The following is a 72,089-nucleotide window of genomic DNA, read 5'->3' on the forward strand; positions in this document are numbered from 1 at the left end:
GGTTGACTTCTGCGACATTTCAGATTTTCAGAGGCAAGCCTATGTGTGTTTGATCGTTCGTGTTGTCTGAATTTTTCTGTAGCCTTTTTCCAGTTCCGAAAGCCCTTCGAGACAAATGCGTCTTCTGCACAGCGGGCAAGTTGGGTAAGTTTTTCACGAGAAGCGTCCGTACAGGTGCGACAGAGTACACCGCCGATGCTCTGATCAAAATGAAGCCACGGAAAATCTTTGAATCACTGTTGTTGAAACTTCAACTTTCAGTTTGGCAGTATTTGGACTGGGATACAACTGACATCAAGAGGTTGAAAAGGCTGATCTGGGAAATTAGGCCGAGTACTTGCACATGCATCCTTTTCTGTTATCTTCTCCTTTGAATCATCCACCTCTTTCTGGGAACTTGATTTCTCCAGGAGAGTGGTTGGGGATGTGCTACTTGATGCTGTCGCGAAAAACTTTCTGATATCCATATCCTCTATGAAACGAGAAGGGAATTACATTTCAGTTGAATAAATTTTGACATGTAATTTATAAGCGTTATTTTTGCGTAACAGGGAATTTTTAAGGTCAACATACTTTTGGCTAGGTCACTATACCTCCAGGCACAATGTTGACATGTGATAAGCTTTGCGTAGCACATGTAATATTAAAAGAGCGCCGATATGAGTTCAGTTCTTAATTTAGCATCTGACCTCTCAATTTAGCATTCCATTACTCGCTAAAGGCCCGGTCACACCTTGACGTTTTAGCCAGCAATGGCAATGTATTAAAATGTATGTAAAACGCTGGCTTACGTTGAACTTTTGATGTTTTTTTTAAAGACTCGGACGTATTCATAACGAGTTGGTCGTATGCATAACATATTAGTAACGGACACAGAACGTTTCATTGTGTTATAGCTAACTTATACCAACGAATGCTGAGCCTGTTGTCGGCCTTCCCAACCTATGCCCAACGATAGTCTAACTTATGCATAGCGCGCTGCACGTATCGCCGACGATCACGTGACGTAGCCTATTAAAAGGCTGCCGCACAACGATTGAAATCATAACCGCCGGGGAAATGGAAGTGTCAACATCGCGGTCACACCTTGGCGATCTTGCCAGCGTATGCCGACCTCTGAAAAATGCGTCTAAAACGCTGGCGCACGTCGAATACGGAATGGGTAAGTTTGGTAAGTGTAATTAAAACGCTAAAGTACGCTATCATACGTCGTATTAAGTGGAGTACGTCTTGCAATTATAAACGTGTTAAACATTTTACAACGTACTTGCCGTATGACACACGTTCCGCATGCGATGGGAATAAGTTGTACGCACGATATGCGATCGTTGGCACACGTCGACAAAAGTTACTTGTAAGGTACTCATAAGTCGAAACACGTCAAGGTAATGGTTAGCGTCAGTGTTCCACCCAACAGACACACGACATCAGTATGAAAGATTCACGACGTCGGGAATAGGCCGCTTGGTTGTACAACCAGATTACGACGCGGTACAGCCGCAGCACGCCCCGCGATTATCGAAAACTGTTTTTTCTGCCTCGTGCGTTGCCATGGTGACCGCTTTTCCACGTCGTGCCATGTGATTGTGTTTGCCTTTCACTGGAGGAGAGATCTGATTGGCCAATTCCTATTTCCGCATCATGAGCCGCCATTTACAAGGTTTGGTTAAACTTGTGAACTTTCAGCTGTTTCTGAGTGTGGCAGAGACGATCCACTTTAATCTGAAGAAGACTTTAGCTTTCTTAGTTAAAATTATCTTCCGCTGTGATCTTTTTGGTACGTATAATATTATAAATCGATTTTATGTGTCTTAGCTTTTGTTTTTGGACGTTTTTAAGATCACAGAATCCATGATGTGTTACTGTTACTGTTGTACTGGAATCTATATCGTTACATTCAAGGGAAACTCTCCCGGGCCCTTCGGGGCCCTCGAGTGGTTCGAGCGTTGGACTCGAACGTACATCTGACGATCGAATCCTCCGGCACCCGATTTCATCATTCGTTTAGCTGTTGCTGATATGGCCCTGATCGGCGTGGAGGTGTGGGCAGGAACAAGCCCTCATCTATCTATAATTCCAGGTGTGTGTGTGTGTGTGTGTGTGTGTGTGTGTGTGTGTGTGTGTGTGTGTGTGTGTGTGTGTGTGACCGCTGTTTCTCGACAACCACTGGTCCGATCTCATTGAAACTTGCCAAGTATATTGTTGGGGCCCTGTAGATGTGCCTTTTCAATGTTTAATATTAATCGGACAAGTGGTTCCCAAGTTATGGCCATTTATTTACCAACCAATGACAGGACACTGCTATGACGTCATGATTGACGTCACAATTTTTTTTTTTTTTGCACGTACGGGCACGCGAGAGCGAAGGGACGACCTGTGTGGTTGTTGTTTCTGGCACGCGGTTTGAAAGTAATTTTTTTCCACGTACGGGCACGTACGTACGAGCATGCATTTGTCTGTCTATCTATAATTCCAGCAATGTATGTATGTGTGTCTGTGTGTGTGTGACCGCTGTTTCTTGACAACCACTGGTCCAATTTAATTGAAACTTGCCAGGTATATTGCTGGGGACCTGAGTATGTGCCTTTTCAAGGTTTGATATTAATCGGACAAGTGATTCCCAAGTTATTGCCATTTATTTACCAAACCAACTGCGTAGGCGTGGCCGAAGGGGAAGAGATCCTCAGCCGCGTTCCCCATTTACGGGTTACAACGTACGGACTTCCGGATAGTGATGACTTACTGTATTCTCATAATTTCTATATTTCTTATGCGCATTTATAGATAAACACAATGCCCCAATCCAGTCGTCGTTTACGAGAGTGAAGGAACGGCCTATGTGGTTGTTTGAAAGTTGTTATTTTTATTATTTTTATTTTTTGCACGCACGTACTAGTGTAATAATAACGAGTAACAGCAACACGCTGTGCCAGCCGTCCACGTCCTTGATTAGTAAGAATTTGCAGCATAGTTAATTGTAATGTTGTATGTTGGAAACCCAGCCAAGGTTTACATTGTGAAAATATTTACATGTACTTTTATGCAGAATTAAGTTATTTTATTTTATTGTGAAATTAAGATTTTATTGTGAAAAAACACCCAACAAATTAATTTTTTTTTGTGCTTTGGAATTATTTATGTGAGATGCATTCAAACTTGTGTTTTCATACTTAATGATATTAGATTTATATTTTTTTTGCTTTGTATGAATACACACACATCGATATATATTTGGTCTCATTGATTTGCCTGATTGTAATTCAGTTTTATATAATTTTATGCACTGTTCATATAATGTCAAGTATCATCTGTTTAAGTCTTTTTTTTGCACCTCATTCTATTGATGCCTGCTGTGGGACATAAGTAAAAATATTTCTAAATTGTATATATCATGGAGAAATTCTATCAGAAAGGTGTTTGACTTCCCAAGTAGGAAGTAAAAGTTTTTTTTTATGATCAGTACCCATATTGTACTCTTTTACCAGTCATTGCTGAATTTCTACCTATTGAATGTCAACTATTATGTCGTATAGCAAAATTTATATGTGGTTCTTCGTCTTCTCATAATTCTTACCTGAGGTTGCTTAATTATGAATCTTGTAACAATGGGTAGTATGTCATCAGTAGCCAAAAATTTTAATTACATTTTATATAAATGCAAGTTATCTGTCAATACCTTTTATGCTCCAAATGCCCATAATGTATGCAAGCATAGAATTCTCATCAGTTTTACTAACTCTCTCTCTATTGAGTGCAGCCAATGGCTGCTAGTTGCATCATTGGTTGGGACGTCGCTATGCCGCTGATGACATACCAGTACACTGGTACTCATTTTGCAGACCTCAGAAGGATGACAGGCTGAGTCAACCTACTGGTGTATTTTAATTCAGCAGCCAACAGGGCTTGAACTCAGGACCCTAGGATCCCAAGCCACCACCCTAACCACTAAGCCAACACCAGGCTTAAGTTTTACTAACACTGCATGATGATGATGATGATGATGATGTTGTACTTAAAGGTGCCTTTGTGCAGTCAATTATATTTGAGAGAGAAGCTCCACAGTTCCTCTATGGAGCAGAACTTTCTGAATTTGAATTGTTAACTGTGCTTTGCACAAAGTGAATTTGTCAAAAAGGTATTTACGACTTTTACCCATGTGGTATTTCTTTTTATTCCCCATTTTTAGTATATGTTTCTCAATTGCAATGGGATCTACTTTTATTTATTGTATGTTTGTATTTGAGTGTGCTTCTTTGATACGGATAAAGATATTATTATTGTAAATACTGCTTGTATATTTTTCCACAATCATGTTCTGCGTGATACGTGAGAATAAATGATTATGAATTACAGTTGTTTTCAAGTTGTGGTCATTATGTGTTACTGTGCAACGTATAATGATGTTACAATACAACTTCAATGTTTTGATAATGGCACCGGTGGAACAGCGGTGCTCCGCTCGCCCCAGACCTATGGGTCGAGGGCTCCATCAAGCTGGAAGCTGAAGGGTGTCATGCACTGCAATGTTCGTTTCTTTGGCGTGCAAAGAAAAGGGTAAAAACAAAAACTCCATTTTATGAACGTTGTGATAAATTTGAAAAATAACGTCATGCTTCAATGTTGTGACAACGTTGAAATCTGACGTCATGGGTGTTGCAAATACAACTCCCCACTGACCCAATTCTGACGTCAGGTACAACCAGAACACGACGCTGCAACAACGTCAGATTTCAACGTTGTCATGACGTTGAAATCTGATGTCATGGGTGTTGCAAAAACAACTTCCCACTGACCCAATTCTGACGTCAGGATAGAACCGGCAAACGATGTTGCAACAACGTTGTGTGCCTGCTGGGCAGACTCCCTGTTTTTTTTTCTTCGGTATAACGGTGATGTCGACACTTCGATTTCTATTGCGGTTATGATTTAAATCGTTGAGCGGCAGCCTTTTAATTAAATTATATTATAACCGCACTAGAAATCGAAGTGTCGACATCACCGTCATACCGAAGAAGAAGAAGAAGAAAAAAAACCCCCAGGGAGTCTGGAACACTGATGTTAACCATTACCTTGATGTGTTTCGACTTATGAATACCTTACGAGTAACGTGTGTCAACGATCGCGTAACGTGCCTACAACACATTACTCATAGGTTAGAAATAAGTTTCGGGAACGCTAAACATTACCTTGACGTGTTTTGACTTATGAATACCTTACAAGTGACGTGTGTCAACGATCGCGTAACGTGGCTACAACTTATGGCCAGCGTTTTGCGGAACGTGTGAGTCATACGCTGGCATAAGTCTTAAAATTTCAAGCATGGAAAATTTGAGGACAAAGTACAACGTTTAAAGCCAGTGTACTACGACGTATGGTAGTGTTTTTCAGCGTGCTCTCAATGTAATCAAAACTTACGCATAACGTATTCGACGTGTACCAGCGTTTTACACAAATTTTCCAAAAATCGGCATAAGCTGGCTAAAACGTCAAGGTGTGACTGGGCCTTTAGTTCCCGGCTACGCGCTTATTACTTTTATTACTTTTGGTTGGGGTCAGATATGCTGGTATTTTATTACCTGGGATTATTAATATTCATCATTTTATTTAATTAACCAATGAGCTAAAGTTGAGTGAGATGATTATGATATTATTGGTTCATAGTTAGCATCGTCGTTAAAGATTGTGTTCTTGATTTGCATGCCATCAAAAGGGTTCACCAAAGGAATGAGCTAAAATCAGTTGTAATGTGAACATTTATTGGATTCGCTATATATGCTAGATATAATATCCCTTATTGTCGGGTTTTCCGTGTGTGTGTGTGTGTGTGTGCGTCTGCAACGCGAGGCTCCACAGCACGAACCAGCGAACCGATTTCGATGAAACTTTGCCAACAGGTGCCATATGGTCTGGGAATGTGTGCGTTTGAATTTCGTTGCCTAGCAACCAGCCGTTGCTGTGCAGCAGCCGAAAAATCGCGTACAGTATTTTCAATACTTGTCCTTCAGTTTTGAATGTAGACAAGTGAGACTTCGGAATTAAACACTGAGATATTTAGAAAATTTCGCTTGAGCCGATTTTTGATTGAGGTTTTATTTTTCAAATGGTCGTCCTTCAAAAAGTGGGTGTCTATTTACCGTCATTTAAGGTGTGTATACAGTGTTTGTAAGGAACTACACCGTTGTTCCACCTTCGATCTCTCCTCGATCCAAACGTTATTGACAAATAAATGGAATCACCTGCATTTCTGTCTTTGTGGGTTTCTAATAATATATGTTTATTTATTTACCGAAAACAATTCCACAACCCACACACCACCTTCAATTATTTATTTATTTGCCGAAAACAATTCCACGATCCACACATCACCTTCAATTATTTACTGAAAACGATTCCATGACCCACACACCACCTCCAATTATTTATTATTTAAAGTGGGAGTGGCGTAGGAAAGTGGGCGTGGCTTATGAAAAATATTGTGTGGCTCAGGAGGTGTGGTCAAACAAGAGCATTGAGAGAAGTTTATCAGGTTGTGTGTGTGTGTGTGTGTGTGTGTGTGTGTGTGTGTGTGTGTGTGTGTGTGTGTGTGTGTGTGTGTGTGTGTGTGTGTGTGTGTGTGTGTGTCTGCAACGCGAGGCTCCACAGCACAAACCAGCAAACCGATTATTTTTCAAATGGTAGTCCTTCAAAAATAGGGTGTCCATTTAGCGTCATTTTTTATGAGGAGTGCCAGTTGGCAAAATACGCAATAGGAAAAATCTTGCCAGGCAGAGGAACAATTGTATGTGAACCAATACGTCATGGCAATGGATCTTCGTCGGTGGATCGGTCAGAATGAAAAGCATCGTATCCAGCGCTTCGATCCTCACGAATCCCTCGTCGCCTACCGACTTGTATAATTCTTTACCTCTCACAAACCACGAGACCAGGAGACGAGGGATTAAGATCTGTTGCCGTCCGGACGTGCACTCTCTTCTTTCCAATTACTGTACATAGTTTGTTGATTTGTAAATACGTTCATCATTTCCACGAGTGCGTGCCTGTACGTGCAAAAAAAAACCAAAACAACAACTTTGAAACCACATGCCTTTGTTTAAGTATAGTACGTGCCCGTACGTTTTGTTTAAGTATAGTGCGATATAAGTTAGAAAGGTGAAATGAACTATTTTGGTCGCTAAAGGGGCCCAGAAAGGGTCGACATGGTGAAGAAGAAGCTGACAATCCTCTATTTTATTTTCAAGGCTGCATTTAAAATCTCTAATTTAATCATTCTAAATCACACAGTTTAATGCGACACCTTATTCTGTCGGTCGATCCTTCGTCTTCGTCCTCGTGCAAACGGAAAATTATTCGGATGATGGCGGAAGAGAAATTCCTTCCGGAAACGTTATTTTTTCCTCGTAAAAATTGCAAGCCGTGGCTAAGCTACTCAGCCTAAGCCTTTTTTAATCGGATTTTCCAGGTAATCTCATTACTACCCTATAGATACTGTATAATCCGAGAACAGAATTCAAAAATAATCTTCCGTTCGTTTGTCCGAACCGCTTAGGTGAATTTTGCATATTTTTCAACAGCTACCTTTTAAAATGTATAATTTGATCCTCATAAGTCCGACGACCGAATGATACCGCTCGTTTTGTAGGTCTATACCTCCCCTAAGTCCAAGTACCGATGAAAAAAATTATTTACATGAACCGCCGCAAAAGCGAGTGAATCAGCGCATTTTATTTTATGTTTCCCAAGTATTCAAAGCTAATTTAGTCGTCAAAATACCCACTTTCCTTCGAATTTTCAGCGTTGGGATTTAGGCCACTTATCGACTGTGAAATATAAAAGCAGAATTACAAAATATCTTTCCGTTCGTTCGTGCGAGCTGGTAGAGTGAAATCTCGTCATCCTGCACAAGCTTCACCATCTCAATCAGCATACCAGGCCGCGAAATCTTTTATTGCCTTATAACTCGACGGTGCAAAGTCACAAAAATTAAACACTCACATCATCGTGCAGGTAATAACATCAGGCATCTGGCGATATAAGTTAGAAAGGTGAAATAAACTATTTTGGTCGCGAAAGGGGCCCCGAGCCGTTGCGGCCTAACACTATCCGAGGCGTGGCGCTCCAGGCCATGAAGCCGCGATTTCTTTAAACACTCATAAAATGACGATACAAAGTCCGAAAACGTCCCAACATACCTAAAAATGTCCAGGTCACGTTCCCTGTTGGTGGGTGAACAATCCAACGCTTGGCGAATTCTGCTTCACAATGATAGGAAGAGCCGATGTCGCTATGGATGCTTGGCCGGTGGGAGACCATGGCTTGGGAAGCACGGATTCTCAATGTTGAATTGTTAACCTATCATCTTTAATCGACCAATAAAACTTTAATGGAGATTTAAAAATTTATTCTTGTATTTGAGGAGCATCTCAGCCTGGTTATACTCGAGCAGCTCGTTTTGTGTTACGTAACTTACGTTCAATGAAAAAAGTGGGAGGGGGGGCAATCGATACGTTGTCCCCCCTTGATAAAAAGTGGGGGGGGGCATGTCCCCCCCATCCCCCACCAATCGACGCCCATAATTGGCTGTACCCCAACAACAGGCTCTGTCCTACCCGGGTCGACTCCATCATATTCCTGACTGCGCATACGATGACTTCGAAATGTTTGGCCTGACTCATTTACAACATAGTATGATACAGGCCCAATTTGCTTCGAAACAACTGCTGGTATCTACTGTCTATGGTATCCCTAACCCCATATTCTTGGCATATATAGTTTCCTGTTCCTCAAATTTACTTGAGGTTCCAACACGATGCTCCTTCTGCTTGTCCTGATCCTTTCCCACCTGTACATGCAGCCCTGGTTTGATCAAATCCAGACCCAATATTACATTTCTATTGAACAACTGTGCTGGAGAAACTCCAGGGACTGCATTAGGTGTGGTGTTATACCTCAGCTGAAACCGAGTGACTTTGTTAAACAACTCATCCATGTCAACTGCCATCTTTTTCATGGACTGTTTGAATAAAATGTTATGCCAGCCAATTACTGGCTGATATACTCGAGCTGAGGTATTGTGATAGATTCCATTATGATGGCAAAATGTCCCTGCATTCAGGAGATGCAAAACAGATACCATTGTCCAATACCAAATGTTCAACTAACCCATGAGATTTGAACACATCCATGAAGCACTTAATCGTTGCTTTTTGAATGATGAATTTGAGGCCACAATCCTAATGTCCACAAATTTAGAGAAAGCATCCGCTGCAACAAAACACATTTGTCTGATAAATGGACCTGTATAAGTCACATGCAGTCTCTGCCAAGGTTTGGCAGGCAATTCCCAAGGATTCTTCACATTCATCTGACAAGCATTACACAGATGTACAACACTCTCGATGTCTTAACACAAATTCAGTCACCAGAAATAACTACGAGCTATCCCTTTCATGCGTACCACTCCACGATGAGTCTCATGTAATTCCTCCAACAACCGAGTCCGACTTGGTTTGGGTGCAATCACCCCCAGAATACACTCCCCGTTCGTGGCAATGCTCAGTTCTGTTCGTCTATGGAAAAACAGTAACAACAACTTGGATGGTGATTTCTCTGGCCAACCTGTCCTGCACCGAACGATACACCCAACACACCAAGGGGACCTTTCTCGCCCAGTCTCGTATTTGTGATGCTGCGATTGCTTCTGAAAGATTGTCCATCAACTGGCGGCATTGTGCAAAATCTTGAGGTATTGGAGCTCCGCAAAAATGTCGGCTGTAATTTCATCGCCAGATCTACCATCCCTTCAAGTTTTAACATGACATCATACCATTTGAGACCCAAAATGGGTGATAAGTGAAATAGTGGACACATTTTAGTGGGGTAACTTAGCTAAATATAGCATAACAATTGTGCATTTTGTGAGGAAAGCACCAAATTTGGCACACTAGTAGCCTAACATATTATGAACAGATTTGGATATTGGGCCATCTCAAATTCAGCCGCTGATGGCTGTGGCAGCCATTTTCCACTGCCATCAAAAATTTTGAGATGGCCCAATATCCAAATCCGTTCATAATTTGATAGACTAGTGTGCCAAATTTGGTGCTTTCCTCACAAAATGCACAATTGTTATGTTAGGTTGCCCCACTATTTTACCATGATAAACAAAAGCTTAACACACACACACACACACACACACACACACACACACACACACACACACACACACACACACACACACACACACACACACTTGATCTCACAATTCATAATTCCATTAAAAATTTTTTTTTAAGTCTAACCAACTATGGATTGAAATAAAGAGGACTGCAAGGATGGTCCAGAGGGACGCACATTTGCTTCTAACCTGTGGAGCTTATGTTAGAATCCTGACCAAGCTGTAAACTGTCATACCGCTATTTCACAGGCAGGGAGATTCATCAATGTGTGTGCCATCCCTCGAATGGACATTAGACTGGGTGTCCTGCCGGTATTGGTTATTTTGTTGTTTTTGTCATTAGTTGGTGTCTTCGAGTTGCCGAAAGAAGATAAAGCTTTGGGGCCGGATAATGTTTTGGGGAAACACGAACGATCATGCTTGTCTGCTCTGTCGACACGAGTCCTTGTCATTGATGCTTTATGCCTACTCTTGCTCATATCATACAATGTGATACCCATTCAGATTTTTCACAAGAACAGCCACATCACTGACCCACCCAGACTTCAACGAGTTGGAAACATCCAGTTTTCCATTAATTCACGTCTTCCAGGGTGTAAACACGAGATAATTCACTAAATCTGGATACAGTATAAAAAGGTTGAACAAGTTTGTCTCGCTTATGCTGCATTCGGCAATTCACATGGGCCTGTGTGTGTGCCTATAATCTCTATTGTTATATCATAACTCCCTAGAATAAGTGGCCAATGTATTGACATATCCAAGCTTCGACCAATATCATTTGGCCATGAAACTGATGAAAGCACACAGAGCACAATAACTGTGTGCTTTCATCAGGTGGTTAAATTTTTTTTTAAACTGTTGCGGAGCTAAAGCCGCTGTCACACCTTGACGTTTTAGCCAGCGTATGCCGACTTATGAAAAATTTGCCGAATACGCTGGCACACCGAATACGTTATGGGTAAGTTTTGTATACGTTAATAGCACGCTGGCATACGTCGTAGTACGCCGAGTACTTCGACAAATTTTCAGCATGTTGAAAATTTTTCGACGTACTCTGCGTATGACACACGTTCCGCATATGCTGGCCATAAGTTGTGGGCACGTTACGCAATCGTTGACACACGTCGACACGCGTTACTTGTAAGTTACTCATAAGTCGAAACACGTCGAGGTAATGGTTAGCGTCAGTGTTCCAGACTCCCTGGTTTTTTTTTTTTTCGGTATGACGGTTATGTTGACACTTCGATTTCTAGTGCGGTTATGATTTAAATCGTTGAGCGGCAGCCTATTAATTATATTATATTATATTATAACCGCACGAGAAATTGAAGTGTCAACATCACCGTCATAATGAAGAAAAAATAAAAATAAAAAACCAGGGAGTCTGGAACACTGACGCTAACCATTACCTCGACGTGTTTCGACTTATGAGTAACTTACAAGTAATGTGTGTCGACGTGTGTCAACGATCGTGAAACGTGCCTTCAACACGTTACTCATAGGTTAGAAATAAGTTTCGGGAATGCTAAACATTACTTCAACGTGTTTTGACTTATGAGTAACTTACAAGTAACGTGTGTTGACGTGTGTCAACGATCGCGTAACGTGCCTACAACTTCTGGCCAGCGTTATGCGGAACGTGTGAGTCATACGCTGGCATACGTCGAAAAATTTCAAGCATGGAAAATTTGTCTAACAGCTCGGCGTACTACGATGTATGCCAGCGTGCTCTTAACGTATACAAAACTTACCCATACGTATTCGACGTGTGCCAGCGTTTTAGACAAATTTTTCATACGTCTGCATACGCTGGCCAAATCGTCAAGGTGTGACAGGGCCTTTAGCACATCTGATGGATTGCGAAGCACCACTCTGGTGCGCTCTGGCAGGACTACACCTCTGCCATCAACTGTCAAACGCAAACTTGGGTGCCTCTTGGGCATCTGGTATTAGTAAACGACTTAAACGTCACAATTCCCATTAGCCTTACCAGGTTTCATCCTCAAAGTTTATGAATATGCCATCAATTTGTAACTTGGCCATGGTACCGGCGATAGCTCACCTACTCTTCACAAAAGACACAACGGGATCTTTAACGTACACCAACTAATGCCGGCAGAAAGGACGTCCAGTTTAACATCCATCCAAGGGATGACACACATACTGATGTCTCACCCTGTCAGCGAGGATCAGAGTTTATAGTTGGGCTGAGATTCAAACCGAGGCGAGACGGATCAGAGGTGTGTGTGTGCATACCTCAAGGGCCCAGACCATCTAGCCAGCCCCTTTCACTAGCTTTAAAATAATCATGCTTCAACTGAGATGGTCAAGTACAAAGCACTTCAGATAAAAGTACTCAACACATAAACCTTTTTACATTTTATTGCAACACCTTCGACATCACATTCTTCGCGTGGAACAAAGCAATCAGTTCTTTTTTCCACGCTTAAAACCGTTCGTGTTTTGTGCAATTCATAGGAAAAGTGGAAGTAATTGTCTGGAATGTTCCAGAAACAGTTTTTAACCTATGTGTGTTCCTTCTTCAAGCCAAAACTACAACTAAAACTACAACTAAAAATGTCTGTTGAAAAATTTTTTTTTTTTTTTTAAATGGTACATGCACTCTCCTGGCAAAATGACTGCCAAAGCTCTTTATGTTTCCAAGACAAACATTTTGTAAAAATGAGCTCTGCACATTGGGCAGTGCTGTACGAGATGCACACACGTCCGGCAGAGACAAGCGTGGCGGCATGGCAACAACACCATAGTGACGGGTGCACCCTGGCATACGACGCAGTCCTTTGGCTCCAGGCCATTGTACAGAGAGTCCTCAGAGTCTTCAGAGTCGATACCTAGGGCTTCTTCAGCGTTTTGGCCGCTGTCATTTGCTTCCATTTCCTTTTCCTGTCGTGGGGAACGACTCTGTACTTCATTCTCACGCATGCCAATTGGGTCATCTGACGATGCTTCTTCATCTCCATTCACAGGCTTCATTTCCTCTTCTTCCACTTCATCACGTCCTGATACCGCATTACTTGTAGACTTGAACAAACACTGACGGAAGGGAGAAAAGCATACAAGTAACAAACCATAATGGGAAGAGAAAAAAAGTACAAAGGAATCAATTGAAGTTGTTTAACAATAACACTCCATAGATTGATGGTATTTTCAATTTATGCAAATACTGCAGAATACTCTCACACCAATGTTTTTTATACAAGCCATTTTAACATCATGATCTGTTATTTCAGAACACGTGTTGGAAGTGTTTGTGCAAGATTATAATGAGACACCTGCTCATTTAGCAAGTGCATTGTAGAGTGAATAATAGTAAGTATATGCTAGTACCCTGGCCAAATTACAAATTCCCTGTCATAATATACAGGAACATTCATTCATGTAGAGCACATGACTCCTGTTTTGCATCATTTGCTTGGCAGCATAGCTGTGCCGCTGATGCAGTGCCCCGTGTAGGTTTGGCCAGAGTTCCAAGGATAACACCTACCATTTAAAGACAGGATGGGATCTTTAGCGTTCAACTAACACGAGCTGATGGGACACCCAGCTCAATGTCTATCTGAGGGATGGTGCATGCGATGCTACACCCTGCAGGCAAAGCACCAATCTGACGGTTTGTAGTTGGGTTGCGAATAAAACCCAGGTGAGACAGCTCAAAAATAAGTACACAAAGTCTGCACCATCCTGTCAACCTTTTTGGAGCACAGCAGTAGCAGCACAGCTGTGCCGCAGCAAGCTGGACTTGTAATCAAATATGCATTCCGAAGAAGGCATTAAAATGTCTGGTTTAAATTTTCAAGGGGTATCATACAGGGTGGGTGGGGAGTGGGGGGGGTGCTTGGTTCCAGGATGGCAAGTGTTTTTCCACCAAAGACTGAACAAAATTTTGGCAGAGGTACAAAGCCATCTCACTAGTTCTGGGGGCTTGACCCTCCCCAACAACAGAAAATTGCATTTCAAATAATAGCACCAGGTGCACTCTGGATTGTCGAAATTAAGATTATATATTTGGCTAAATGAGAAAAATAAAAGTAAAGGAGAAGATGAGAGAAAGAAGGTTCAGATCGTGTGGGTAGAGAGGGAAAGAAGGTTGCGAAGAATTAAAAGCAAGGGAAGAGAAAGCCTGTATTGTGCATGGATGGCTGAGGAAGGGGGTTGCCTGTTTATTAACCCAATGTAAGCCAAGATCTAATGACACAGGGAATGCTGGTGCAAATCTGATACACAATGTTGATTTGTCCATTGTTTACTTGTGTCCCAGTAATGTACAGGGTACGGATGTCTCCTGTCTTTGGCCTGCACGTAATTAATGTACAAGCTACTGAATTAATATAAAGCTGAGAACCACTGCTCACCTTCACTCTTTCATTCCTTTTTTTTTCCATCTTTAGAACAAACTCCCACACTATCTTCAATCCCACTCCAGGTCTTCAAAACAGCTGTTCACCACCATCTCCTATCTTCCCCCATCCGTAACCATGATCTTTTCTACCCCCGCTAATCCACCCCAAACCCACCTCCTTCAAATTCCCTGCTTTCCTTCCTGAAAGTCCCTGTAGTGTCCATCTTGTATTCCCCATGTTCCCCGCCCCATCCCTCTCCCTCACACAGATCTCCTCATGTCTGTTTACCACTGTTTTTTCCTTCCCTCTCCCACCCCTCTTGTCGCCTGCCCCCCTTGTTGTACATTGTGTGTTAGCTGTTATACGAGTCTCGACAGTGTACACAAAAATAAAAATACACCTCACAAGTCAAATGTTTCATGTAAATACAGGAGGAATGTTGTATAGGTGAATGCAGATGAATTTCAGTGAAGCCCCATTAAGAGTTTAAGCTTCAATAAATTAAAACAAAGTAAGTAGATATAATATGTCAATGAACCATGAACATCATCACCTTCCCCAGGGTTTTTCTTTGGATTTACATGTTCATCATCATACGTAGTGAAGCAGTGTAGGGCAGGAGAACAGAGCACCACACAAACCTGAAGATAATAAATGCGGCCAGACTGAGTAAGTAAGTACCGGTGCAAGATCCTGCAGGAGAGCTTCATATGGGCATCAGGAACATGGATAATGGCCAGCAGAGACACCTGGTAGAAAACAAATTATGATTACTAATAAAGAGCAAGTCTTACATGAGCGCAATGCTGCCATTTACAATATCTGAAAGATAAGCTCAGTTTTTCACCAAAGGCATTGGATGTGTGGAGGGGGAGGGGAGGAGGAGGGGTGAGTGAGAGGAGAGGGGCAACAGTTGAAGCATGCTACTTTTGAGGGTTAATTTTTAAGTTTATCTGGAATTTAAATTCCAGACAAGGTATTGTCATGACATACTCTCCATCCATCCATCCGTTTGTCCATCTGTCTCCTATTTCGACTTATCCAGCCAAACCGCTGGGCCGATCCAGCTGAAATTTTGCAGCAACGTTACTCTCCTGACTGTTAACAGGAATTGCAAAGCTCATTACGGTCGCATGACTTTAAGTAAGTCAAAATGGCCCACTTAGTAAATTTCATCAAAAATCTTCTTCTCCAAACCCACCAGTCAGAATGCCACCAAATTTGGGTTGCAACATTAAGTGAGGGTAGGGATGTTAATTATTTGGCGGAAGTCATGCCGATCACATGACCGGAAGTGTATCAAAATGGCCGACTTGGTCAACTTTTGGGAAAAATCTCATTAATTCCTTTCAAAATCTTCTTCTCTCGATCCAACAATCAAAATGCTTCCAAATTTGGATTACAACATTAGGCCAGGACCCAGATAAGCTACAGGTCCTGTGGTCCTATTTTTTAATACTGAAATTTATTTAATATTTGTCCACCAAAAAAAGAAGAAAATTGCACTGTCAAACAAAGCTCACAATATTTGCATAAAATATTGTACAATTAATTTGCTAATGAAACTTAAAATATAAATGAAGACAATTAAACTATAGCAATAGGAAGCTATTTCTTGAATAAGCTTAAATGTAACGCCTTTATGCATCAGAAGAGTGGGCATCATACTACATACGGTGCCTATATAAAGTGTACACCCCCCTTTCAAAATTTCCACCTTTTGTTGTCTTATAGCCTGGAATTAAATTGCATTAATTCAGACTTTCCCCACCTTCATTTACACATCATAACCCACAACTTCCAGGTGAAAAACAAATTCGACAAATTTCAGAAAATTAATAAAAAATACAAAACTAGAATATCTTTGTTGGATAAGTGTATATATTATCGCAAAAAGGGATAATCCCCTTTATATCACCTTGTAACCACATTTTTGAGGGGTAGGGAAGGGCAGTTTAGGATGAAGAATATACAACACCCACCCCACACAATCCCTTGACAAGACCCTCTCACAGACATCACACTCAACACAGATGTACACAATCAACCATACATATTCAAGCGAGTTAGAAGTCCTGCAAATATCCCTGTACCCCTCCATCTCCATTGCTTCTGGGTACCTATCTAATTTCAATTTAAACCTTTCTACTGTTTCTGCTGCCACTACCTTTCCAGGAAGACAATTCCATGCATTAATAACTCAAGTGTTCATAGAACACCTTACCCCACATAGTACAATTCAATTGAAATAAAATAGATTTTAAAGGTCGTGAAAAAATTGATTCTGGAAGTTTACCTCTGTTTATGAAGTGTTTATTACACTACCTTATTTAACACGTTACATTACATATTCGTGCCTGTTGTTTGTGTCCTTTATGACATCCTTAAAATCAGTATGTTTCCTGTTTGGAATGATTTTCAATTTTGTTTGACTGTCACAGGCAGATAGAGTAAGAAAAAGAAAAAAAATACCTCACTCCTCTCTGTGCACGCGTGATCGGGTGAAATTAAAATACTGCTAAACTGCAGGTCCATTTTCCAATTCATGTCAAAATACAATATTAAATTGAAATAAAATTGTTCCTCGATCTTAAACATATGTTTGTAGATGGATGGACAGACAGAAGTGAACCTAATGCTTACCCTGCTTTTCACTTTGCATGGTAACTACTCTCTGAGGGAAGGACCCTTGGTCTTGCGATTGTCCTTTGGTTCAATCACTCTCCATTTTGCTCAATAACTTTTCTGTACTTATTTGGTCTAGACCCTTCATTATTGAAACATCTCTTTTATATTCCCTTGTAATGTACTGGAATGTAAGACCATCGCTTCCAGGGAGAGAAAAAAATTTAACTTTCACCCTTTAAAAAAATCGTGCAAATAAATTATTAAATATCAGCTGCTTTTTGTTCATACCCATATCTCACCTGTGTTGCAAATAGAGCAACCTGCTTTGTGATGCTTTAAAAGGCCGTGTATAATTGGAAATGCTGTTTGATAGGGCGATATGAATAAAATGTAAATGTTTAAAAAAAAATCATTGAATATAACGCGTTTAATCGATAAGAGAAACAGGACTGAATGAGACTCACCATTATTATAAGTGAAGAAGATGAAGGAGGAAGAGTTTTTGGTTTAATGCAAATTGAAACCGGCCTATCTATCCTCACCTTACTCAACTATATCGTACTGTTTGCAGATTGGGCTTGATTAGTGCTATCCCCTATGGATAATTGTTGACGGATGGACGCAGGCATGCAGAGACCGAGCTCCTTTTATATATAGATAAGGTCCTGTCTCCTTCAGCTACTCCTCATAGCTGAGTCTAGCTTAGCCCGGAGAAATCCATCTAGTAGCCCCTATGCTGAACCCTCTCGATGGCAGCTATATCCTGCTTGAGATGTGGTGACCAAAGCTGCACACTATTCTTGGTGAGGCCTCACTAAATTCCTGTACAGTGTTAAAATGAGAACATGTGAATTGCAATTTATCCCACCACGAATACAAGCTAAAACCATGTTTGCTTTACCTACAGCTGCCAGGCATTGTCCTGTGTCCTTACCTCATATATACATACATACATACACACACACACACACACACACACACACACACACACACACACACACACACACACACACACACACACACACACACACACACACACACACACACACACACACACACACACACACACACACACACACACACACACGAGGTGAATGCAAATGGTGTTGCCTGGGTTCTTTTTGAATGAATTTAATATTCTGTACATAGGTCTGATGCGAGCCCAGTATCAGTTCCTTATTGGGCCATGGTTGTCATTGCCGAAGGGGGTTGGTGAGGGGGAAACACCCCCCCCCCCGGCCGAGGGGCCTCGCCACCTAGCCTATAACCTTCCCAGGGCCCGTCCCGACATTTTTTCGTCCTATCTTTCACCGTTCAGGAGATTAGCGCATGCAGACACAAACAAACAAACAAACAAACAAAAACTTCAAATTAGAAATATATATTTAACATCCCCAAATCCTTATCTTGTGTGACATGCTCCAAAATTGCCCCTTGCATCACATAATCCCTATTTTTATTATTCTTACCTATCCCCAGCACCATACACTTCTTTCTGCTAAATTGCATCTGCTAATCTTTTGCCCAATCAAAGAAAGTATCAATCCTTTCCTGAATATGATCACCACCCTCTCTGTTACCAACCTTACCTCCAAGTTTAGTGTCCTCTGCCAATTTGGAAAGCCTACTATTAACCCAACTGTCCAAATAATTGACATAAATTATGAATAATAATCCTCGTACCCCTGAGGTACCCCACTACTTACATCCTCCCAGCTTGGCATCCTCACATTCACAGCCTCTCATTGCTCATCACTAAACCAGTTTCCAGCTCAGCAACCTGACCAGCCACTCTACAAGCCCTCATCTTGACTATCAACCTCATATGCCTTCTGAAAGTCTAGTCTAGATTGTACTATATCTACTGCCTTTCCCTCATCCACCCAAATCAGAAACCACTTCATAAAACTCAAAGATTTGTTAGACAATTATCTACTCTTCACTTTCCTAGCTGTTTCTTTACTCTTTTCACTCCGACATGGATCTTTTGGAAAGAAAAGCCCTTTCTCCCCTCCTTGACAGTTACTCTCACTAATAGTGATTGGCAATTCCCCTGACTGTTTTAGCCTATAATTACAAATGTACCACAACATATTAACTCTATTATTACAGAATCACAAATGTAACATATTAACTCGACATAACTATTATAGAGCGGCGGTGCTGCCAAAGCAGTTTATTGGCAAGGGTTATACTGGATTATTTGCTATTGCCTTGTAAACCCGAAAATTTCATGTCGAAGCGAGTCAAGAATCAATTTGGAATATAATTTCAGTATACATTGGGTTTGTTTGTCGAATATGAAGAACAACAAATATTTCTTCATTTTTGTGCATGCAACTTGAAAATGGCCACATAGAGTTGATTAATTTTAACAGCAGCAGTTTTAATGTGGTTATATCCATGATAAAAAAATTAATCAATTAATCTCCCTAATTATCGGCAACCTTTCATAAGCGTTTTGCAAAAATATGATCGATACTCCAACTCACGATAGCACAAGAGTCCAAGTTCTGTACATTCTCAGATGTTACCAATGCCACCAGGGGATACCTCTGTCGAGGTGCTTCTCCAAAATCAGTAACTTCTAGAGTTTCTGGAAGGTAGACTCTGTGAATTTCTGTGTTTCCTTTGGCCAATCTGTTGATGCAGTTAAAGAATTACAATAGAGATGGACAAAAATAGTTGTTTCTATGATACAAGGCTAGGCTGTAAATCTTGCACTTTAAATCAATTCCAAACATTATTCATCTGCTTTACAACTGAAGAAGAAAAATGCATACTCGTCCACCCGCATACATGCGCACCCAGAGGCACCATCATCAAGCAATATGCTTGATAATACAAGGGTGGTTCAAACTTGATCCGGGCTTTTAATTAAAAGACCAAAATCTAATCAGCTTGTTCTTGTCACCTACCCAAATCATCACCAAGTTTTGTCATAATCCATCAACAACTGTTTTAAATATTATGCAACATATTGTTTCTGGCTCCATTTCTCAATGGTGAAGAATTATTTCAAAAATGAAAAAAAAATCCTCAGATGCGGATCTGGATATTCCACAAAATCTAATCAATTTGTCCTTGTCACACACCAACCCTGTCCAAAAGTTTTTGAAATATTAGGCGATATATCATGTTTGGCCCCATCTCTCAATGGTGAAGAATCACTAAAAAAATTATTATAGTGTCCAGATCTTCACCAAAATCTAATCAATTTGTCCTTGTCACACGCATACAACCCGTCCACAAAGTTTCGTCTGAATTCATCCATAAGTTTTGACATATCCCGCTCACAAACAGCCAATACAAACAAAAAGATGTCATGCATAGCATGATACTTGTGAAATCAAAATAGACAATGTTCCAATAGCCCATAATTAATAGACGTACTCACGGTTCAACTCACGTTGAAACAGTCTGTAATTGAGACATACTTACAGGGGTCGACTAAGACTATATCTCAACGAGGATTCACTGTCCACTAGTATTTTTCAGTTTTATATACAGTAGGTATATACATAGATATCAAGTGAATCGGTTGAAAATTCAAGATTTATGTGACCTTGACATGTAACATCTCGACCTCAAAAACAATAAGCTTCCAGCTTGTCACTACCTCCACCAAGTGGTAAAGTTTCATGAAGATCAGAGTAAAAATGTGGCCTGTAGGCGATTGACAGAGACAGACAGACATACAAACAGACAGAAACATAACAACAGACCAAACCAACCAATATACTTGCAAATCTTCGATTTTACAAACAACAAACTAGAACGGCACTCGATGGAGTGCATACCTCCACCAGGTTGAACAGTTTACGTTTTATATCCAACTGATAGGCCGTTTTGTATCCCACTGTCAGGACAGGTCTTTTGACCTGAACCAAAATGTATTGATTTGAATTGAGTAGGAATTATTTTTTCTTATTTAACCCTTCTGACCTAGGTCCTCACCCCTTGGGGCATGAACCTGAGGTCAAAGCCCCCAAAAATCGTTACATATTTAATACGTCCCCCCATGATGACATTAAAACATGGTTTAAAATGTGTCCATCATTAATTTTTTTGGTATTTGACCTTTCCACTCCACCACAGGGGACAGGGGGCCAATAATGATGCTGCCCTTGTACCTTTGTGTCATGTGGTCATCTGACCAACTCATCTGACCAATCATGACTACCAAATTTGGTGAATTTCTGCACCATAGTTTATGAGGAGATAGTGTAATGGACAGACAGACAGACATAACCGATTACAATAATCACCGGTTTTTTTTCGAAAAACGTGGGGATAAATATCCTTTTTGGAAAACAAATGCAATCTTAATTATAGTCATAAAGGAGAATTCCAGGCTAAATAAGAAGTCATTCATATGTGCAAGGCCACAGGCTATAATTCTGCTGGGTGACTCTAATCACATCAGGATTTTTACAGGGTGTATAAAAAGGAACAAACAAGATACATTTGTCATCACCATTTAAACGTAGCATATGCACTGGGTGAATTGCCAAAGAAAAGGATACGTGAACTGTTGCTTGTACAGAAATGACTGCTCTATGGCGTTCTCAAAGATAGTGGAATCACTGAATGAGCAACTCGAGAGTGCACTGTGCAACCGCAAAATTTCACAACCCCAGTAGCAGTTCAACAAGCAGCTCTCCAGACAACAAACCTTCAAATGTACACCGCCTGCCACCCGATGGAGGGAAAAAAACAAAACAATTCACAATGATACAAGCCAACCAACAGTTGTTTTCTTTCTTTGTATTTGAAGTTGCCAGGTTCATAGGCTTACAAGGGGAAATCAAAATGTTTTTTTTTTAACCCAACAATGAAGAAATGGTCCAGCGCCAGTGAAATAGCACAGAGATGCTCATCCTTTTTCCAAGGAGTTTGCAGCCAGTGTCACACATTATTTTCCCAATAGTGGGTTGAGTCTCCCGATACTATTGTAATAGAAATCATTAAAGGATCTGAAACTTTGAAGCAGATACCAGAAAAATATTGAGCAACAAACCCAAAATTCCAGCAGAGCCTGCACTGATTATATCCAAAAACAAAGGGTTTCTGACTTTCACCATCAGCGTTTCCTTAATTGTGGTCACGGCATTATGGTCACTCTGCACGTTGTTCTGGACCTCCGGGAGATGAAACCAAGATCTGTAAAACACAAGATAAAGTGATGTGCAAGGAAGAGTGGACAAATTGAGGTTCTTCAGTCACGAGCATAAATATGAGATGATAACTTGAGGTACAGGAAGGATGTTAAACTGAGCGTCCCATCAGCCAGTATTAGTTGGTGGAAGTTAAAGATTCCATGGTGTCCTTTGCGAAGAATAGGCAATTCATCGCCGGCACCCTGAACAAATTACAAATTCCTGCCTTACGCTGAGTCGAACGTCAGACTTGGACAGCCGGTTTGTGAAAGACTTGGGCCAAGCTTTCCCAAGCCACCCTCACAAGAACGTGGAAATAATTGTGGCCGCTAAAGAAGAGAGAAGACTTAATGCACAGGGAAAATCTATTTTCCCATGGTACTACCCTTTCTAAATAATAAATAAATAAAAGCACAATATCTTTAATATCAAGATTATCAATGGATCAGCTGACTTAACGTCATCCCCAGACGCTGTGCTTCATGATGGCTTCCTGCTACTATTTCTTCTTCTGATAATGAACGAGGCTCTCATGAAGCGTTATCAGTTCATGACAAGATGACAAGTATGTGCATGCATGCGAATTACATCTGATTGAACCGTGTTTTGAATGCCTTCAACGAAGAGGTTGCTGCACTTGATGGTGGTAGCTGCTTCCATTCACGCATGGTCTGGGGAAAGAAAGATTGCCTGAGTGCCGGGTGGTTGATCACCTCTTGAAAAAAGTGCTAAAATCCTCGAGTTCTTGCATCTGGCGATTTTCCATGATGACCACTCATGGACTAATTAAACGACATAATCGAAATCTGTCTTCAGATTTGAGGATTGAAGGTAGTGGACAAAATAACTGTTGAAATCTGGAGTGAAATCAAAAAAAAATTAAAGAAAGAAATTAACGATTCATATAACTAAGCGTATTTAAGGATTTAATTTAAGCCAGCAAGCCTATGATCCCTCCTCCTTCAGATTTAGAAAATCGCCAAAGCATTAAACGCAACTTTTTCTGCTGCTCGGAGAATTATTTTGAGTGAAGGAAAGATAAAGGAATGTGCTGCAGGTGTTTCATTGAGTGAAACAAAAATAATTACGATAAAGCGCTCATAATCAAATGCTTGATCTCAACTGCATACATCTCAAATGGCCTGCCAAGCCAACCTTTCCTTATCAACTGTTTATTTGGAGTGCTTAAGTCACGTGGCGAGCTCTCCACAAACTGCTTGGTCATGCATGCCGACTGAGCTCCCAAGGTTAATCACGACAAAACTTTATAGGATCACTTTTTTTTAAATCACGATACACCTTTCAAGGAGACCTAAACGGTCATTTTATCCCAATCCATAACTTACAGTGGGGAGAACAAGTATTTGATACACTGCCGATTTTGCAGGTTTTCCCACTGACAAAGCACGTAGAGGTATGTAATTTTTTTTATCATAGGTACACTTCAACTGTGAAAGACGGAATCTAAAACAAAAATCCTGAAAAATCACATTGTATGATTTTTTAAATAATTAATTTGCATTTTATTGCATGAAATAAGCATTTGATACATCAGAAAAACAGAACTTAATATTTGGTACAGAAACCTTTGTTCGCAATTACAGAGATCAGACATTTCCTGTAGTTCTTAACCAGGTTTGCACAGACTGCAGCAGGGATTTTGGCCCACTCCTCCATACAGATCTTCTCCAGATCCTTCAGGTTTCGGGGCTGTCGCTGAGCAACACAGACTTTCAGCTCCCTCCAAAGATTTTCTTTTGGGTTCAGGTCTAAAGACTGGCAAGGCCACTCCAGGACCTTGAGATGCTTCTTACGGAGCCATTCCTTAGTTGCCCTGGCTGTGTGTTTCGGGTCGTTGTCATGCTGGAAGACCCAGCCACGCCCCATCTTCAATGCTCTTGTTGAGGGAAGGAGGTTGTTGGCCAAGATCTCGCGATACATGGCCCCATCCATCCTTCCCTCAATACAGTGCAGTCGTCCTGTCCCCTTTGCAGAAAAGCATCCCCAAAGAATGATGTTTCCACCTCCATGCTTCACGGTTGGGATGGTGTTCTTGGGGTTGTACTCATCCTTCTTCTTCCTCCAAACACTGCGAGTGGAGTTTAAACCAAAAAGCTCTATTTTGGTCTCATCAGACCACATGACCTTCTCCCATTCCTCCTCTGGATCATCCAGATGGTCATTGGCAAACTTCAGACGGGCCTGGACATGCGTTGGCTTGAGCAGAGGGACATTGCGTGTGCTGCAGGATTTAATCCATGACGGCGTAGTGTGTTACTTATGGTTTTCTTTGATACTGTGGTCCCAGCTCTCTTCAGGTCATTGAGCAGGTCCTGCCATGTAGTTCTGGGCTGATCCCTCACCTTTCTCATGATCACTGAGGCTCCACGAGGTGAGATCTTGCATGGAGCCCCAGACCGAGGGAGATTGACTGTTATCTTGAACTTCTTCCATTTTCTAATAATTGCGCCAACAGTTGTTGCCTTCTCACCAAGCTGCTTGCCTATTGTCCAGTATCCCATCCCAGCTTTGTGCAAGTCTACAATTTTGTCCCTGATGTCCTTAGACAGCTCTCTGGTCTTGCCCATTGTGGGGAGGTTGGAGTCTGATTGATTGAATGTGGACAGCTGTCTTTTATGCAGATAACGAGTTCAAACAGGTGCAGTTAATACAGGTAATGAGTGGAGAATGGGAGGGCTTCTTAAAGAAAAAACTAACAGGTCTGTGAGAGCCGGAATTCTTGCTGGTTGGTAGGTGATCAAATACTTATTTCATGCAATAAAATGCAAATTAATTATTTAAAAATCATACAATGTGATTTTCAAGATTTTTGTTTTAGATTCCGTCTTTCACAGTTGAAGTGCACCTACGATAAAAATTACAGACCTCTACGTGCTTTGTAAGTGGGAAAATCTGCAAAATCAGCAGTGTATCAAATTCTTGTTCTCCCCACTGTATAAACACATAACATGACCACCAACTGTCACGGGGAAAGGGTGGGAGTTTGGAGGGAGGGGAAGCGGCGGGCCGGGGGTCCGGAGGCAGGGGAAGCGACGGGCCGGGGGTCCGGAGGCAGGGGAAGCGGCGGGCCGGGGGTCCGGAGGCAGGGGAAGCGGCGGGCCGGGGGTCCGGAGGCAGGGGAAGCGGCGGGCCGGGGGTCCGGAGGCAGGGGAAGCGGCGGGCCGGGGGTCCGGAGGCAGGGGAAGCGGCGGGCCGGGGGTCCGGAGGCAGGGGAAGCGGCGGGCCGGGGGTCCGGAGGCAGGGGAAGCGGCGGGCCGGGGGTCCGGAGGCAGGGGAAGCGGCGGGCCGGAGGCAGGGGAAGTGGCGGGCCGGGGGGCCGGAGGCAGGGGAAGCGGCGGGCCGGGGGTCCGGAGGCAGGGGAAGCGGCGGGCCGGGGGTCCGGAGGCAGGGGAAGCGGCGGGCCGGGGGTCCGGAGGCAGGGGAAGCGGCGGGCCGGGGGTCCGGGGGCAGGGGAAGCGGCGGGGGGGGGGCCCGGGGGCAGGGGAGGCGGCGGGCCGGGGGTCCGGAGGCAGGGGAAGCGGCGGGCCGGGGGTCCGGAGGCAGGGGAAGCGGCGGGCCGGGGTCCGGAGGCAGGGGAAGCGGCGGGCCGGGGGTCCGGAGGCAGGGGAAGCGGCGGGCCGGGGGTCCGGAGGCAGGGGAAGCGGCGGGCCGGGGGTCCGGAGGCAGGGGAAGCGGCGGGCCGGGGTCCGGAGGCAGGGGAAGCGGCGGGCCGGGGGTCCGGAGGCAGGGGAAGCGGCGGGCCGGGGGTCCGGAGGCAGGGGAAGCGGCGGGCCGGGGGTCCGGAGGCAGGGGAAGCGGCGGGCCGGGGGTCCGGAGGCAGGGGAAGCGGCGGGCCGGGGGTCCGGAGGCAGGGGAAGCGGCGGGCCGGGGTCCGGAGGCAGGGGACGCGGCGGGCCGGGGGTCCGGAGGCAGGGGAAGCGGCGGGCCGGGGGTCCGGAGGCAGGGGAAGCGGCGGGCCGGGGGTCCGGAGGCAGGGGAAGCGGCGGGCCGGGGGTCCGGAGGCAGGGGAAGCGGCGGGCCGGGGGTCCGGAGGCAGGGGAAGCGGCGGGCCGGGGGTCCGGAGGCAGGGGAAGCGGCGGGCCGGGGGTCCGGAGGCAGGGGAAGCGGCGGGCCGGGGGTCCGGAAGCAGGGGAAGCGGCGGGCCGGGGGTCCGGAGGCAGGGGAAGCGGCGGGCCGGGGGTCCGGAGGCAGGGGAAGCGGCGGGCCGGGGGTCCGGAGGCAGGGGAAGCGGCGGGCCGGGGGTCCGGAGGCAGGGGAAGCGGCGGGCCGGGGGTCCGGAGGCAGGGGAAGCGGCGGGCCGGGGGTCCGGAGGCAGGGGAAGCGGCGGGCCGGGGTCCGGAGGCAGGGGAAGCGGCGGGCCGGGGGTCCGGAGGCAGGGGAAGCGGCGGGCCGGGGGCCCGGAGGCAGGGGAAGCGGCGGGCCGGGGGTCCGGAGGCAGGGGAAGCGGCGGGCCGGGGGTCCGGAGGCAGGGGAAGCGGCGGGCCGGGGGTCCGGAGGCAGGGGAAGCGGCGGGCCGGGGGTCCGGAGGCAGGGGAAGCGGCGGGCCGGGGGTCCGGAGGCAGGGGAAGCGGCGGGCCGGGGGTCCGGAAGCAGGGGAAGCGGCGGGCCGGGGGTCCGGAGGCAGGGGAAGCGGCGGGCCGGGGTCCGGAGGCAGGGGAAGCGGCGGGCCGGGGGTCCGGAGGCAGGGGAAGCGGCGGGCCGGGGGTCCGGAGGCAGGGGAAGCGGCGGGCCGGGGGTCCGGAGGCAGGGGAAGCGGCGGGCCGGGGGTCCGGAGGCAGGGGAAGCGGCGGGCCGGGAGTCCAGGGGAAGTCTGTAATTGGGAATCTTTAATCCTCCTTATTGGATATTTGCACAAGAGGAGAGAGCTCTCAGGAGAGCCAGAAAACATCGTCTGTCCAACCTCAAGAATTAACTTTCAAACTTGCCACTGTCCTCTAAAACTTTGTGGCATCTTGTTAAATCTGTCTCTGGAGTATACTCATCTTCCATCCCTTCCCCCTCTTAAAAGTTAACCACAGCTGACTCCACTCGTGAGAAGGCTGAATGCATCAATTCTGTGTTTGCTTCCAAATCTTGTGTCCCCGACCCCTCACTCTTGGTACCAATCCTTCTCGTCGTACCCAACTTCTCCTGGACTCTATGTCTTTTGCAACTGGAAAGGTGAATGTCCTTTCAACCCTTGACACTGACTCTGCTACTGGGCTGGATGGAAACAGCTAAATGTGTCCTAAAAACCTGCTATGCTGATCTTGCACATCCTCTCTCTGCCCTTTTCACCCTGTCATTTGCACTTCTAACTGCTTGGAAATATGCCAACATCACCGTGTTGCATAAAAAAGGTGTAAAAACTGATCCCCTTAACTAAGGTCGATTAGCATACTTCCAATCATGAGCAAGGTCACGGAATCAATCATCGTAGTTGATATAAAAAGCTTCCTTTTCTCAAACAACCTCACCTCAGATCATCAATTCAGATTCAAACCAGGTCACGCTACCTTGGGCACACTGCTTCTACTCTCCCAACAATAGATGGAGGCTCTCAGTGTCGCACATGAGTTCAGGACCGTCCCTCTGGACATATCTCGTGTTTTTGATACAGCCTGGCATCCCAACTTGCTCTCCAAAATGTCTGACTATGGCATTCAAGGTCAACTCCACACATGGCTTGTTGACTTCTTCAACTCTCAGAGCCAATGTGTGGCACTCAATGGAATCCTTTCATTTCCTCTCCCCGTCAAGGCTGGAGTGCCCCAAGGTAGTGTCCTGCCAATTATTGTCCCAATCAATAATCTGACTCTCTGGAAAATCCACTTTATAGACATTATGATCATCCCTCATCGTTCAGACAGTTAGGCTGCAGCATCTTCCATCTCTTCAGACCTTGAAAAAAGAATAATAATAATAACTAGAACTGCCACTTTATAACTGCTGGCAGTGATGACCGGGTACCCGTACACGACGCCTTTGATACGACATGAGACTTAAACGACGGTCGCAAAGTTTCGCGATGATAGGATGAGCGGTTCCGGAGGAAACTATATTTAATGTTGTTCTTCAATCCGACGTGGCTGCCAAACCGTGTGACCTATCGATTAGAAATTAACAAACTTATATTCACCACTCAGGTGCGATACGTACGTGAAGTTTCCCCTCGATCTGACCGGCCGTTCTGGAGAAGAAGATGTTTGAGGGTTTTAGGGTAAATTTGATGTGGCCGCCAAACCGTGTGACCTATTGATTAGAAATTAAAAAACTTGTGAAAGGATGTCTTGGGGAAAGTGTGCCTGAATTTTTGCCTCGATCTGTCCGGCTGTTCTGGAGAAGATTAAAAAATTTATTAATTTTCAATCCAAGAGGGCTGACGAACCATGTGACCGATGACATCACAAATTTATATTCTGCTTCAAACCGTGTGTTGGAACACGTCTGTCAAGTTTAGTGTTAATCGGAAAAGGTGTGTTTTTCTATCCAAGATGGCCGCCACACAATGTGATGACGTCATAATTTTTAGCATGTCTTATTTTAGCACTTCATTTTTTACTCTTCTTAATCATTTTTTACTCTTCTTCTTCTCATTCATTTATTACTCTTCTTCTTCTTCATTTTTCTCTTCTTCTCTTCATTATATACTCTTCTTCATTTTTTACTCTTCTTCTCCTTCTACTTCATTTTTTACTCTTCTTCTTCATTATTTTTCTCTTCTTCGATTTATACTCTTCTTCTTCTTCTTCATTTTTTACTCTTCTCCTTCATTTTTCTACTCTTCTTCTTCATTGTTTTACTCTTCCTCTTCATTGTTTTACTCTTCTTCTTCATTTTATTACTCTTCTTCTTCATTTTATTATTTACTCTTCTTAATTAAAATTAAGAGAGCTCGGCATTGTTGTTGTTGCTCTTCCTCTTCCTCCTCTTCTTCTTCTTCTTCTTCTGGTGAAGACAGATCCTTTAGGACTCGACTATTTCATATGCAGGATCCGCATCTCCTTAAATACTAAACACTTGTACACATCCTCGCATTCAGGGTGCCTTGTGAGAGCGTCTATCATGAACTTTTAAATATATTTGGACATTTGCTTTAAAGTTTCGAAAAGTTCACGTTACTCTTTAAAGATTATTCCATTTAATGTATTTTAATTTCGTAAATACACTATTTTCTTGTCATGAACGACGCTCGTCCATGACTGGTCTCGCTATTGGCTCCGTCAAGGCATGTGATGAAATATCGGAAGTTGTTTTTTTTTTCTTCTTCTTCTTAAGTTCTTGTTCTTGTTCTTCTGGTGAAGACAAAACCTTTAGGACGCGGCACTTGGACACATTTGTCCTTGTTAACATATGTGCAAGCATGGGGCTAGATTATAGTAGCCAAGTCTTGCTTCGATAGGTTATGTGGTTCCAGAGAAAACATTATTTAATATAATTGAGACCAACATGGCTGCCAAACCATGTGACCTATCAATTAGAAATTCACAAACTTGTGAAAGGATGTCTTTCGGAAAGTGTGTGTGAATTTTTGCCTCAATCTGTCTGGCTGTTCTGGAGAAGAAGATTTTTAAAATTTATTAATTTTCAATCCAAGATGGCAGACGAACCATGTGATCTATGACATCATAAATTTAAATTCTGCTTCCAATCGTGTCGTGGAACATGTTTGTGAAGTTTCGTCTTTATCGGACAAAGTGCGTTATTCTATCCAAGACGGCCGCCAAACCATGTGACGTCATAATTTTTAACGTGCATGCAGGCATGGGGGTACATTATATTGGCTAAGTTTCGCTCCGATAGGTTATGTGGTTCCAGAGAAAACTTTATTTAATATAATTCTTGAATCCAACATGGCCGCCAAACCATGTGACCTATCAATTAGAAATTAACAAAGTTATATTCACTACTCGTGTGCACTACCCAGACCTCGGCCCTTGATACAACATGAGATACATGAGATGACAAAAAAATTTATATTCTGCTTTCAACTGTGTCGTGGAACATGTCTGTGAAGTTTCGTGTTAATCGGAAAAGGTGCGTTTTTCTATCCAAGTTGGCCGCACAACTATGTGACTTGTGATGTCATAATTTATACCATGTATGCAGACATCATGGGGGATGACAGTTGCAAATTTTTGCTTCGATAGCTTAAGCCGTTCCAGAGAAAACATTATTTAATATTTTCTTAAATCCAACATGGCCACCAAACCATGTGACTTGTGACGTAATAATTTTTATTATGTATGCAGAATTGATGGAAGATGGCATTTGCAAATTTTCGCTTCGGTAGGTTAAGCGGTTCCAGAGGAAACATTATTTAATATTTTCTTAAATCCAACATGGCTGCCAAACGATGTGACCTATCAATTAGAAATTAACAAAGTTATATTCACTACTCGTGAGCACTACCCAGACCTCGGCCCTTGATACAACATGAGATACGTGAGATGACAAAAAAAATTAGATTCTGCTTTCAACTGTGTCGTGGAACATGTCTGTGAAGTTTCGTGTTAATCGGAAAAGGTTTGTTTTTTCTATCCAAGATGGCCGCCCAACTATGTGACTTGTGACGTCATAATTTCTACCATGTATGCAGACATCATGGGGGATGACAGTTGCAAATTTTCGCTTCGATAGGTTAAGCCGTTCCAGAGAAAACATTATTTAATATTTTCTTAAATCCAACATGGCCACCAAACCATGTGACTTGTGACGTAATAATTTTTATTATGTATGCAGAATTGATGGAAGATGGCATTTGCAAATTTTCGCTTCGGTAGGTTAAGCGGTTCCAGAGGAAACATTATTTAATATTTTCTTAAATCCAACATGGCTGCCAAACGATGTGACCTATCAATTAGAAATTAACAAAGTTATATTCACTACTCGTGAGCACTACCCAGACCTCGGCCCTTGATACAACATGAGATACGTGAGATGACAAAAAAAATTAGATTCTGCTTTCAACTGTGTCGTGGAACATGTCTGTGAAGTTTCGTGTTAATCGGAAAAGGTTTGTTTTTTCTATCCAAGATGGCCGCCCAACTATGTGACTTGTGACGTCATAATTTCTACCATGTATGCAGACATCATGGGGGATGACAGTTGCAAATTTTCGCTTCGATAGGTTAAGCCGTTCCAGAGAAAACATTATTTAATATTTTCTTAAATCCAACATGGCCACCAAACCATGTGACTTGTGACGTAATAATTTTTATTATGTATGCAGAATTGATGGAAGATGGCATTTGCAAATTTTCGCTTCGGTAGGTTAAGCGGTTCCAGAGGAAACATTATTTAATATTTTCTTAAATCCAACATGGCTGCCAAACGATGTGACCTATCAATTAGAAATTAACAAAGTTATATTCACTACTCGTGAGCACTACCCAGACCTCGGCCCTTGATACAACATGAGATACGTGAGATGACAAAAAAAATTAGATTCTGCTTTCAACTGTGTCGTGGAACATGTCTGTGAAGTTTCGTGTTAATCGGAAAAGGTTTGTTTTTTCTATCCAAGATGGCCGCCCAACTATGTGACTTGTGACGTCATGATTTCTACCATGTATGCAGACATCATGGAGGATGACAGTTGCAAATTTTCACTTCGATAGGTTAAGCCGTTCCAGAGAAAACATTATTTAATATTTTTTTATTAAATCCAACATGGCCGCCAAACCATATGACTTGTGACGTAATAATTTTTACCATGCATGCAGAATTGATGGAAGATGGCATATGCAAATTTTCGCTTCGAGAGGTTAAGCGGTTCCAGAGAAAACATTATTTAATATTTTTCTTAAATCCAACATGGCTGCCAAACGATGTGACCTATCAATTAGAAATTAACAAACTTTTATTCCCTACTCATGTGCAATAAGTGTGTGAAGGTTCCCCTTGATCAGATCAGCCGTTCTGGAGAAGATGTTTGAAGGTTTTAGGGTAAATTCAAGATAACCACCAAATCATGTGACCAATCAAGAAGAAATTAACAAACTTGAGAAAGCACCACATGGGGAATACATCTCTAAAGTTTCGTCTCAATCTGTCTTGCCGTTCTGGAGAAGAATATTTTTAAAATTTATTCATTTTCAATCCAAGATGGCTGCCGAACCATTTGACCTATAACATCATAAATTTATATTCAGCTTCCCATCGGGGACCCTAACAAGTGTGTGAAGTTTCGTATAAATCGGATAAGGTCAGTTTTTCAATCCAAGATGGCCGCCAAACCGTATGACCGATCAATAAGAAATTAACAAACTTGATAAAGGACCTCATGGGGAATGTGTGTGTAAAGCTTCGCCTCAATCTGTTTGGCCGTTCTGGAGAAGAAGATTAAAAAAAAAAATTCCCAAAACAAGATGGCTGCCGAACCAAGTGACCTATGACGTCATAATATATTTTTTCTACGGTCAATTGTTGTGCAGATGAGGCTCAAGAAATTTCAGATTTTTCCTATGCAGCGTTGTACCTAACGAATTTTGACTGGCATACCTCTTGACCGATGACCTCACGAAAAATCACCCCTGAGTAGGGTGAATATACTGGTTCTGGCTCACTTTTCCCCATGTAAATGAATGGGGGATTTTCAGCGATTCATATTTTTTTTCCCTAAAAAATAAACCCCCTTTTTATCCCAAGGTATATTTATTTGTCTCCCCTTTTAACCTGGGGACACTTTTTTTTTTTATCAAATAATCCATACAATAAGATAAAGATTTGTTAAAGGTGATTCGAAAGAAATATCTAAAATGTCTAAGCCTCGAGACACTCTTTATCAAATAACCAATGCATATTGTTTAGCTCACTCATTGAACCTATAAAGATTTGTTCATTCTCAAATTCCTTCAATAGTTTAATTTTCTTTGCACAATAATCCCCATCTAAAATATTGAAAAACAAAACATTTGAATCTTTATATTTTTTAAGATACCCCTTTTGTGCTATTACGAAATGATAAACTTCTCTTAATGATCTCATCTGGCCACCGCCCGAGTTGCAAATCATTTTTGTGCATAAACCACGCCATAAAAAAAGTTTTGTTTCAAATGTTTTCAGTTCGTGTCATGAAAATGAGGAAGTGTTTTTTTTGACACGGTCGTGCTGTGTGAATGAGGAAGTGTTTTTGGACAGTCATGCTGTGAAAAAATAGGAACTAATCTGTGAGACAAGGTCTCGTGTTTATATTTTATCTCAGAACACGAACTGAAAACACTTTGAATCAAAACCATTTTAGGGTATTTTAAGTATGTTTTAAAAATGATTCATACAATTTGAGAATATATCTCCCAGTTATTTTCCAAGCTGTCTCTCCCGAAGCGTCATTTCCTGTGGCCACACCCTATGATTAAGCAATCTCCTCATCGTTGCTTTATAAGTGATTCGCCAGACAAAGTTTCTGCCAGACGGGATTTTCATTTTTACAACTGAGACATGAGCGATCTTTCTTCCGCGAACAAAACAGCTCAACACAAAGTTGGTAAGCCTGTGTATAGGTTCCTCTTTGAACGATGAAGCAATTGATTATAAATTAAATCGTGATAATTCTGATATATATATATATATTTTTTTTTTCTTGGCAGGTCCTTGGAAGAAGAGCAGTTTACATATCATGACGAGGTGCATGAAATTAATGCTCTTTTTGAAGAGGTCAATGATTTTAGAAGAGAATTGAAAAACATTTATAATGACTGGTACGAAGTCTTATCACGGCCTCTGATCTCGAATAAATTAAACCAATGGTGAGACACGTGTGTGTGTGTGTGTGTGTGTGTGTGTGTGTGTGTGTGTGTGTGTGTGTGTGTGTGTGTGTGTGTGTGTGTGTGTGTGTGCGCGCGCGCGTGTGCGTGTGTGTGTGTCTCTTTCCCTGTCTGTTTGTCTCTCTCTATCTCTCCCTGTCTGTCTCTTTGTATCTCTCTATGTCTGTCTTTCTACCTACCTCTCTCTGTCTGTCTCTCCATCTATACCCTTGACTCATTTTTTTTTTTCAGCGCTATCACACAACATCAGCTGTTGAAGCAATCTGGTACAACACATGATTTTCTGGAGGTAAATGTTTCTGAATTATTATTTGGTTATTCTTTTATGAATATCACTCTCTCTTTGGAATGTCGTCTTATGTTGGTTGCATCATTAGTTTGGACGCGGTTTTACCAGTACACTGGAATTCATTTTATTGGCCTTGGAAGGATGACAGGCTGAGTCGGCCTCCTGGTGTGTTAATTCAGTGGTCAACGAGGCTTGAACTTAGAACCAACAACAGGCTTACTCATATTACCATGTAATTATCTTTATAAAACCTAATTATTATCCACTTTTTGTTTCAAAACAGAATATGGTGTCTGAGTTTCAACATCACAAGACATCTGAAGAAGATTGCTGGGAAAGATTATACATTCTCGCAAATGAATATTTAATATTTGCTATTTTGATTAATTATATTTGTTTTGTTTACAATTACTTGATTTTGAATTTCAAGAAAAGGATCAAGACATTAAGGGGGGGTAGGTGCGCTCCCACAATGACCCATCACCCCCTCATCCCACCCCTCCCCATGTGTGTGTGTGTGTGGGGAAGGGTGGGGGTGGGATGAGGGAGGTGGTGGGTCATTGGGGGGTGCACAGGGGGATGAGGGGGTGGGGCTTGTGTGGGTGGGGCTTGTGTGGGCGGGACTTGTGTGGGCGGGACTTGTGTGGGCGGGACTTGTGTGGGCGGGACTTGTGTGGGCGGGACTTGTGTGGGCGGGACTTGTGTGGGCGGGACTTGTGTGGGTGGAGCTTATGTGGGTGGAGCTTGTGTGGACAGGGATTATGTGGGCAGGGTTTATGTGGGTGGAGCTTGTGTGGGCAGGGTTTATGTGGATGAGGCTTATGTGGATGAGGTTTGTGTGGATAAATGGATGGGTGGATGGTTGGATGGGTGGAGCTTGTGTGGATGGGTGGATAATTTTTTAATTAAATTAACATGTTGTGTGTGGGGAACTAATTAACTAATCACTAATTATGTGAATATGATGAATATGGGTGGAGCTTGTGTGGGGTTTGTGTGTGTGGAGCTTGTGTGGGGTGGAGTTTTTGTGTGGAGCTTGTGAGGGGTTTGTGTGTGGTGGGGTTTGTGTGGAGCTTGTGTGGGGTGGGGTTTATGTGGGTGGGTTTTGTGTGGGCGGAGTCAAAAAATTTCAATTTATCTTTGTCTTTTGTAATTCCTGTTAATAAAATGAACCTAAAATCTCTTCCCCTTCCAAATCATATATCTTATAAGTCTAAGGAACCGAATCTATTACATCAACAATTTTAAAAAGTTCTTTCGTCCATCGTTTAGTAAAACCCTTTTCAAAATGAGATTTCCACCTATATATTCTTACGATAGCACCAACTTTGAACTTAGGTTTTCTGACATTAATCTCTTTTTCATATTTTAATTTTGTAAATGTTTCTGATGGTTTCATATTTGTTGACGTGTGAATCGTGTCATTATACTTATCCACAATATCCTGAATAAAAGATGACCATTGTTGTGAACCGAGTTGTGTGAATTTTTTATATAGTCTCTCTTTTAAGGTACGATTAAAACGTTCAACAACAACTGCCTTCCCTTCATTAAAGGTACTGTATAATGTAATACTGTTATTTTTTAGAAAATTCATAAATGTCTTGTTATAAAACTCTCTACCCTCATCAGTCCACAATTTTTTAGGTTTTCTCTTACTTTTATTAAATATCTGTTGAAAGGCTAACATAAGAGTATTACCTGTTTTGTTTTTTAATGGGACAACCCATGCGTATCTACTCCTCAAATCAATAACGGTTAAAGCATACTTGTACCCCTTATCATTATTGAGTTCAATCAAATCAGCAGACCAGATATAATCTACTTCCTTGGAATAAACTTTCCTTCTCTGAAACTTTGTGAATATTGGTTTATGTAATTCATCAGCTAATTGCTCTTCAGTCTTAATGACATCATTAGAGCCTATAAGTTTTTTGAATTTCCAAGTCCAAGTTTCAATTTAGCACTGATCATCTTCTTCACAATGAACCGATCAACTTTTTCTCTCAAGGTTGGATTTTGTATCAGAGACAAATTATACAACATTTCTCTATCGGCTTCATGCTTTTCTTCCAACGTTGTGGTATTCCCATAATCAATATCGTGTCTCATGCACACTTCATCAACTCTATTGATGGGTTTACTCCAGGATTTAGGATTGTCTGCCTCATCTAATCTTTTATCCAAGTTTGTGCCTGGACCACAGAAAGAATACCCTGGAAGATGTAATTCCCCTGGTATTCCAGTAGTTGTAAATTTACTTCCTGATAAAAACTTTTGTATATCTCCTCCTTGTTTGTGTTTGGAGATAAATTGATTTTTTTTTTGAACCACACCCCGAACATATACCTTTTTGTATAACCCTGTTATTTTTACTTTTAATATATGAAAAATTTTTAGTATTAGTTTTCTTTTTACATTTGAGACAATAACTCATTTATTTATGTGAAAAATTCCTGCAGAGTGCAAAAACCTTTTTAGTTTCCAACATGCACATTTGAATCTTAATTTTTAAAACATAAAGAATCCTTAGAAATGCCTTCACTCTCTTTTCCATTTATTTAAGAAAAAAAATAAAAATGAAAAACTTGAATTAAAATGAACATATCTTGTCGATGTTAAAGCCTGGTGTTGGCGCAGTGGTAAGGGCAGTGACTTGGGACCCAAGAGGTCCTGAGTTCAAGCCCCGTTGGGACACTGAATTAATATATGTATGTATATGTATATATATAATGTGTGTGTATATATATATATATATATATATATATATATATATATATATATATATATATATATATATATATATATATATATATATATATATATATATATATATATATATATACCAAGTCGAAAAACACCAGGGGGTTGACTCAGCCTGCCATCCTTCCGAGGTCGGCGAAATGAGCACCAGTTGTACTGGGCCCGGTGTATGCCCCGGTTAGAATAGGTGTACCATATCCCTGTGTGTCGTAAGAGGCGACCAGGGTTGCGTCAGGAAGGGCATCCGGCGTAAAAACCTATGCCAAATCATTATGCGGACAACAAAACTAATTTCCATACCGGATCGGTCGAGGCCCGGGTTACCAACGACCGCCACCGGTACCGGTGGTCAGCAGGGTACCAGTGGAAATTGTGCTACTGCTGGGCGAAGGAGGAGAAGGAGACGGGGAAGGCGAGTCCGGAGGCAGTGGGAGAGGGGAAGGATAGAAGTGTGCAGGTGAGAGTTGGAACTCTGAATGTTGGGACGATGACTGGCAAAGGGCGAGAGTTGGCTGATATGATGGAGAGAAGAAAGGTGGACATACTGTGTGTACAAGAGACCAAGTGGATGGGGAGTAAGGCGAGGAGCATTGGAGGTGGTTTCAAACTGTTCTACCATGGTGTGGATGGGAGGAGAAATGGTGTCGGGATAATCCTGAAGGAAGATCATGTCAAGAGGGTATTGGAGGTGAGGAGGGTGTCTGACCGAGTGATGAGTGTGAAGTTGGAAATTGAAGGGGTGATGATGAATGTCATCAGTGTATATGCCCCACATATGGGGTGTGAGATGGAGTATAAAGAAGATTTCTGGAGTGAGTTAGATGAAGTGGTGGAGAGTGTATCCAAGGATGAAAGAGTGGTGATTGGAGCAGATTTCAATGGACATGTTGGGGAAGGGAATAAAGAGGATGAGGAGGTGATGGGGAGGTACGATCTCAACAAGAGAAATGTGGAAGGGCAAATGGTGGTAGAGTTTGCAAAAAGAATGGAAATGGCAGTGGTAAACACGTATTTCAAGAAGAAGGAGGAACACAGGGTGACATACAAGAGTGGAGGAAAGTGCACACAGGTGGATTACATCTTAAGTAGGAGATGCAACCTGAAAGAGATTAGTGACTGTAAGGTTGTGGCAGGGGAGAGTGTGGCTCGACAGCATCGATTGGTGGTCAGTAGGATGACTTTCGAGGTGAGGTTGAGGAAGAGAGTGAGGGCTGAACCAAGGACCAGATGGTGGAAGCTGAAGGAGGAAGACTGTTGCGTGAAATTTAGGGAGGAGGTGAGACAGGCGTTGGATGGTGGTAAAGATGGGTGGGATGATTGGGCAACGACAGCAGAAGTTGTGAGGGAGATAGCTAGGAAGGTACTTGGTGTGACATCTGGACAGAGGAAGGAAGATAAGGAGACTTGGTGGTGGAATGAGGAAGTACAGGAAAGTATAAGGAAGAAGGGGTTGGCGAAAAAGAAGTGGGATCGTCAGAGAGATGAAGAAAGTCGGCAGGAGTACAAGGAGTGGCGTCGAAAAGCAAAAAGAGAGGTGGCAAAGGCCAAGGAAAAGGCATATGACGAGCTGTATGAGAAGTTGGATACAAAAGAAGGGGAAAAGGATTTATACCGATTGGCAAGACAGAGGGACCGAGCTGGGAAGGATGTGCTGCAGGTTCGAGTGATAAAGGACGCAAATGGGAATGTGCTGACGAGCGAGGAGAGTGTGTTGAGAAGGTGGATGGAGTACTTTGAGGAGCTGATGAATGAAGAAAATGAGAGAGAGAGAAGGTTGGAAGAGGTGGAGATAGTGAATCTGGAAGTGGGGTGGATCAGTAAAGATGAAGTGAGGACTGCTATGAAGAAGATGAAAAGTGGAAAGGCGGTTGGCCCAGATGGTATACCAGTGGAGGCATGGAAGTGCTTAGGAGAGATGGCAGTGGGGCTGTTAACCAGATTGTTTAATAAAGTCTTGGAAAGTGAGAGGATGCCGGAGGAGTGGAGATCAAGTGTACTGGTTCCGATTTTCAAGAATAAGGGTGATGTGCAGAGCTGTGGAAATTACAGAGGGATAAAGTTGTTAAGCCACACCATGAAGTTGTGGGAAAGAGTAGTGGAAGCTAGGTTGAGAGGAGAGGTGACGATCTGTGTGCAGCAATATGGGTTTATGCCAGGAAAGAGCACCACTGATGCGATGTTTGCTTTGAGAATGTTGATGGAGAAGTATAGGGAAGGCCAGAAAGAGTTACATTGTGTGTTTGTGGATTTAGAGAAAGCTTATGATAGGGTGCCAAGAGAGGAGTTGTGGTATTGTATGAGGAAGTCGGGAGTGGTGGAGAAGTATGTGAGGATCGTGCAGGATATGTATGAGGACAGTGTGACAGCGGTGAGGTGTGCGGTAGGAATGATGGACCGGTTTAAGGTAAAAGTGGGATTGCACCAAGGATCGACTCTGAGCCCTTTCCTGTTTGGAATGGTGATGGACAGGTTGACGGACGAGATCAGACTGGAGTCTCCATGGACTATGATGTTCGCGGATGACATCATGATCTGTAGGGAGAGTAGGGAGCAGGCTGAATCGAGCCTTGAGAGGTGGAGGTACGCACTGGAGAGAAGGGGAATGTTAGTCAGTAGGAGTAAGACGGAGTACATGTGCGTAAATGAGAGGGAGGGTGGTGGTATGGTGCGGTTGCAAGGAGTTGAGGTGGGGAAGGTGGATTGGTTTAAATACTTGGGATCAACTGTCCAAAGTAACGGAGAGTGTGGGAGAGAAGTGAAAAAGAGAGTGCAGGCAGGATGGAGTGGGTGGAGAAGAGTTGCAGGAGTGATTTGTGACAGAAGGGTAGCTGCAAGAGTGAAGGGGAAAGTATACAAGACGGTAGTGAGACCAGCTATGTTGTATGGTTTGGAGGCGGTGGCACTAACAAAAAGACAGGAAGCAGAGCTGGAGGTGGCAGAGTTAAAGATGCTGCGATTCTCGTTGGGAGTGACGAGGATGGACAGGATAAGGAATGAGTATATTAGAGGGACAGCGCAGGTAGGACGGTTTGGAGACAAAGTGAGAGAGGCAAGATTGAGATGGTTTGGACATGTGCACAGGAGGGAAACGGAGTATATCGGGAGAAGGATGTTGAAGATGGAGCCGCCAGGCAGGAGGAGAAGAGGAAGGCCAAAGAAGAGGTTCATGGATGCGGTGAGGGCGGACATGCAGGTGGTTGGAGTGTCAATGGAAGATGTGGAGGATAGAGTGAAATGGAGACGGTTGGTCCGCTGTGGCGACCCCTAACGGGAGCAAGCCGAAAGAGGAAGAAGAATATATCTTGTCGATGTCAATATTCTTGTCGAAAGTATTGCAAATAGACTTGTCAATTCTTTGTTTTCCTCCTCGGTGGGTTGAGTTATTTTCTGTAATACCACCAATCTTTTTTTAATCTCACTGGTTTCCATATTTTGATATTTATTTTGTCTCGCTCTTTCCTCCCTCTCCTTCTCTCTCTCCTCCCTCTCCTTCTCTCTCTCTTCTCTTTTTTCTCCTTCTCTTTCTTCTCCCTCTCCTCCTTCTCTCTCTTCTCCTTTTCCTCCTCTTCCCTCTCTTCTTCAACTCCTTCCTCATCCCTTATTATCCTTGAATCGCTTACACCCCATAGAATATCATACATATATTCATCAGGATTTCTTGTTATTCCTGTATCCAAAATAATTTTTTTTTAATAATTCAAAAAACAGGAAACCAATAAAATTTCTATTGAATTTCTAAAAGAGCCTTACCTTTTCTTAACTTTATAATTTTTTCATTATTTAACATTCTCATTAAATCTAAAGTTGTCGGTTTATCAACATCAGCATAATGCCAATCTAATATTGAAAATACCTCATTCTTATGTTGTAGAACATATTTATTAAAATACCGAATACCCTTTTCTTGAAGGTATGCTTGGACACAGAAATGATCATTTTCTTGAAGCCTTCTTGCTGTCATTTATGTATTAGAAATATATGTTAGAATAATATTATGGCACGAAACACCTCCCCATCTTCCCATAGTTAAATCATTTTGTATTTCCTTACTTATTATATATAATCCTGTTTTTTCTGTTTTCATGATATAAACAAGAGCAAAACCATTATTATATTTACCCTTATTAAATTCTTTTATTTGTTGTTTACTAATCGTGGCCCCACAAAACTCATTCTCGATACCAAGTGGATAATATTCTTCCTTACGAGACTGATTTAATTGTTCCAGGTCTTCGAGGTTAATTTTAAATGACCACTTATACCCTAAATCATTCATATCATACCCCCATTGTTCTATTCTCATACAAACGATACGCCCTTCTTTATAAAAATTTATTTTAATTCGAACTGTGAATTCTGTATGACCTGGAGATAATATCAACACTTCTGTATCTTTGGAATACACGGCCGTTTTATTTAAGGATATATATTGTGATAAATCGCTTAATCTCACAAAGTCATTCGCGTCAGTCGGGCTTGGATAATTTTTTAATTTATAAGCATTTTTCATGTTAATATTTTTGGTTATATTATATTTATGTTGTTCAGCCTGTGCCTTTGTGTAATAATTTGATAAATCAATATCCAGTTCTTGAGATACACCAAAGATAGAACCATCTTTACCAACATAAGTCATTTATATTAGATTAAAAATAATATCATAAAAATTTTTTATTTTTGTTGAGTTTAAATAACACATATAGACATAATTGACCACAACACTTGGAATTTAATTCTTGGACTTGAAATGTTTGATAAACACCATTCTGTAAGAATTTTATGACTTCAACAGGTGGTGGAAGACCAAATCTATCAAAATAATATTTGTCTTGACTATTAAAAATACAAACCCAATGAGAACCGTTCCCATTATTATCTTCTAAGTTCATAATAATATTCTTTGTATGTTTCGGCACATTTGTTAATTCATCTCTCATACAAATAACCACATTATGAATTTTTAATTTCTTACAATATTTGACAAGTTGTAAATTTGATGTTGTATTCTTTCCAAATTCTTTAAACCACTCATCAATGTTCATTTATTTATTAGAAAGATATAATCCATTACCTCTTTTCGTTAATTTTACACCTGCTTGTGCTATAGAAGAAAGCATATCTCCAACTAACAATCTCGCTTTATCAGGCAGACCTTCAAGTTTTTCAGCAAAATCTACAATTACACCACTTCCACTAATTTGTTTCTCCAACTCTTTGTTATGTCTTTCCAATTCTTTTTGAGCCTGGAGTTGAGCCTTCCTTTCGTTGGCAGTTCTCACCACTGTTGAAATACCACCCGTCAATGCTCCAACCGCACTTAAACCAGCAAATAAAGGAATTAGAAATGGGAGAAATCCTCCACTCGTCTCTCTTATTGAATATTTTTTCAACATTGGTTTTGTCATTTTAATTTTAAGTGAGCCAGTGTCATTCAAGATTTTAACCTGTTCTCTTGTGAGAAAAACATCAATTCTTACTGCTCCTTTTCTCTGAATTGTATTGACGTTAATCGTACAAGGCTTTTGATTTTGAACACAAGATGATAGTTTATGAAGATTGATTTGATTAACATATACCCCAGTTGGTACTTTGCCACTCATTTATTTAACAAAAAATTATGTGAGACTAATCATCACACCATTATCTGTATTAATCTGCAATTCTGTTTCTTCCAAAAGCAAACAATATGTATCAACTTCTTCACTCTCTCTCCTCTTTCAATGTATAGGGAAGTATCCACTCGATTAGACTTTATAGTTTCCTTTTGAGCGCTCAGGTCAAACGCATAGATTGTATACAAACTTTTAAATGCTGTCATATCCAAAATAGGTTCTTTATTTCCATTACTTTCACACACCTTTTGGTAAGACTTGTATGCTTCAGCAAAATCATTTTTTTCCCAATTAATTTCCAATCTATCTCGTGGATAAAATGTTCCATCTGGAGAAACGCGAAGTTGTTTCACTTTAGCATTATCACTCAATGCATTATTCTTATCAGTCGCAGTATCACCATCTGGCTTTTTAAAAATGATCCACAGATATCGTGGCTTTCCTTCCAGAACACCCAAATTCCACGTGTAAGTAGTTTGGTTGAGTTTAACGTGTTGACATATTCTTTTGAGGTATGATATACTGAGTGGTTTCTTTGAGTTCAGTCTTCGATTCAACATCTCTTCTGTTTTAAGATTAGGAGTATATTCACTGATATACCAACTCATCTCCTCAATTACAAATTTATTCTGTTCACCAAAAGCACTACCAACACCAAAAAGCAATCTATTTTCATTATCATTCCTTTGTAGTTGAAATCTAATTTTAAGACCATACAGAACTTTATCATGATCACAAAATCCAAATATACCTTTAAGAGGAACTGCTACAGTAAAACTATTTTCTGCTTTTGTAGCATCATTATACATTCCTTTCCTTTGAGTATATTCAGGGTCTGCGTTTGTTCCCGTTGACATATCAGGAATAAAACCTTCGACAGACCCCTTTCCCATTCTATCACTGAATGTATAGAGTGTAAATTTCATCATTTCAGATCCAGCAGAGTCATAATCAACCGCTTCAACTTCTTGTGTTCCAATATACAAACGCACACTATCAAACATTTTCCAGAAGAAATCATTTACAAGTGTAGCGTTTGTGTTATTCCCAGCTTTAGTGAATTTAAATTTACACAACTAGAAACTTTCAGAGAGATTCAAATAGGTTTGTTGATTATTTATTTCAAAACTTTTTGTACCATTCGTATTCCAGTCTGTTCCAGTTATTGCATTTACCTTGAAGTAATCTTCTTTTTTAGTGGAGTTTGAGATAATAATAGTATCATCCAAATCATAGATGCTATCAATTGCTTCCATACTTGTATTTATTTAGGAATAAAAAGATGTTAAAACTTTTGAAACCCTGATCCAAGTATTCAAATTATTTTCTGTCGTTCTTGGGGGGACAACTGAGTTTTGCCTTTCTTAATTTCTTTTATTGCTTGTAATTTATGAGATTCCTTCTGGGCATCTTTTATGCTCTTTACAGCACCTGCTACATTTCCCACAGCAGAAGCAGTTGAACCAATTAGATCTTTATGTTTTAGAATAGTTGAACCAATACCCATGAGAGTATCAATTATCCCATCTCCTCTAAATTGATGTCCAACACCCCTTTGTCTCTTAGGTTTATAGTATCCTCTACCAAGATACATACCTTCACCCTTGTAGTATGGGGAAAGGAACATCCCATCCCTTGTAATTATTTTATATTTTCCCAACTCGTGTTTCCTCACAATAACCATCGTATTTATTTATTGGAAAACTTCACGTAGGTGAATTCTGATGGATATAACTTCTCCATTAAAAGAAATCATACGATTATCTTGGTCGGTTATCCTAAAATTTACTCTTAGTTCGGGAGCCAACCTGTGTACGAGGCTGTTTTAGGGTTGGACCTTACAGCCTCTGCTATAAAATTTTACACCCCCAGGATGTTTAGATATATGTTTGCAGTTCATGAAAACCAATGTTGGCAATTCATAAGCTCTTGCGAAAAATTTTGGCGGACGTTTTTGTTTGAGGAAGATTTGAAAAATTTGATAAAACAGCAATTGTCAATAAAATTTCTAAAAAAATTAAAAAATCACATTCATGAAAAATAAATGTGAACTAAATGTAAGAATTCAATCAGTGCATTGTAAAATGACAAAAAAAAAATTGCCTTTGTGGAAGTAAACCTCGTAAAAGTACATAATTTTGTGAAAAATGCCTTAAAAATAACGTTTTTTGAAGATGGCCTTTAGAACTTTTCTTATCATAGGCAGATGCTGCATTAGAATACTAATTTCTCTTAATGTGATATGAACATGGTATCCATGGCTAATTAAAACAGCAAATTTGAGTGAGTTCTATCAATTTTTAAAGAGAAAATTAACATTTTTGTCAACCAAAGTTACCCCTACCCCCAAAATCTTCTTACTCTATTGAACACAGTTCGGTTAAGGTTTGCTAGATCCAGGTTGGGTACTTCACAGTTCACTCTTCCAAAGGAAAATTCAATGGTGTTTGGAGTGACATGGCCCTGGAGCAGACATACAACAATGAAGGGAAGACATCTCTGTTCAAAGGCATATCTCAGGCACCAGCTGCTCGAGATAAATATGTGAAGACAGCACCATTTCTCACAGCTGTATCAGAGAACATAAAGTCTATGGCTAATCTAGGCCAACAGGAATCTACTCATCATGGAGAAACACATAAGCAGGCAACAGAAGAACATATGCATGTTGAGGAGATCAAGAAAGTGATATGCCAGCAGATGATAAACCCATTCCAGTGTAACAACCAAGTGGATCTGCTCAATAGAGCAACTGGTGAGAAGGATGCTTCAAAAGACTTGGTCCATGCTCAAGCTAAGGGCATGGAAGCCATTATGAAAGCAGAAGAGGTGGTCTCTATTAAGATTGAACCACTGAAGCTGGTAACTTTCTCCTCACAGAAGAAATCAAACCCATCAAGGAAACAGAGTTTAATCAGGATCTATCAAGATGAGACTGCAACTACACGTGTGCTGTGTTTCTATCGAGATGCCGACCCAGTCACAAGACAGATTGCATTTTCCCATGAGTGGACAGACTATCCATCATCCCTGTTTGAGGTTGATCCACGCTTAGCACAGGGGTTTGTAATGCGCAAAGGCAACAAGTCTGATTTCGTGGCAGTGCTAATTGCTGAAGCTGAGCAGGATGTTGTTTTACAGCTGCCATCATTACCACAGAGTGACCTATACACAGTTTATCTGGTAGACACAATGGCATTTGTAAATAAATACCAAAAAATGGGTGCAAAAACATTTGGTGAACTTCCCCAGCTGTATCTTCGCAAGCTCCTTCAGTTCAAACCTGAAATGTGCAACTGTGTCAACATCATTGGTGATCAGGATGATTTTGATGATAGCCATACTTTGAAGGGTCATGAGCAGCAGAGGAGAAACCAGACAGACCAGGCAAGACAATTCTCACCATCCAAGAGTCTAGAAATTCCGGACTGGAATTTACTCATGAAGAATCCAAGAAATAAAGGAAATCTTCAGAACTTCATTGGCACTTCCCTTTGTGAGAGTCCTGAAGCTATTCCGGATGGAGTGACCATCATTCTTGGTGGTATGATGGAAAACAAAGGTCACACTCTTTCCATCACATCAGCATCAAGTTCAGTTCTGGACTTACCTTGTGAAGAACATGAAGAGGCAGACACAAGGATTATTGCTCATCTTGCATATTGTGTGGAATATCCTGATCACCATTGAGCTGTTGTGCATGCAACAGATACAGACATAATTATGCTGTGTATATATCACTTCTGCTGCTTGAACACATTGCAAGAACTCTGGATACAACGGCAGAATCAATACCTACCTATTCATGAGCTGGTAGAAGTGTTGAGCAAGAAGTACCGGAAAATCCTCTTGATGTCGCAGCCACACTTCTGTGCACATATGTGTTGTGTGGATGTGACACAGTGAGCTACTCATTCAGAAGGGGAAAAGAAGAGGTCAGGTCAGGTATGGGAGCATGTGCCAGAACAGCGCGTCGCTGCGTCCACTTTCCGCCGGTACTCCAGGGGCCTCCGTCTGGCCATCCCCCAGGCAGATGCCAGGCCCATCCCCATCTCCTTGAGATGATGGTCAACCTGCTGCAACCATGAGGCACGTGGTCGGCCCACTGGCCTCCTCCACTCATGAGACTCCCTCGCTGAGAGAATCTGGTGAGCAGGATCAGCGTCAGGAAAACGAGCCACATGTCCATACAGCCGCAGCTGACGCTCACGGACTATGCAGGTAACAAATCTCATCCGAGTCTCTCTCAGCAACCGCTCGTTGGACACAAAATCCGACCAGCGATAGCCAAGGATTCTTCGAAGAGACCTGGTACCAAAGGAATTAAGTCTCCGTCTCAGATCCTTGGTCAAAGTCCAAGTCTCGCACCCATAGAGCAAGACTGGAAGTACCAAGGACCTGAAGACTCGGACTTTCGTCCTCCCGCACAGGTACCGGCAGCGCCACACCCCATGATCCAGTAAATCCATGACTCCCCAGGCCCGACCCAGACGTCTATTGACCTCCGGCTCACAACCTGCGGAGACATGAATATCACTGCCAAGGTAAGTGAATCTATCCACGACCTCAACATCCTCACCACAAACAGACACAGACAGGACAGCAGCATCCAAGATGTCACCGAAAGCCTGGATCTTAGTTTTGACCCAAGAAATCCGTAATCCCAACGGCTCCGACTCCTCATTCAGCACCTCGAGGGCCCCCAAGAGGATGTCTAAAGTCTCCGCAAAGATGACTGCATCATCTGCAAAATCAAGGTCCGAGATCTTGACATTGCCAAACGATGCACCGCAACTTTATCTCTCCGACATCCTCCCTAAAATCCAGTCCATACAAGTGCTGAAAAGTGTGGGGGCAAGTACACATCCCTGACGAACTCCAGTAACAACTGGAAATAAGTCAGAGATGGTACCACCACACTCCACAGCACTCTCAGTACCAGAGTAGAGTTCAGACATCAGATCGATCAGTTTCGGTGGCACCCCACGAAGACCAAGAATTCTCCAGAGGACATCCCGATTCACTGAATCGAACGCTTTACAGAGATCAACATAGGCTGCAAGCAGCCCCTGCCGAAACTCTCGTCTGCGTTCGGTGAGGACACGAAGTGCAAGGATACGGTCAATCGTTGACCTCTTTGGTGTAAAGCCTGACTGTTCTGGACGCTGGTGCTCAAGCAGATGGTGGCGAACCCTATCAAGAATTATCCGAGCAAAGACCTTGCCCGGCACTGAGAGCAGCGTCACCCCTCGGTAGTTGTTGCAGTCTTGGCGATCACCCTTCCCTTTCCAGAGAGGGACAACAAGGCCCCTCTTCCAGTCAGTTGGGATGATGCCTGTGTTCCTGTGAAAAGAAGAGCGGCACAGGTTTCTCTGGGACTGATAGGAAACCTTCCCCACCTTGTTGATTTTGGAAGAGATAGTGAAATGGCAGCAACAGAATGTGTCATTGATGAGGCCAGAGTATACTGGACTGCTCTGCATGGCCAAAAAGGGTTCAGCTGTTTGGATACCCTCAGGCAGCATATGTTTGTCTCTTCAAAATTAGACCTTAGGTCACTGCCAGCAACAGAAGATGCGTTTTACGAGCATTGTATCAATTGCTTCTGTATAGACGTGCACATCTCAGTGACCGAGCACTTCCCCCAGCCACAACATTTGGCAGAACCCTTATCAATGGAAAACTGGTCCCAATTCTCATGTCTAAGCCAGCCAAGCCAAACATAGACAAAACTGTGTCTTGCATGTGCAAATTATCCAAATGTCTGAAACGATGTTCATGCAAAAAGGCTGCTGTGCCTTGCTGAGTGACATGCATATGCCTTGGTCAGAGAGGTTCATGTGGTGGAGTTGTTTCAGAGAGTGACTCTTCCTCTGAAGAGGATGTTTCATGTCACAATATTGTGTTAATCCATTTCTAATTTTATCTTCCTTAAAACCATGGCATGTAAAAGTATGTTCTTGTTCCTGACCCCATTGATAGTCAAGCATTTCTGAGTTGCATAAATCTTTTGTTGTTTGACATATAACCTTGTCAATTGTAGGTAGGTTAAATCTACACCAATTGTGATATAGGAAATGAACTCCTCTTGAATATGAGGGGTCATTTGTGTATATAGGTTTAGTGGTTATGATTTTAGGACAATATGAATTACCCATACCCCCATCCTACATCTTCGCTTTTGCCAACATTTTGTTATCAGAGGGGGCTCGCAAAAGTGTTGACTGTGTTGTTGCGCAAGAGTTTCACCATTGCCAACATTGGTTTTCATATACTCAAAGGGTGTCTCTTTATGAAAATCAACACAAAAATTTTATAGCAGACCGGGCAATTTTTTTTTAATTTTGATCGGTTGGCTCCCGGACTATCTGTGTATGGTTTTTCCTGACACAGGGAGATAAACCAAATTTTTGGGTTCCATATTGAATTTATAACCAATTGGGGTTGAGTATGCACTGAATGAAAATATTGCATTTGTTTTTTTTCCATCATTATAAGCACCATCAATCAAATCACAGTGAATTAACACCGAATTTATTCCTGAGGATATTTGAATGACATTATCACTGTAAAACATCCCATTAGTTTCAATCTTTTTTGAGGAGAAACCCAATAACTCTCTAAATGAATTATCAATTGTGAACTTAACCTTGTAGTTATTTTTAACTTTAATCGTTGATTTTGAAGTCTGTTTTTGAATGTCTATAACAATATTTTTTGGTTCATCACCCTGTTCTTTCATAAGACGAGCAATTTCAGAAGATATTTGAGAAATCTCATATGCTCCGGGTGAGACTGTTATCGTTTTGTATCCACTTCCGGGATTATAACTAAACTTGTCATTTTTATCAGTTATATTAAATAAGGTATTATAAGTTTCCATGGACAATAAAGATGCCTCATATTCTTTTGTTGGGTCAAGTTGTAGTGGGTATGGGAATGAAGATGTGTGGTCGCTTGTTGTGAAATTAAAACTCAGGATTGTGCTTCTCATCTTATTTAATATGAGATAAAATGTCTTTATATTGAGATTTATTAATTATTTTCATGTTCATCAACTGGTCTAAAATGGCTGATGCTTAATTAAAACAATTGTTATTTCCAGCCTTCTTACTACCTAACAACAATAAGTCTATTAACTAATTGCGATGGGTCATTTGGAAGAAAACTAATACCTGAACCAAGGATACTTAAAGCCTGAATAATGTGTTTCTCCTTCTCATTTTTCCTACTTTTACTAGAAATACTAACCCTATAATTTAGAGTGTTCAGCAGATCAATATATACTCTATCATCATTATTTTTCATATCCAATGGTTTATCAATATACTTTGATTCATCCCTCACAGTTGAACCTTGTCTTCCATCTTTTGTGAGAAGAAACATTAATCTCGGAGATAGTTTAACAGGGGGTAGAGCAGAACCCAAGAACCTTAATTCATCATTAAATATCAATACCTTTTCTTGAACAAGATGAAATATTGCTGGTTGTTCTGTTGGAATGAGTCCTGCTTTGGTTTTTTAATCTGCTGAATATTCATTGTTTTGAAGAGCATTCACAATATAATCAGGGGGTTGATTAATCTCTTCCAGTTGTTGAAATAAACCTTCATCATCATATACCTTTAATTCTCCTAAATGCTCTAATTCTTCCTCCATCATTTGATCAAATCTTTTAACATTTGAAGTTTTTTAGGAGTATATTCTACTGTGGGAACTGTGGAAACATCTTTCATTTTTTCTTGGGAAGTTTTTAAAAGTGGTTTAAAAAATTTCTCTTGTTTTCTTTCAAATGCTTCTTAGCCCGTTAGTTTCTGTCTGCGTTTCTTCTTTATGTCTTCCTGCTGTTTTACAACTTTTGAAACCAACTCTTGATGTTCCTTAAATCTTCTTGCTCTTTCTTTTGCATCCATTTATTTATTGTAAAATATCATTTCATGAATTGTAAAGATCAACAGGGAAATTTTCCTTTTCTTCATCATTCAAGTAGATGTGTTCAAATAAATCCTTTTCTTTAAATATTTCATCAAATTCTTTATTAACATTAATGCGAGTTGTAATTTCTTCTTCACTAATACTTGCATCTCTGCTTTTCATACGTTTGCGTTGAGTTTCTTCATCAACATCAAAACCGAATGATAAAATCTTCACTCCGCTCAGATGTTTAATAATTTGTCTCGTTCCTTCTGGATTAGTTTCTAATATCCCAAGACCACAAGATTTTAGTTTCCTTAACTCACTCTTACAATGTGAATATTTTGTTGTACCAAGAGAAACCTCCTCAAATATTTGACCTTCATTCCTCAATCGCATATGTTCCTCCACTGAAATATAGTGATAATCTTCACCTTTTACTTCTCCAGGTCTTATTGCTCTAGTTGTTGTTGATACAATGCGTATCACAGGGTGTTTTTTAAGTAAATTTACAATATTCTCATTTGTACTACACAAGAACCTTGATTTATGAAAGTTTTTTCCAGAAGCAGATTTACCCACAAGATTTACAATAATAGTTGTCATTTATATATGTAATTGTTTATAAAACAAAAAATATATCCCTTAATATCTCATCTTGTTTCACAACAATATATTTATATTTTTCAGTCGTGTGCTTCATTTAATCCTCAAATTTCTTTTTACTACATAATGTAGAACAATTATCTCTCCAAAAATTATTGATATCTATTGAATTTAACTTGAATAAAATAAAAGTATTAGCATTGTTTCTGATGGAACGACGAGGAAGTTGAAAGTACGATTGACTAAGATAAATACAATTACAAGAAGAATGTCTCCCTCTTGTGTAGTAGCTGTCCATTACCGTTTGGTTTCTCTCATTAACACAATCATCAAAGATAACGAGGTTCTTTTTTGATTTATCCAAATCTTGGGGAGACGGTATATCATCCGTATTATCACGAAGAATACAAGTTATCGGATTTGATTTCTTTTTACATCTCTGTGTATCACAAAATAGTTGAATTATATCTTCAATGTTATAATCATTTAGGTTTTTTTGACGTTTAAATAAACCGATTATATCTTCTTTTTGAAGACCAGCATTAAAACCTTGTGAGAGTAGTTGATACTCTGGTTGAAAACTCGACTTTGTGAAAATTATTAAATTATCATAATCTAAAAAGTTGGGAGTGAGGAGCATCTTTAAAAGTAAGCAGGTTTTTCCACATCCACTTGAACCAACTATGAGACATCCTAATGAATTTGGGAGATTTTTATAGTTGTTAAATTTTATCTTATTTTCCCAAATGGGTAAAAAAAATCATTCATTTATATATTTGGAAAACAGGTTATTTAATTTATTATTAGCTTTTTTAGAAACTCTATATTTTATCCTAAGTTCAGGTTTAATTTCAAGATAATCCATTATTTTATTTATACAATATCTTGTGTTGATATTTCCTTGAAAATTACATCCATGAATAATATATAACAACAATCCTTTGAACATTTCTCTTATACGTTCAGTTTCTTCCCTTGTAAGGAAAGGTGTGTTATCACCCTCATACTTTACATTCATTTCTCTAATCAATCTTGTAAAGTAATTCATTTTTGGTGTAAATCTAAAAGAATTATTTTCCTTTTTATATTTTTTATTATCATTAATTAGAAGATAATCACAGAATATACATTGTTTATAGGCTTTTGACTCTGTGTTTAATCCCCGTCTTTCACACGCAGGACAATTCTCAAATTTGTCATATGGAGAATCAGGAAAGTCTAGCATATTTATAAAGTAAAACTTTACTTAAACTGAAATTCATCTATACTTTCAGTTGTATATCGACTCATATGTAATAATATTACCATCGATATCAATATACTTTTTTTCATTACCAGATTCAACGACAACATTTTTTATATTAAAGGTAATTTTAAAATGATCGTTAACTACTATTGAACGAAATGTCATTTCACCTGATATATTAACATCCTTTATTTCATCAGGATTTACATCTTTAGGGTTGTTGAAAAAAATATAAATTTCTCCTTGCATATTACAGATGGTCTTATCTTTTCTTTCTAAAGCTTCATCCATAAGGTTTTTGTTTTTTGATACTTTTTCTTGTTTCATTGCTTTTTCTAGTTTTGAATATATTACTAGAAGGAGAGGAGAAACTTTTGTTAGAGATACTTTAATTGATGTTCTACCAGGTATACTAAAAGCCCTTCCACTGAAGGAAATTGAAGAACTCATATTATTTACCATAATAGTTTTTATCTAATAGTTGTTATATTTATCTTTGTTCAATTTTACATCCTTGACATATTTCTCAGTATCTTTAACAAATGAAGAGATTGATTGAAACTTGTCTTTTGTGTCTTGAAACATTGTATTTATTAAGTGAAAAAGTTGGAGGATAAAATGGTTTTAAACACAGATTCACCTGTAAAATAAACGAAATTTTCATCAAGAAAATTTTAGTTTAAGCAAAGATTTATTATATAAATATGGTGAATACAACATACTGCGATGTTTGTAATCACAAATATAAACATTATAGAAAACACCTCCGAACCAACAAACACATTTAATCTATTTCATAAAATATCTCCTCTTGAGTTGGAAAGAAAACATTGTGATATCTGCTCAAAGGATGTTTTGAAGAGTAGTTATAATAGACATCTTCAATCACAAAAACACAAGAAAAATGAGTTTAAAGTAAAGGGAGACTATTACATTGAAAACACTGATGGGGCATTTAAAGGGCATATAAAAATAAGGATTTTTCAATTTGGAGAACCCGGTCCATCATCAATAGCTGAATAAATTGAAATAGTGAAACCTGATGTTGAAAAGGTTATTAAAAAGACATTAAAAGAAATGAAAACTTTTAAGTTTTATATGGGAGTGAAAATGAATATGAAAAGACAAGATGAAGAACAAACTCCTTATATGAGAACAGATCTTCATTTTATAACATCATTTCAAGATTTTTTGAATAGTGGGGTTTATGAAGAACTATCAAAACAAGAGGAGGATGTTGAAAATACAGTGGTAGGAAGTGGATTCAATGTTAAAAAAATCATCTTTTTAGATATACACATTCTAAAATCAAACCCTCTTAAAGCTTCTTCTTATGTTGAATTACCAAAAGAAATAAAACTAAAGAAGGCAGTTGTTAATATTAAGAACAATGACAATAAATGTTTTCTCTGGTCTGTTCTTGCTCACTTTCATCCACCAAAATGCAATTCAGAAAGAGTAAAACAATATATGAAATATGAGAATACCTTGGACATTAAAGATTTTAAATTCCCAATGCCACTAACAGATATTCCTAAATTTGAGAAAAAGAATAATCTTTCTATTAATGTATATGGATTAACGGATACAAACAAAGTTCAAATATTAAAAATTTCAAACAACTATAAAAATGAAGAAACACACATTGATTTTATATTTTAGTGTTGGAAATAATTCACATTACACATACATCAATAATTTATCAAGATTAATCTCTTCTCAGGTATTCAGAACAGCAAACAAAATATATCCTTGGAAGCGATGTCTTAATTCATTTCATACAAAAGAACGATTAGAACAACATTCAAAATATTGTAGTAATCATAAATCAGCTGTAATTACAATGCCTAAACCTGGTGAAAAGATTTCTTTTGAAGATTATAATAAATCTATCATGCACCCATTTGTGATATACGCTGATTTTGAATGTATCCTTAAAAAGATAAATACTGCTTCTCCTAATCCAAAAGAATCATATACAAATAAATATCAAAAACATATTCCTTGTGGTTTCTGTTATTATATCAAATCATCTGTTGGAGAAAAGTATAACAAACTTGAACATTATAGTGGAAAAAAAGCTTCACAAGAGTTTGTAAAACGATTAGAAAAGGATTGTATAAGACTCACTAAATTAATGAAAGAAACAAATGAACTGATGAAATTAACCAAAGAAGAAAAATTAGAATTTAGAAAGAACAATATCTGTCATATTTGTTGAGGGGGAAATTAAGGAGTCTAAAGTTAGGGATCATTGTCATCTTACTGGTAAATATAGAGGTCCCGCTCATTCCTGTTGTAATCTTAATTATAAATTACCTTCTTTTATTCCAGTCTTTCTTCACAACAGCGCCAACTATGATACACATCTATTTATAAATGAACTTTCAAAAACACCAGGGAATATTTCTGCCATAACAAATACAAGTCAAAAGTATATTTCATTTACAAAAATGATATTCACAAAACCTTTAACTCGTATTAGGTTTCTAGATTCTTACAAGTTTATGGGAACACCACTAGCCTACCTCGCATCAAATCTAAGCTCCACGGACTCTTTTCCAAATCTTAATTCATTCTTTCCAAAAGAGGAAATTCTCACTAAAGAGGAAATTCAGATTAAAGAGAGAATTCAAAGTAAAGAGGAAATTCTAATTAATGAGGAAATTAATGAAGAAATTCTAACTGAAGATGAAATTCTAATTATAAAGAAAATTCGAACAATGAATGAAATTCTAACTAAAGAGGAAATTCTGATTAAAGATGAAATTCTGATTAAAGAAGGAATTCTCACGAGAGAGGAAATTCAAACAAGGAATGAAATTCAAAGTAAAGAGAAAATTCTTACAAGTAAGGGAATTTATCCTTATGATTATATGGATTCATTTATGAGATTTAAAGAAACACAACTTCCTTCAAAAGAAAGTTTCTATAATAACCTTTATGAAGAAGAGATAAGTGATAAGGAATATAAACACGCACAAGAAATATGGAAAATATTTAAGATAAAGAACCTTGGAGAATATCATGATTTATATCTAAAAACAGATGTTTTATTGTTAGCTGATGTGTTTGAAGCTTTTAGATCACTCTGTCATAATAAAAATTGTTATGGATTAGATCCTGCCCACTATTTCACAGCTCCTGGTTTAGCTTGGAGTGCAATGTTGAAAATGACAAAACAAGATATAGATTTAATCAGTGATGTTGATATGCTTTTGATGATTGAGAAGTCCAAGAGAGGTGGAATATCACAAGTATGTTCAAAAAGATATGCTAAAGCAAATAATAAATATCTTCCAAATTATGATAGTGAAAAAGATAGTAATTATTTGATTATTTTGATGCTAATAATTTGTATGGATGGGCAATGTCTCAATCTCTGCCTTATGGTAAATTAGAGTGGGTGGAAGAAAAGGATTATGAAAAGGCTTTGATGAATATTGTTATTTCTTCTCAAGAGGAATTGAATGACGAAGAAGAAGGTTATTATTTTGAAGTTGATTTGAGGTACCCGAGTGATCTTCATAATAAGCATAAAGACCTTCCTTTTGCATGTGAGAAAGAAACCCCAAAGAAAGAATGGTTCAGTGATTATCATAAAAGTTTTAATATTAAAGGCAAATCAACAGAAAAGTTATTAACAACATTCTATGATAAAGAGGGATATGTTTTGCATCAGAGAAGCTTAAAACAGTTTTTGAGAGAAGGATTGAGAGTAGCTAAAATTCATAGAGTTTTAAAATTTAAACAAAGTCCTTGGGTGAAAAAGTATATTCAATTCAATACAGATATGAGAGCAAATACAAAAGTAAAATTTGAAGGGGACTTTTATAAATTAATGAATAATGCTGTATTTGGAAAGACTATGGAAAATGTAAGAAACAGGCAAAACATTAGATTCGCAATATCTTGGAAAGAAGCTTCGAGATTGATAAATAAACCAAGTTTTGAGAGAGAAGAGGTTTTTTTCAGAGAACTTTTCTGCAATTCATATGAAAAAGGAAAGTATTGTAATGGATAAACCAATTTATATTGGAACAGCAGTTCTTGATTTATCAAAGATATTGATGTATGATTATTTGTATAATGACTTAAAGAAAGAGTATGGTGAAAATGTTTCATTGTTGTATATGGACACTGATAGTTTTATCCTAGATATAAAAACTGATGATGTTTATAAAGATATGAAGAAAAATATTGGAGTATATGATACAAGTAATTTCAGCAAGAAGAGTGAGTTATTTTCCAAAAAGAATGAAAAGGTTATTGGTAAGTTTAAGGATGAGTTGGGTGGAAAAGTAATGAGTGAGTTTATTGGATTGAGAGCAAAGGCATATGCTTATAAGTATGGTGATCAGATTGATAAGAGGTTAAAGGGAATAAAGAAATATGTAATAAAGAAATCAATAACTTTTAGAAATTATTATAATTGTTTGATGAATAAGAAAGAAGAATATAGGAAAATGAATACAATAAGAAGTTATAAACATAACATATATAGTGAAGAAGTAAATAAAAAGGCATTAGGAGCCTTTGATGATAAGAGATTTATTTTAGATAATGGAATAGATTGTGTTCCATATGGATATTGTATGATAGAGTGAATAGAATAGATTGTGTTTTAACGATGGGAAGATGGGTTAGGGTTTTTTAAGGGCTACCGCCGCGTCTTTTTTTGCAATATATAAATGGTCAAACCAAGTATTAATCAAACTAAAGAGTGGAGAAAATCTCAGTCTTGGTATATAAATGGAAAACATAATGAATGTGAAAAATATCAAATAAGTCTTATTGAAAAAATAACTAAAACAAAGGTAAATAAAACAAATAAGCGAATCAATTTAAAAAGTAGTAAGTTTGAGGATGTAAAGAAAAAAATGAATATCCTTGAATGGACTGAAAACTTTGATGGTTATCAATTGAACAATGAAAAAACAATATACTATAATCTCAAAATGATATGTGGCTTAGGAGGTGGTCAAACAAGAGCATTAAGAGAAGTTTATCATTTCGTAATGGCACAAAAGGGGTATCTTAAAAAATATAAAGATTCAAATGTTTTGTTTTTCAATATTTTAGATGGGGATTATTGTGCAAAGAAAATTAAACTATTGAAGGAATTTGAGAATGAACAAATCTTTATAGGTTCAATGAGTGAGCTAAACAATATGCATCGGTTATTTGATAAAGAGTGTCCCGAGGCTTAGACGTTTTAGATATTTCTTTAGAATCACATTTAACAAATCTTTATCGTATTGTATGGATTATTTGAAAAAAAAAAGTGTCCCCAGGTTAAAAGGGGAGACAAATAAATATACCTTGGGATAAAAAGGGGGTTTATTTTTAGGGAAAAAAAAATGAATCGCTGAAAATCCCCCATTCATTTACATGGGGAAAAGTGAGCCAGAACCAGTATATTCACCCTACTCCCCTGTTCCCCTTGAGGAGCTTATTCAAATGTATGAAGTGAAAACATTTTTACCCTAGAAAGTTTTAGAGATACAGAGGTCCAAATTTTTTCGGTTTTTTTCAAGATGGCGCCCGTACCACGTGACCTATGACCTCACAATTACCACTTAAGTTTGCTATCAAAAAATATACATACTATGGTGAAAATTTCGTGTCGATCGGACTTACCATTCCTGAGAAAATGATTTTTAAAGCGAAAGAACCGCAAAATTGCCGGCGGAAAAATATAAATAATAAAAAATAAAAAATAAGGAAATAAACAGAAGAAAAACAATAGGGTTCCCTGTCAGAATAACGGTACCCTAATAAACAGAAGAATAACAATAGGGTTCCCCTTCAGAATGACAGGGTACCCTAATAAAAATAAAATCACAAACATGTCAAACACTTGGAATATGTCTTTCAATCCTGACAAATCACACACCACCATTATCGCTCTTGATGTTGTACTTGCTCTCCCCTCTCGACTAGCTACTCCGACTCACTTCTTGCTTGACACCGTGGAAACCAAGGCCTTCAGGATTATTGGAATCTTTCGCAATGAAGCCGAGTCTACGGGTCTATCACTTCATCATCGCAGATGATGGTCTCCGTATTCTGCCACCTCAGGGCTGGTCTTGCACCTTCTGCTCTTTCCGTACTTTGTCCCCCTCCAAGGTTTCTTCAGGACTAACACGGTCCATGATTAACCTTATTCTGGTAGAACTACCTCAATCCAAGATCATTGCCCACCTCCACTCATTTGTTACTCTTTTCCTCCCCCGACCTGTGGAATCAACTTCCACATCCTCTTCAATCTCATCCTTCCGAGCAGGTATTCAAGAAAGCCGTTCACCACCATCCCGCATCGTCCCCAATCCTAAACCATATGATCATTTTGTTTTTCCACCCTTGCCTTGTTATAACCCTAACCCAAATCCCTCCCAATTTCCAGTTTCCCTCCTTGGAGCTTCATTCCCCAAGCATGCACGTTTCGTGTCCTGTTTTTGTCTGCCACGTCCTGATCCGCCCTGACCACGACAAACCGCCTGCACGAATCTGCACACAACTCTCCAAGGATCCACAATTGCTAATTTTATAACCACGATCTTAACAACTGATACTTTTATAATAATACGGAGAAGTCAAAAAATGAACAACTCAAAAGGTCAGTGCAGAAAATACAGTCGCTGCCGTGTCTTTAAATCAGCTGGCTTCCTTTATCTTTCTGAGATAAGTCTACTGTACTGTACTATACTGTACTGTACCATACTGCACAGTTCTGTACCATACCGTATTGTACCATACTGTACCTTTCTGTACCACACTGTACTCTACCATACTGCACCGTACTGCACTGCACCACACTGTACTGTACCACACCGTACCTTTCTGTACCGTACTGTACCATACTGCATCATTCTGTACCATACTGTACTGCACCACACCTTTCTGTACCATACTGTACCTTTGTGTACCACAATGTACTGTACCGTACCTTTATGTACCACACTGTACTGTACCACATCATACTGTACCTTTCTGTACTGCACCACACTGTACGGTGTCATACTGTACCACTGCACAATGCCATACTGTACCATACCTTTCTGTACCACACTACTGAACCATACTGTACCTGCAAGCTGAGAGCACGAGAAGAAGTACCACCACGCCGTGCACCAACAGAATAGTATGTAATTTCCAGTCATCGTCAACCTCCTCCATGTCTGCGCACGACCCTCACTCACATCGACATCCTCGAGGTGAAGGAGCAGCTGTCGCAGGGAAAATAACAAATACAATCGAATTCGAAAAACGGAACTGTGTGAACGTTCACCCATTGACAATGCATTAAAACACAACGACTCCAAACAAAGTTCGGTGAACATACGAACTCATGAAAGGAAGGCTCCGGGGATACCACAACATGGACATGGTGACAGCATTTCCGCAGTTTCCCGAAACGCTTCACAACAGACGCTTCACGTCATTGGCTGAATTCCATCACGTGCTCAACGCGTTGCCTCACGTGCCTAACGTATTACGTCATGTCAGAAGCGTGTTGCGTCACCTTGCGTCATTGAAACAACGCGTCGCCCCCGTAAAATATTACGATTATGATCGATGGAGAATTATTATATATTTTTTTCTGACTCTACACCGACTTTGGTTAAATATCGTATTTCAAAAATATTCACCGATTGAAAATGTTTACTTCGATTTAGTTCCTATCGTTATATAACGCAACCAGCTGCTGTCTTTAACCGTTTCTTTTCTGCCGCTGTTAGTTCCTCATTCATTTTAAGGTCAAAGATCATGTTGAGGTCAAATTTCTAAAATCGTAATTTTCCATCCGATTGACTTGAAATGTTAACAGGATTTGCATATTGCATCCCTGAATTAGGGAACTAACTATTTTTGAGGTCAAAAGGTCAACTCAAGGGCAAACATCTAAAAATCGTCAATATACATCCTATTAATTTAAAAGTTGAACAAGATTTGCATTGTTCATCACTGAATTGGGAAAGCAACTATTTTTGAGGTCAAAAGGTCAAAGGTCAACTCAAGGTCGAACTTCTGAAATCATCAAATTTCATCTGATAAATCGTCACTCTTCATCCGATTAACCTGGAAATTAAGCAGCAATTGCATGGTGCATCACTGAATTTGGAAACCAACTGTTTTGAGGTCAAAAAGTGAAAGGTCAACTCAAGATCAAACTCTAAAATCATCAATTTCAATCTGAAAAATAATCAATTTTCATCCTACTGACCTGAACTTTGATTAAGATTGTCAATTTTAATCTTAATGAAATGGACAATTTGATGTACCCATGGCAACCATTGGAAAAAGGGGGGGTGGATTTTGCAAGTATCACGTGCTCAGCACAACGTCTTTTTCTTGTTTGTCTGTCTGTTTGTGTGCAGGATATCTTAAAAAGTTGAGGATGGATTCGGATGAAATTTGGTGCACAGGTTGGGTGTGTGACAAGGACGAATTGATTCAGTTTTGGTGAAGATCCGGATTCGGATCTGGATACGAGAATTATTTAATTTTAAAGTGATTCTTCATCATTGAGAGATGGGGCCAAAAACGATTTCTTTAATGATATTAAAAAAATTTATTGGGCCCGATATGTTCTTGTGAATCAGGCATTGTGTGGCAGAGTTGTATATTGTCTACCTAGTGCCCTTCTAGTTGTATATTGTCTTAACAGTGGAAATTTTTAGAAAAATCCACTACATGAGAGAGTTTCCTTTCCCACATTCCGAGACTACTTCATCGGTTATAAAAACCTCATTACATGTGAATCACCATCGCCTTTGATGGGAGGGGAAGGGATTAGTGGGAGCACGTGCCAGGTACGCCCCCAGATCCACCTATGAGTATGAAATTTTTTTAGGTTCATCTTTGGCTAAATTGTATTGGGGGGGGGGTGGGGGCAGGGGCAGGGGAGGAATTGATGACATGATTGATTACGTGGTTCGACGGCCATTTTATAAAACATTATAAAACCTCAAATATCTTCTCCGAAATAGCTGAACAGATTGAGGCGAAACTTTACAGGTATGATAAAGGACAAAAAAAAATTCCCCACCTATGACATCATAGGTCACATGGTTTGGCAGCTATGACTATTTTTGAAGATTAAACCTTTAAAAAAAACTTCTTCTCCAGTACAGCTTGACAGATTGAGAGGAAACTTTACCCATAGGTTCCCCAAGCCTTGGGGATACTAGGGTGTTCACGAATAATTAATTAATAGGTCACATGGTCTGGCAGACATGTTGGATTGAACAAAAATCTTTTAAATTTTTTTTTTCTCTTGAACCGCTTCATCAAAACGATATGAAACGTCACAATGATGATCTAATAGTCGTGGGAAATATGTTTTAAATTTCAACCTGATCGGACACATGGTCTGGCAGCCAGAATTATTTAATATTTTGAATCTGGGCTCAGATATTTAAATCAAACTTGTTGGAAGTATGTATAATGATGTCATAATGTGGGTGGAGGCATATCTGACGATGTCGTGATGTCAAAGAATACTGTTCTCGTTGTAATATTATTTTAACCCCAAAAGGATGATGATTGATAACTGCAAATATAGTCAAATATATGACAATTTACATTAGTTTTTCCTTCCATGGCAAGTGACCCATATTCTGTGGGTTTGACCTGCTTCCTTTCTTTAAACCCATGGACCCGTTTTAATGTCGTTTAAATCCGTATTGGATGGAAAGTATGATCAATTTCAAAAACGCAATGTTTAACTTCCATTCCACTCTTATGGATTCACACAGAGTGACAGATCTGTAGCAATCTCTATCCGATATGCAAAGTTCGACTGTAGTCTGACTCCTTCGGCTGGGTGACTACTGCACCAATCTTCCAACGCAAGATGGAGACATTATTTAAAACTGTACCAAAGACAGTCGTAATCCAGGACGACATACTAGTGACTGGCAAATCACAACGTGAACACCTCGAGAACCGAAACAAAGTCCTCAATTAGCTGTCACAAGCTGGGTTACACCTAAGGTGTGAGAAGTTTACCTCTATGACAGGTGAAGTTGAACACCTGGATCATCAAATCTCCTGCGAAGTCATTTTACTCTTTCCAAGCAAAGTTGAAGCAATTGTGAATGCACCAATGCCACAAAACATTTCAGAACTTCGTGCATTCCTTGGTATGTTGACATACTTTGGCAATTTCCTGCCTCAACTAATCACAACCGTCGAGCCTCTGCATCTTCTCCTCAGGAAAGGCGTTGTCTGGAAATGGGAAGCTGCCCAAACAAGAGTGTTCAAGGCCACTAACACCATGCTGTCCACCTCTCCGTTACTTGTCCATTACGACCCATCCAAGGAACTTATTATCGGTTGTGATAGCTCTTCATATGGCATTTGGTGTACGTTGTTGCAAACAAATGGAACCAGTAATCTCCACCCTGTTGTGTATGCACCATGAACCCTATCTGACACTGAACGTCGTGATGCTCAAGTAGACCGAGAGGCGTTAGCGTGTGTCTGGGTAACCTTAAAGATGCACCAACATGTCTTTGGAAGACATATTACCATTGAGACTGATCACAAACCCTTGTTAGGTCTCCTGGGAGAAACCAGAGCCATTCTGCCCACCTCCTCTGGTCATGTACAACATTGGGCGTTGACCCTTGCCGGTTTTGACTCATCATTTACGAGTTCAGAGTTTCAGAACTTTTGTAAAATGAAAGGCACTAAGCACTACACATCTGCCCCCTACAAACCTGCCAGTAATGGTCAAGCCAAACGTGCTGTTCAGATCATCAAGAATGGTCTAAGCCACGTCAAGGAAGGCTCCATTCAATCTCCTCTAGCTCGTGTGTTGCTCAACGACCGCACCAGACCACATTAAGCCACCGGTTGCTCACCTGCCAAGCTTCTGACGGGTCGTGAATTAACAACACGGTTATCATTAGTGCACCCGGACGTAATGGTCGAGGTCGAGAATATCAAGTATCAACAGAAACGTAATCACGACCAAACGTCTGTAAACTGCAACTTCCAGATCAACGATCCTGTACACGTATTGAAATCCGGATGTGGAATCAAGTGGTTATCTGGCATCATTATCGATAACACTGGTGAAATGATGTTTCTTGTGAAGTTGTGTGATGGTAGATGCATGTGTAAACATGCATCTACCATCTCTCTCTCGAGAGAGAGACCAGCCAAAGGAAACACTTCAACCCCATTCAACCCCTTCAATCCAGAGTGGCCATGGGCAAAAGTAGGAGCAGACCTGTTCCACTTGGGGGGGGGGGGGATGTACTTAGTAACAGCGGGCTACTTCTCAAGTTTCTGGAAGATTGACTTCCTTGAAAATATCCACTCATGAACCATCATTTGCAAACTTAAAGTACAATTTGTGAGATATGGAATCCCAGACATCCTGATCACAGATAATGGGCCACAGTTCACAGCAGAGGAGTTTGTGAGGTTCTCAAAGAAATGGCAGTTTGATCACTGTACATCGTCATCTCATTTTCCTCAGACTAAAGGCCGAGAAGACTGTGAAGATTGCAAAGTTACTGCTGAGGAAGGCAAAGGCAGCAAATTCAGATCCTTAATTGAGCATGCCTGCCTTCCGCAACACTCCTACAAAAGAAATGTTGAGCAGTCCTGCGCAAAGTCTTATGAACAGACGAACCAGGACCTTACTTCCAATTTCTGAAAAGTTCCTAAAACAAGAGGTGCAGAAAGGTGTGGGAGGTTGACTCAGATCAACTAAAAGCAGACAGGCATCCCACTATAACAGGTGTCAAAGACCTACTACCACTGAGAGTTGGAGACACAGTAAGGATGAGGCCAACATCGAATAGACATCAGACATGGCAGAAAGCAGTAGTAACTGGGCAAGCCTCGTAACCATGTTCGTATGAAGTGATGACCGAGGGGTGCGTTAGGTACAGGAGAAACAGAAGACATCTACGAAGGATGGGTGAAACGACTCGGCGGATTGAAGCAGATGTTGGGATATCGGAGGTTTCGCCACAGGCCCAGCAGAATGACAACATGGCAGATCGACAGGGGACCTCCAGAGGACAACAGCCGGTGACAACGAGATCGGGAAGAGAAGTTCGTCAACCCAAGTACCTCATGGATTATGTGGAAGAGTGAAGAAAACGTGGACGTTAATTGTGGAAAGTAAAGTTATCATACTGTGTAGTCGTGAGTAATGAATATGAGTTTAGTATTTGTTAAATGTTGGTTTTGTTAAATGCTTATGGGTCTCAGTACATGAAACAATTTTGAACGAATTATGTAAGAGGGATAGCGCTAGGGGGCGCCAGAGAGAGAGAGAGAGAGAGAGAGAGAGAGAGAGAGAGAGAGAGAGAGAGAGAGAGAGAGAGAGAGAGAGAGAGAGAGAGAGAGAGAGAGAGAGAGAGAGAGAGAGAGAGAGAGAGAGAGAGAGAGAGACAGAGACAGAGAGACAGAGAGACAGACAGAGAGAGAGAGAGACAGAGAGACTGACTTTTGCATACTTTTATTATAAAAGTATCAAAACACACCAGAAAAAGCACACTCCATGAAAACAAATCCAAAAAGTTTTTACAGCAAAAATAAATTCAACAATCCAAAATCCAAAAGAATGTGTTCATGTCAAACACACCACAGAATGATACATGTATGCAAAAAGTAAGTGCAAGTGCTTCACACTTTTACAAAACCAGATGACATCACAAAAAGAAGCTCAAAACCTCATCAGTGTACCACTGATCACCCACAATGTCCAAGCTCAAAAGATAAGCCTGCTCCATTTTTACTCGTGCCAAAAACATACCTTTGAAGCAGAAAAGCACATTTACATTTTTTCCCTTCAATTTTGCTTTCCTGATTTTATAAATTGCCAGTTTAGTAATGCCCACCAGAAAAGACAAAAATGAGAGTACTGGTTTTCTCTTGGAATTCTCCTCAATTCCATAAATAAAGACTGGAAAGGAAAAAACAAAATTAAATTTATAGAAAAGCTGTTGAAGGAAGTAAAGAGAAAGAGGGGTACCAATCTCTTACATTCAATAAAAACGTGGGCAACATTTTCGATTAAATCACAAAAAGGACAAAAAATCGGAACAAAAGAATTAAACTTATGGAGTAATGTCTGTGTGACCAGCGCTTGATGTGCTCGTCTCCAATTCAGGTCTCCAGTTCGCCCAAAAGTTGGAGAACTATACATTTTATTCCACACTGGAGTTAAAAAAAGCTCCAGCAGGTAAGGTCTCATTCCACAGATTTTTCAACAGTTTTGTAAAACCAGGTACATACATGTTTCCAGACATATGTTGTAGATAGCCGTTTTCCCCATGACGTGAAACACACCAATTTCCTCTAAGTTTGAGGAGAACACACCCTCTTGTTTTTTTTGAGGCAATTTGAAGTTCAGGGAAATAGAGACGTGAGTCTACCACTTCATCCACCCCAGTCCACCCGATGTTTAGTCTATGAAAGGTTTGAATTCCTGCTTTCAAGACATTTTCCACAATTCGAGCACAACAATGCCAGTTTTTGAGGAAAGTGAACAAGCAGATAGTCGGGCATTCAAGGATGGCTCCAACAGGTCTCGCACTCTGTTTATTCCAACACTGGTGAAACAATGCATAAACGACCTGGAGGTTTAAATTCCAGATATTAAAGGATTCTGAACTAATGGCTCATGTACAAACTTCTGGGCATCGTATGACACCTCTAAACGTTGCACTCCGAGGACTTGCCAAGCATTCAAAAGGCTCTGATGAAAACTGGGGAGCTGAGACTTGTCAACGTGTTGCAGGTCGATGAGGAAAAGTTCACGGTCATATATCAGACCTTCCACTTTCTGCAAACAGGTGTTTGTGAGAGGTCGCCAAGGAACACACTCACTGTATAGTAAGCGCATTATCGTGAAAATCCGAAACGCAATTACCCGACTTGGAATATGCATCAGATTTTGACCACCCATATTTCGGGGTCTGCAGACCACGTCTGGGCCCAGCCAATGGTGGCCACCCCAGAAAAAAAATCAGTCAGAACCCTCTGAATGCCCGTGACCAAGTATCTAGGAGGTTTGAGTGGGATAACTTTATGCCAAATAAATGGAACCACCAGGTTGTTTATGATTGTCACCCGTGTCTTAAGCGAGAGAAGTTGGTACAATCTTCTCCACCTTGCAGGTTCCAATTAAATTTTTTCCAGGAAGTTCTCCCAATTTTTTTGTTCAGACGCTTCAATTCCTCGAAATAAGCCTAAATATTTGAGCCCCTCACTACTCCACTGTATTCCTCCTGGTAAAACAGGCAGGGACGAGGAATGCGATCTGGGGTCCACCCAGAAAGCTACACTTTTTTCCAATTTACCCTTGCAGTAGAAGCAAGCTCAAACTGGGTGAGACAACGAGAGACCTCAGAAACATCTTTTTGATTTGCAATAGCAACACAAATATCATCAGCATAAGCTGAAACGACAACTTTGGAGTTTTGTGAAAGAGAGACTCCTCACACTGAGTTCCGGAGTAAAGATAATAAAGGTTCAACGGATAGATTGTAGAGCATGCCTGATAGCGCGTAGCCCCGACGGATGCCTCGCTGAAAGGGAGGAGGGTGACAAAGACAATTATTAACCTTCAGCAGACAAGATGCATTTTTGTACAATAACTTAACATAAGAAATAATTTTTTCCCCGAACTCTGTTCTCCTTAATACATCAAACAAAAAAGAATGGCCGTCTCTCACCTCACTTAGTCTCTCACTTAATACATCTCGACTGGGACTGATCAAGTCCCTCACCAAAAAAATATTATCATATATGGAACATTCTGGAACACAGTATGATTGATCAGTGCCAATCAAGAAAGAGATGACTTCCTTTAGACAGGTTGCAAGTGCTTTTGACAATATTTTATAGTCCGTGTTGAGGAGTGACACAGGCCGCCAATTTGCGGTCTCATGTAGATTTCCTTTCTTCGGAAGGAGACACAAAACTGCCCTTCGGCCGTTCAATGGCAATTCACCTTGTTCAACACTCTCCTGAAAGACCTCAAGAAGAGTAGGGCCTAGAATGTCCCAGAAAGCCTGATAAAATTCAGCCGGAAGGCCGTCTGGTCCAGGGGCTTTCCCTCCCATCCTTGCTATCCTTGAGCGCAGCAGTAAGTTCTCCAAGAGAAATGCCAGGCTCAAACAATTGTTGATCTTCAGACAGAGAAGGGAGCAGTTCAAACATCGCTTTCCTGTTCTCCTCATTCACAGTTCCTATTGTGAAGAGTTTTGAATAATAGTCCTGTAGTTCATGCTTGATATCACTCTGGGAGGTCAACAAATCACCACCAGAAGAGCACAAAGCATGGATCTGTTGAGAGGTCTTGACTGCTTTCTCCAAATTGAAGAACCCTTTGTTTGGTGTGTCAAGTTGGATTTTTTCGTTCTGCAGTTAGGCCCTGGGCTGTCCTCCGCTATCGTTCCGTTTCGTTCCGTGGAAAGGATGCGACTTATTTTCACTCACAATATGGTCTAAATGATATTTGCTGCAACGTGTAAAAAGTTCTCCATGTGAACAACGCCCAAGTCTGAGCATTAATTAGAAGTTACACGCACTATTTTTCAAAGTGTAATCGGCGTTTAACTGCGTACGTTGGCCGAGAAGTCGGCCAGCTGGCGTAGCAATATCAGTTGCAACCAATCAGCAGCCGTATTTTTGTAAACACGGGTACTATTTGTACTGTCATGGCTGTGGTGTCGTGGTAGCGGTGCTTCGAAGGCAGACACGAGCGGGGGAACAGTCGAGCCCGGCTTTGTTGCACAAGCGGGAGCGCGGGCGTACGTTGCCCGCAACTCTCCTTTATTACGTACTCAATGCACTCACGAGCCGCGGCGACTACTGCACCCACTACAACGCCTCAGGCGGCGCGCACTCCTTATATCCCTGGCAGATACGATGATCACGCCGACCACTCCCCCCACCATCATGCCCTGCCCCGCAGGCCCGCAGGCTACACCACACTCCTCCCTCCTAAAACCATGATCATTAAATGATCATCACCACAATAAGCATAAGCAGCACAAAATACCACGATATAAAGGTAGACAAGGTACAAAAAAGAAAAAGCATAGTATAAAAGCACATCACATCATATAACGTGTCGATGCGAGCGAGTGGAGCTGCAACGGCCAGGTTCCGAAGACTGAGTTGCACCATTAACCTACAAAACCCTGACCGCGTTACTGATATGAAGCAGCAAGGCGAGAAGCACAGCAGCACTACGCAGCAAAAGCGCCCCCAGGCGGCTCATGCTTACATGCCCTACGGCGAGGTCGTGGCGACCTCCCGAGCAAACCTTCCCCGGCACCATCAAACGCCTCCGGCCGACAAGGCGGCACATCTCCCCCAGCCAGACCTGAAGCAGATAAACATTCCGAGGCCTGAAGCCCGCTGTCTGGAAGCCGTGGCGCCAACGCCAGACCCAACTGACCTTGGGTGGGAGCGCTGAACAACGCCATTGGCTGGATGCAACAAATGCCCCATAACAACCCACGCACCACAATCAGTTGAGATTCCAACGCATGTCCAAACGGCCTCGAGCGAGAACAGAGAGCTGCGCCCCAGGCGCCAGGCACGTCTGACCTTGCCGAAACCAGAGGTGGGGGTAATGCTGAACAGCGCACCAGCCCTGGCTCCGCGTCGATCTTCGAGACCCACACGGCAATTAGACGGTAACCATTCCATACAAACCACCCCTTAAACTCAGGCTCGTCATAAATCAATAAGAACATCATTTGTGCCATTGCAAACTCCTTTTTCCGTACAGCGCGTTCTTCCGATAAAATCCCTGCACACGACACAGTAACCACCCGCGGCCCGGGGCAACGCGAGGCCAACAAAACCTCTTTATTTTCCACCATCGCTCCCAAAGCCTCCACATCACATTGATCATAATGCAAATCCCATCGCTTGATCTCAGCCAAACCTATTCTCACACAGGAACTGTCGGCATTTATTTCAACAACGTTAAACCGCATCACTCGAGCAATGAAAAACAAATACGCAATGAACAGCAACCCTTGAACCACATCACGTGTCCGTCTCCCGGCTGTCGCCTCGACGTTGCGATCCGTGACCTTCTTGAACACGATGGGCTCGCTGCAACTCCCCGTTGAGACTGCCCGAACAACACAGGCGCGCCTTGCATCATGAGCGCAGCCGAAGCACGAGAGCTCATCGCGAGAGCTGGCACGGCTTCCGTTGCTCCCGAACTGCACATCACCGTTGCAGGCAGCAACGAACGGCCGCTCCCGTTCCATCGATGTGGCTCCCGCCGCCAGAACCTCGCCCTCGGAACTCGAAGAAAGCATCGAAGGGAGCACCGGCGCACCTGGAGGTACGAACTGGAGATCTAGCCCGAGGTGCGTCAACCAGCCCCGACCCAAAAGGGCGGGCCCCTCCCCTCGCACCACGAACCGCGGAAGCGCAACCCGCTGGCCCCGCTGGGCAACCACGACGTGCGCCCCGCCAACCGCCGGCAGCGCTTCACCAGCATACGTGTGCGATGCGAGGGCAGCACGAGTGGACTCAACTCGACACCCGATCAGTGCCCCGATCACTTCGACCTCTACTGGCATCGGTCCTGTCACCGTCGGACCAACTGAAACCAGGCTCAACATGGGCAGCATCAGTGCCCCGGTCACCTCAACCTCCCCTGCCATTGATCTTGTCACCTCCGGACCAATTGAAGGCAGGTCTAACATCGGCAGTATCTCCCGTTCCGGGTCGCCGGGATCTCTGTGCCCAGGCTGCAAAACTCGACCCGGGGCGTTACCGTGTACGCCATGCACCGAACACCATACCAGCAGTAGGTCTCGACCCGGGACGGAAGGATCGCTTCGCACACCGCCATCTATGACTGCTATGATGGGCGATGACTCTCGGCACACACACCGTAGACGTCCCCGAGTGCTCAGACCGCCGTCCGAGTGATTGCATTGCAACGCTCGTCCACGACCCGCGCCGCAGACCGTGCGCGCGGCCGTGCGCGCCTGGCACATCGCGCTGACCTCCGGATCATCTGCTGCGCACCGACCATCGAGACCCCGGACATTCCTCAGAGCTTGCGCGACGTCCAACGCCGCGTCCGAGCTGAACTGCGTGTCCTCGTTCTTTAGCCGTGACCTTGCAGAAATCATTCCCCAGATTTGTCGTGCCTCAATTAAACGAACTCCGAGCGCGGCCGTTGTCCACTCGACGTGACCGAAGTCGACTCCGACGAAGGCGGGCACGCGTCCGTGCGCTGTGCCCCGACTTCCTGTCATGCCTGAGCTGGCTGCGCTGGCGAGCCTCCTGGCTCCGGAGCCTGTGCGCGCGGCGAGCGAACCTGCGATACGCTCTTCGCGATGCGTACTCCTCCGGAACCTCGAACCGCGCGGGGTGTGCTGAGTTACTCGCTGCCGATCCGAACCCAAACACCCTGCACACGCCGATCCGAACATCCTCGTCGCCAATCTGTGGTGTCGTGGTAGGGGTGCTTAGAAGGCAGACACGAGCGGAGGAACAGTCGAGCCCGGCTTTGTTGCAGAAGCGGGAGCGCGGGCGTACGTTGCCCGCAACTCTCCTTTATTACGTACTCAATGCACTCACGAGCCGCGGCGACTACGGCACCCACTACAATGCCTCAGGCGGCGCGCACTCCTTATATCCCTGGCAGACACGATGATCACGCCGACCACTCCCCCCACCATCATGCCCTGCCCCGCAGGCCCGCAGGCTACACCACACTCCTCCCTCCCTCCCTCCTCCCTCCATGCGGGGCAGGGCATGATGGTGGGGGGAGTGGTCGGCGTGATCATCGTGTCTGCCAGGGATATAAGGAGTGCGCGCCGCCTGAGGCGTTGTAGTGGGTGCCGTAGTCGCCGCGGCTCGTGAGTGCATTGAGTACGTAATAAAGGAGAGTTGCGGGCAACGTACGCCCGCGCTCCCGCTTGTGCAACAAAGCCGGGCTCGACTGTTCCCCCGCTCGTGTCTGCCTTCTAAGCACCGCTACCACGACACCACAATGGCAGCTTCCACGTCGGCCTTAACTTAGTGACGTCCCGAGCAACATCCCAGGAGAAGTCGCCTTCATGGTGTGTTTTGCATCCGTCTTCGGTACAAGAATAGAATGTATGTCCATTTACTGAAGTTAGATGGAGTAAATATCGCGAGTGCTTGGGAGAATGGCTACATTTACCCGGGGAAAGGGGTGACATCGCCCGGTCACGTTATCACAGCCATGCTTGCATTGGCTTCACCAATATTCCACCGAGTGCTGGTTTCCATCCGACGTGCTACAGACGGTTCACCGATAAAAAGAGATGGCTTGCGAGTAAGAAACGATGCTTGCACGCTTTTGAGGGAGCCACTGAAGTATCTGCAGTAGATGCTTCTGTTCAAAAGCCTGGTGTGCTGTCATCACCAAAGAAGAGTCTGCGATCAAGATCGGCATTGCCAATCTCTTCACAAGGCCATATCCTCCCAAGTATTTGCATCATTTGCAAGAAAGAGTCACGTTATCTTCACCGAGTCCACGGGCCAAGCGTGATAAACTAGTTAAAGCTGAAACACTCA

General features: G+C 41.4%; 1 protein-coding gene across 2 annotated transcripts; it reads right to left on the reverse strand.

Annotated features, from left to right (window-relative positions):
- Window positions 1-12,543: 12,543 nt before the first annotated feature.
- Window positions 12,544-60,017, reverse strand: LOC147024569 (cell growth regulator with RING finger domain protein 1-like). 2 transcript variants are annotated; one of them, XM_085884614.1, is made up of 7 exons: window positions 59,869-60,017; window positions 59,614-59,752; window positions 22,187-22,329; window positions 21,693-21,858; window positions 19,659-19,806; window positions 15,180-15,287; window positions 12,544-13,231 (listed from the first exon to the last, which is right to left on the reverse strand). In XM_085884614.1, exons 2-7 carry the CDS (start codon window positions 59,700-59,702, stop codon window positions 12,830-12,832), a joined length of 1,056 nt encoding a protein of 351 aa, XP_085740740.1. In that variant the 5' UTR covers window positions 59,703-59,752; window positions 59,869-60,017; the 3' UTR covers window positions 12,544-12,829. The 2 variants fall into 2 exon arrangements, with proteins under 2 accessions (XP_085740740.1, XP_085740741.1); XM_085884615.1 differs by having other exon boundaries at window positions 59,873-59,998.
- Window positions 60,018-72,089: the final 12,072 nt, after the last annotated feature.

Source organism: Eptatretus burgeri, chromosome 6, assembly GCF_056783735.1.
Source record: "Eptatretus burgeri isolate ZD-2024b chromosome 6, Ebu_testis_v1, whole genome shotgun sequence".
Lineage (NCBI taxonomy): Eukaryota > Metazoa > Chordata > Myxini > Myxiniformes > Myxinidae > Eptatretus > Eptatretus burgeri.

Bases quoted from the DNA above. Each gene is read 5' to 3' on its own strand.
- LOC147024569 (XM_085884614.1), bottom strand. From the start codon at position 59,702: ATGGAGGAGGTTGACGATGACTGGAAATTACATACTATTCTGTTGGTG. The intron at 15,288-19,658 runs GTGAGTTGGAGT...GTTTTCTACCAG, and splicing joins ACTTGGACTCTTGTGCTATC to GTGTCTCTGCTGGCCATTAT. The intron at 13,232-15,179 runs GTTTGTGTGGTG...CCCTTCCGTCAG, and splicing joins GCCGCATTTATTATCTTCAG to TGTTTGTTCAAGTCTACAAG.